Here is a 72,089-nt window from a genome sequence, read left to right as displayed (position 1 = left end):
ATGGAACGGCAACTAACGCATTGGATAAAAACGAAAAGCCTTTGCTGAAGAAAACATCACAAACTATCCTGACTGAAAATACACTCTCAGATTATTTGTGTTACTGAGACATAAGAAGTGGGAGTTGATGTTCTGGGTGCTGTACAAGTGTATGGACATGTGGAACTTGTAGGCGTTATGCTGTGCTTTAGTCACACGAGACGTTATTGAAATGTTTGATATTCATTATGCAGCTACATTCCTGTACAAAATCAATACAGCGAGGTAACACAGGGGAGGGGGACAACTGCTGCATGGCATGAAGTGAATTCAAAATGCCCCTTTGCTCTCTCCATGATTACAGTCAGCAGCAGCTCTGCACATGATTAATGCCCATCACACACCACAGTCAGCAGGGAGCAGGAGGTTCGTGGCACATCTGGCCACACCGTCACCCCGAGCTCCTCCGGCCCTGGGGAGCCCCCCGAGCCCACCTTGAGTGGGGCAAGCCCCAGCTCACCCCAGTTCACCATGCAGCTGGAACTGTTCTGCCTCTGCTGGCACCTGCAAGGGCAGCAAAACCAGCACTGCCTTACCAGACTGGCCAGGAGGTACTTTGTTTATCCACGGCTTTATTTGGGTGTACGTATCTTGAATTAATTTCATTATCATTCCCTCCCTGGGAAGGGGCTGCAGAGTTGCTGAGAAAATGTTGGACTTCAAAAGAGAGAGCCCTCTGCAATGGCAAATGACTGCGAGTGTCAGTCCTGGCTCCAGCTGTGCTGCCAGGAGCGTGGCAAGGACAGAAGGACAGCGTGACCAGTTCCTTCCTCCAGCCTTGCTGACTCCCTGCCCACCTGGTACTGATAAGAAAAGTGGGTGTGAAGTCTGGGTCACCTGTTTTCAGCTGCAAGAACTGCTCCAAGTATGGAGGAATCAATGTCACCAGAGAGGAAGGAGACACTATCTAGACAACTCTGCAAGGCACAGGAAACCTAATTCTATGCAGCCTCCTTGCAAACGTCTTACTTATAATTGATATTTTATTGTTTACTTTGGAGACTTGCGTTTATCAATGACACTTTGCTGCATGAAACAGCTGGAACGCTTCTACCTCCTTTTCCACATCCTGGGGCGAACTGTGGTGATAAATGAGCCCTGGAAAGGCATGATTTATAGCTCTGATGCCTCAAGGTGCACTGCAGATCCTTTTGTACAAATTAAATCCTGCTTAAGACTCCTTAAATTTTTCAGGGTGACCTCTCTTCTTCCCTGTCACAATTCTCATTACAAATCACTGAGACTCTCTCTCCCTTTTAAAAATGTTATTTTAACTAGAGGTCTCATCTTTCCATTTATTTCCCCTTCCAAGTTGCATTTGGCCTCAACCACTATCAGCTCAATGTCTGGTCGAGAAGAACTCTACCTGTAAAGGGGAGAAGGCTGGTCTCACAGTAAGTGCATCACCAGAGACACTGCACACACATGATGATGGGTCGTCTCATTGCTCCCTTGTTTGCAGATGTTGCCAGTTAAAATCACAGCTGGACACCTATAGAATCCCACTTTCTGATTTGCCAGAAGGCAGTACCTCTGATACCTGTGGTAAGGAAAGCTAACAATGATCCTGCAAAAAGCACCCACCCAGCCTGTGCTTTAACTGCTGATGGCAGGTATTTACCAGCTGGTAATTATCAGGAAAGATAGACAGGAAGCGCTTGGATGCAGTGATCAAATTCTCACAGAATTTTCACTGAGCACCCATGATACGAGTCATGAGAAATGCTGCAGGCCTACATTTAGCAAGGGAAGGTTCTGGCTCAGCTCTGCAGACACAGCTCAGGCCAGTAAATCCTCTAAGAGGAGGGAAGGACATCCTTCTTTACATGGTACCACTCCAATGTCCTTCTCAGACTAGAAAGTAAAGAGACAAATAAATGATGAAGCCTTTCAGTGGATAATAGGTGAAATAAATCATGCAGTGTTCTAAGCCATAAATATACAATCAGGGAATTTTGAATATTTAGAATTTTTGCCAGCAGTCCACAACACATTCTTATGATAGCATAAAATCTTTAAGGAAAGAGAGGAATTGGATATTTACAAGGATGAGACCAACATCCAATTGTGTTTCGTTAGTTAGTTAGTTAGTTAGTTACCTAATTATTTGTTTCAGAAATTATACCATGGGCCATGCCAAAGGTTTAAACCAATCTTTAATGACTAGGAATTAGGATGATTTTTCCTCTGGCATATTGCTACCAGTATCCTCATCACTGAGTATACATTGACACGCAGCTTCAGCCACTTTGGGACCTTGGAAAAATGTCCCATGTCTAACTAGTCCCTGCTCTTTGAGAGAGCTGAGTGCACGTGGGATCTTGGCCTTTCCTATACCGTTGTTTTCTCTGTGCTTTGTGTTGGGGCAACACTTGGACCATCAGTCTCTGTGTGACTTCTCTGTATGAACACACTGCTAGACCTGCTCTGTGTGGAAACCTGTACCGGTGTCCAGCAGTGCCAGGGGCAGGAGCCTGGGGAGCAGAGGTGCCACCATCCTGCTCTGACACACCAGTGCCTGTTCCTGGTGTGCTGTGGTCTGGGTTACAAGGAAATGTGTGGAGTCTGGAGGATGTTCCAGGGAAACTGTAGCACCCTCTGCACTGAACAGGCCAAGCAACAGCTGCAGATGGGATTATGTTCTGAGATGCCACAGTTCCATCCTGGCTAAACAAACCCTTGGCATGTAGCAAGGGCAAACCTAATTCATGTCCAAGACAGTTTACACCTCATACAAATTTCCTAAACTCCACAGAATGTTACACAGCCCTTTTTTCTATTTAATTCTGCCTTTAAGAGAATATAGAGCATGTGTGGAAAGTGTAGAGCTGCTCTAAAAAGCCAGCCCCTCCCACACACTGGACTTCATGGCCTCTGTCCCCTCCGCCTTGTGTCATTGCCTGCAGATTCAAAGTGCCAACGGGAGGGTTAAATCTGGTGCACTGTGGTAAGTGTGTGACTGCAGGGTAAGTTCTGCCTGCCTCACTCACCACAAGCTTAGCTCTGCTCTCCTGGAATAATGCTCTGATATGAAACCTTTCCTGGGATTAATGCCTGGGCACGCACCTCGGGAAAGCAGGATTCGGAATACAAAGCAGGGAGAGCTCCAAGGTCTCCTTTTGTCTTAGGGTATTTTTGCAAAAAAAGAACTGTCAGAATGAATTTCTTGGGTAGTTACATGCACATCACACGGACTTTCACTCAAGCCCATTGCAATTTGGCATTAGTTAAATGTACCATTAAAGTAAAGTGTTAGCTAAAAAGCTCCTCAGTAACTCTCCACCCTTGAAAAGCATTTACCAAACCCATATTATGTTCTTGATTGCCTCCCCTGTATTTTCTGTGGTGTTTTTTTCTTTCAGCTGATTGGAATTCTGAGATATAGCAAAACCTTCTTTGGAGTGTGACCTTGAGATACGAGCTCTTGTGTGTTACAAATAATGAAAAATTAGATATATAGGCTAAAACAGTGAGGAAAGTATTTTGTAAGATTTTCAAGGGCTGTAAGCCCAAGAAGAGCTGATGTCTATCAGACTGTTATATAAATAGTCTTGTAATGAGGAAGAACATATAAGATCCAAGATAGATTTCTGCTTTTTAATGAGATGGGAGAATATATTACTTCAGAATTTAAAGGCTATTTTTCTTTTTGAAATTCAGATCTAGCTTTATGAATATTTTATTTTAAAAATCTAGATGATGGTAATAACTTTTATAATGCTAAGACATTTCTTTTTAACATGTAAGTATATTGTTGACAAACCTAATTTTTTCAGGAAAATCACTTCAAAGTTACTAATATACATTTTGAAACCACATTCAGCCTCAGCCCATCCACTAATTTTCCCAGTACTGAAGCTTTCTGCCATTGTGAGGAATTACAGCAGAAATTACTGATAGCTCAGAAAGAATAATTACTCCTACAGCCCCTGCTGGAAACTTGTCACAAGGATAACCTTGCACCAAAATTGTGTTTTTTGAACAAGCTTGCATCTGAACTTGGCACTGGAGTCTCTGCAAAGAGGAAACACTGCCTCATTTAACAAGTACCTTCAAATCTGCCCCGTGATTGAGATAATATTTTATTGCATTATCAAATGAGTTTTGCACTGTAAACTTATTAAAGGAGTAAGTTTTATTGCTTTATTGGAAATTCATTTCAAAAGGATTTCTCTGGTTAGATCCAGATCAATAGCTGCATTTTGCAGAATATGAAGATTTTCTTTTCATTTTGAAATAGGAGAGATTGCCTTAAGATTAATTTCAGCTGCAGTAGAAGGAGGATGTTGGAAAGAGCAGGCACAGGATTCAGTGCTGGCCATTATCTTACCAAATGTAAAAAGAAGGAACATACTTCCCCCCTCTACTGATATACTGCAGGTAGATCAGTCCAAATTTTCTCAACTGAGAGATGCACAGTTCAAAAGTGATTGAGGACAGGCACATGTACAGGGGGCACACACATAATTAGCCATTTTCCAAGATATTGCTCTTCCTCAGGAAGCCAGACTCAAAATCCTGTGACTTTTCTAAAAGCTGGAACATCTTTCCAGAGCAAACTAGAAGTTCCAGTTTTCATTTCAATATGCTGTTTCAGTAAGTGCCCACACAAAGTAAACATGATGTTTTGTTTCAGGTTAAATATTTAATAATGAATATTTTGCTTGGTCCCCTTTAGAAATGTCAATGTCATAAGGAAAAATGAATAATGAAAAATTAATCTGAAAATAATTAGCCCTTTCCCTAAACAAATAAGAAAAAAACCTCAGGTGTTCTAATTGCTGAACTACTAATTTCCAACTCTGGTTCTGGCCAGAGGCCTCCCACAATAAAGACCCACACTCTATCCCCTGTTCATCCACAGATTCATTATTTGAACTTGGAAAACTGCTTTTTTGCAAGCCTCTGTTTCATCATCTAAGAAAGAGAGCTGATGTGACAAATCTTGGTGCAAAGCCACCTAAGTGCTGCTGATGAGCTTCACGATATGACAAGAAGGCTTTTAATATTATTATTTTCCAATAGTCTTTTCTGCTTTTTCAGTCATTCCCTAAACCACATCACATTCTAGGCCATTTTTCCACATTCTAGAAAAGCTGTAAAGATCCTCTCTCCAAAACCACAGAGATTAAAAACTCTTTCAGAAATCCTGGATTGACGTGATACACCAACAATGCTGTCTTGCACATGAACAGCAGTGCAGAAGGGAAGATGAAAACAACCCATACCATCTCTAACTAGACAAATTCAACGTACAAATCACATTCTGTACCCCTCACAATGTCCACACAGGAGATTCACACGCTGCTTTGGGTGACTAGGTGTCCCTGTCACCCAGGGGACCAAGGCCTGCCCCTTGCTGCGGGGCAGCATCGCTCTGCAGATGTGATAGAGCACAAATGTGCTTCCATTCTCATGGGGCTGTTTTACTACACCTCAGTGAAAGGGAGTCTCACACCCAACCCCACACAGCCCTGCATGGCTGACCTGCTCCAGAAGGCAGGTCCAAAGCCTTTCTGTCTGACCTCAGCTGCCTTGTCTTGCCTTAAGTCAACACACTAATGTTTCTCTTCATGAAAAAGTAGCCAATAACACCTGCTCCAAGCCTGGTGTTCTTCAATTTCCACTTGTGCTCCTGGTACTATCATTTGGTAGACATTATCTCCAGCAAATTAAGAATTTATACCTCAGGAAAACCTTGACTGGAAGCTCATCGTGGGAAGCTGAATGGGGGCTTTTTCATTAAACTTTTTCATTTCGCTTAAAGATTGAAAAACGTATGAAACAGCTTCTCTGGGGAAGGAGAAATTTCTAACTCCTTAATAAGCACTATTTATCAAAGACATACAGTTGGAGCTGCCTGCCAGATGTAGAGTACGTGGTCTGGAAACTCTTGTATATGAGCTGCCTGAAGGCTTGAATCTGCCTTCGTCTGTGCGTTACGACTGCCACGTTCACCTCTCCCTGACAGCCATCAGACCCTGGGGAAGCTCCTCTCTCACACACACCCCGCCAAGGCCATCTTCTTCCAGTGGCATCTTCACCTCCGTGATCAAGAGACAGAGTCCCCCCATGGCATGAGAGACATGAGGCCCCCTGAGGGCCAGTCAGCCCCAGGTTCACTCCCTGCTCACCTCAGGGCAACAGAGACATCAGTGGCAGTGAACAGAAAGACACCACGTGGGAGGTGACCATGACTGCAAATCACAAAAAGAAGCACACTGGTTTGAGTCACTGCAGCTTTCAAACCTAGTTTTCATTTAAATTTTCATTTCTACTGCCTTTATAAATCTTTTTATATCTTTAAAGAAGTTATATTCATGGAGCTGACTTATAGTAGAGGATTGTAACTTTTCAATATCTAGCCATGGTAAATATTTGTATAGCTCAAATATAACTAAATTGACCCATAAAAGCTTCATTATATTTTGAGAGTCCAGGTCTCAGTGTAATGGAAAGTTCCTTCTACGCTATTACATTCTAATCAGATTACTTATCTAATCCTCCTCATTTATCAAGTGCATCAGAATTGATCTGCAATGTACAGGAGCTCTTAGTCATTTCTGAGTTTTTTAGGGGGAGCATTTCTGCCTCTTCTTCCCCAGTTCTTCATTTACTGCAGAAATAGAACGAGCAAACTGCAGAGCACTGGCTCTGTACAAATCTCTAATACCCAGTGAAAGGGACTGTTAGGCAGATTCACTCTTAAACATCAGTGTCTTTCTTGACATTAAAGTTGGAAAATGGAACAATTATTTTTGCATTAGCAAGTCATACTGACAAATTCCCTCTGCACCCTCTTCCTGTCATGCCAAAATGAATCATCAGCATCTTATTAAGGTGCCCAGGCTGTCCCATAACAGTAATAAAGTGTAAATGTATCCCAATTATTCATTTAATGACTTCATGAATATTCAGCATTAAGAAGCAGTAGCTGAGCTCACTACAGTAGGTTACTAAGGACACAGGCTGCATATCTCTTATTATTTCTGAGATGACTGCAGGTTTATTCAGATCTTTCCAGTGTCCATAAATGATAATTCACTGGGACAACACCTATGCTGTGACAGGTACAAATCCATACAGTTTTAGTCCTCTTATTTACATGTTTCTTGGGAAAGGACCTCATCGGGTAATAAGAACAGATTGCAGGGGAAAATCCAACTTCTCTGTCAAAGAAACAGATCTTGGACCAGAATTACATGAAGTTGGATATTTATAATATCCTTTATCTGAACTTCCAAAGCAACAAGTACCATATGCTTTCTAATACCTGCTCAACAAAAGTTCTTTACATTTTGCTTTTTGGTAGCAAGTGAATTCATTTATTGTATATGTTGTGTACTCCCTTTTGCTGTTCCCTCCCCACACGACCACTCCAGCCCAGCCTGGTCCTGCTGTGAGCTCACAGGAGCTGTTCCAGTCCATCCAAAGGGATGGTACAGGGTTAAGTGTTGAAGAATGAATTGGCACAAAAATGCTTGGCAATGTTATCACAGAAAATTGCTGCTATGACACAGATGCTGTTTTTCAAGATATGATTGCCAATGGAAATGTGAACAGTGACTGCACATTTATCCTTGTGTATGCATTGTTCTCCATCTACCACTCTGCTCTGTGCTGCCCTTTGCCCTGTGCCAGGTCATCCTTGAGAGCCAAATCTACTTCACGTCTCCATCAGAACCTCTGGAAACCCGTTTGGGCAGAGACTCCTGGCAGTGCCAGAAGAGACACCCCTCCTTTACGCCAGGCTCACAGTGGAGGGCTGTACAGCCTTGATAAGCTTGTAGTCAGGAGGAAATGTTTTTGTTCAAAGAGCTGGCTAGTGCCCAGAGCAAATCTCAGGTCGGTAAGAGAGCAGCTAATCTCCTGACAGAAAATGTAACTGCCAGTCTGAGAGGGAAAACCGAGGGCAAATTTTGACGGAGCAGACCCATTGTCTTCACAGAAGGGTCTACTCCTCTTGAGGAAACCTGACCCCAAACCAAAACCCAATCCTGCACAGAAAGGGATGGGAGCAGAGAGGACATTATAGCACCTACATTGTTTAAAATACAGAGGGAACAGCTTCCAGTATTTTCTGCTCAGCTCATGACCTCTTTTCTTTTCTCCAGAATAATGAACTTTGAACACGTGATCAGAACGTAGGGTAACGCCTCAGGAGGGAAAGGAGCCAGTTTCTGATGAGTTTTGCCAGAGAGACTGTTTGAACCCAAGAATTAAACCTGAAGAACTCAAGAACAAGAGTGCCTGCACACTGGCCAGTCCCTGGAGAGCTGAAAAGCCCAGGGTCTCACGGCTGCATCAAAGCTCAGTTGTTTGCCACCAAGCCAACCACAGTTACAGAGAATGCAAAGATGAAAAACCATTTGTAAGCTGATTTATGGTTATTTATTAGTTTGACTTTGTCAGTCCTACAGACACATAAAAAGCAATGCCTTCCAAACACATAAGTTGTCATCCTGTGAAATTGATGCTGGTTTTAGAGGGGTTGTCCTTGGTTTTCTGTTTTCTGGTTAACTGGAGAAAATGTTACTTTTACTAGGCATGCTCCCACGAGGATGCCTGAGAGTCTTTGAAAACAAGGAGCATCAGGCTCTGGATGCATAGCTTGACTGCATTAGCTTTTATGAAATAATCTTGTAACTTGAGACATGCTAAGCAACACTTCAAAGAAAATATTTATTTTTAACTCGATTAAATCGGTGGAAGAAAGAATGTCTCTCCCTAACCCAGCCACACATTCAAAGCACAAAGTTCAATTTCTACTTTCCTTTTCTTCACGAAACATTATTTGCGTTGCTTTTGGTCTATATGTTGTAGACTGATCCTAAGATCCCCTAGTATGCTTTTGTGGCACTCTAATTCCAGCAATTGTATTAACTATGTTCCCATCACTTCTCTTCCTCGAGCAGACCTTTTATGAAGCTCCGACGTTCAGGAGGGCAATTATTAACTATACTGTGGGAATCATCACCACAGGGTGCCAGAGACCCTCAGTGCAAACGGGTTCAAAATGAGAAAGATTCACAAACGGGCTCCAAAGCTCGTGGAAGGCAAACTCAGCAGCAGCTACTGAGCACACAGGGGGTTGGGAGCAGCCCTGAGGACAAAGAATCCCCGAGCAGCCGACCTTGGTGAGCCAGGAAGCCATGCCATGGGAACCATCCTACCCTTTCCCTTTGCTTCTTCCACCCTTTCTCTAAGGTAATGCTACTGTCCCTTTTCAGGCCTGGAATGCAATCGGATGCCACATGCTTGTTCTTATGATTTAAACTAAAGTTTAGGGCCATATCTTTGCAACATGCTTTTTGTATCCACAAATGGAGTTTGATTTCCCAGAACTCGTGTTGCACAGAGATCAGTGACAGCTTTGGGATGTAAGGAAGCTGGGAAATCTGCTCCAGGCATTTAGGTGCTTAACTGCCATTGTCTCGTTATGCAAATCTGGCTCTTAAGAGTGAATCATTCTACCTAAATTTAGCCCCGTAAAAGCAAGCACTTAGTCTAAGTAGTTCTTTAGGTTTATGATATTGTCAGGGAAAGATGATTCAAGAACCTGATGGCTTTTCCTGTTGGAGGTATTAGAGTTCCAGTGAAAAACACATTTTCATGCTAATTCCTTTATATAAATGCATGAATAAATGTATGTGTGCATACAGATATTGATACATTTTAAACATAAAATCTATGTTTTACTCTCCGGTTTTAATTAGGGACTTGTGAAGAGGCAGGATTAAATCTGAGAAAGTCATTTGGATGCCATGATACACTCGCATTCAGGAGGCTGCTCATTTCTAACCATCCCATCTGTGATATCTTTCTCTTTTTAAATGATTATGAAGACTGAAAGATTCTGTTCTCTGAGGATGTGCTCTAGTTTTCAGATAGTTGGGATGTTTGTCATGAGCAAGCTTAAAAGTCAAAGGGTTTAGGTTTTACTGAAAATACTTTACGCTCCTATAAGCTTTCCCTGTAATTTATGTGCAAGTGGCTCCAAATACACAGCTGGAGATGTCGTGTGGGAATAAACTGAAATCTTATTTCTGGGATATTGCATCAATGACTTGAGTCTTAACCTACAGGAAAAGGGATGAAGAAAGAGCATGCTAAAAGCTATCACTATGGTCAGTTTTGAGGCTCTATTCCTACTAAAAAGAGATATTTCTTCTCTTTGTCATTACAATCGAGCTGTGTTTACTCCCCGATATATTTGCAAACAACACCAAGCAACAGCGCAAGAAGCATAATTCAAATGAAACATTTCCTAATTATTGTTCCATCTGAGCAATAAATATCTATGGCTGGCTTCTGTGCCCGAAGACAAACAGATGCCCTGGGAAAAGGCTGGGATGCAGAAGTCAGTCGTGTTTCTTTCTGAGCTGTGCGACACGGCGAAGGCGCCTCTGCCTGCTGCAGACACACTGCACAGCCATGGCTGAGCACAGGGGGCACCCCCCTGACCCAGAGTGTTCCAAGGACCAGAGCAGGTCTCAAGGGTGAGCCCCACCGAGTGACAAAGGCCTCTGGAATTAACAACAAAGGAAACTTTCCCATGAAAAGAAACTTAGTGCACATTAGTCAGCCCCCCAAAAATAAATGGAAGTACTCATGTTTGAGGTTAAACCAAATATGTTCTTAGTCACTTTGGTGGTTTGAAGAGGTTTCTGGAACTACAATTCAGAGAAGTATCTAATCTTTCTCAGAGCCTCTTTGTCATAAAATAAAGACTAGCTGCTATTTCGATTTTCCATTTTCCCCGGATTCTTTGCATCTCATAGCCATTCTGTCGCTCCTTGGAGACCTGAGACCTCTGCTGCTGCTGGCTTTATCCTGACACCACTGCAGGGATTTACCAGCCACCCTCACTGAGACTTGCTGGTGAAAGAATATGGTGCTTCTAAACAGTACTGTTTAATCACTTTTGCCATCTTCTGTCTGTTGGCTCCAGGGAACAGAACTACCCCTTACTAAGACCCATGCAGGGCAGTTAAGAAATATTGCAAATGAAAGAAGGAGATCTTTATCCCCACTAATATCCTGCAGTGTCACATAACCCCATCCAGAGCTCACCCAGAAGCTTCAAAGTTTCTGGTATCAAAGTTCCCACCACCAAACCTCAACGTTTCCCACTGGCACTGCAGACAAATATCACCACATTTAAAACTGGAAATGCTGTAAATATGATATACTTCTTACATCAGCTTTAGGGCACGTACTGTGGCCCCATGGGTAGCAAGTTTTGGAAGCCAAGTCACAGAAAATTAAACAAAATCAGAGGGCTGGGAGGACTGTGCTGCACGTGGAACTAAATACAGCTCTGTCTGAGACTCAAAGCACTCAGGCAGGAGCTCATTCAGGTATTACAGCAAGTTTGAAAAAATCCATCATCAGAAACAGTTCTAATTATTTCCAGCCAAATGCCTGTAACCTTGGCAAAAAGCAATTATTGAGCAGGTTATTGATCTAGTCAGTAAATAAATACACTTATGTCATCAGTAAGCTAGAACCCTCCTGGGTAGAAAACCAAAATCTTAAGGACTACTAGTTATCTGACATATGATTTTAATTAGGATTTATTGATTAAGGGTTTTTAAAAACAAATGGACTTTCTTGATAAAAGGCCTAGCACAGGATTTCTACAAAGTTAAATAATGTCTGACTTGCTATATAACAACCTGTGACACACATCCTTATTACTTCACTAAGGAACTTTGCTTTTTATTTCAACAGAAGAATGCAGGCAACGTTTATTCTAAATACCACGGAAGTTTAATGCAGAGGGAGAAGGCCACAGGGAGGTGGTTCTCAGTGCCTGATCTTAGCCAGCTAACAATGGGTATTGCAGTCAAATTAAAAAGAATGAAAGGAAAGAGAAAAAAGCACAAGAACTTGGCAAATGCTAGTTCTTCTAACAAGCTGGACATAAGATGAACTGTAACATCTCCTTGGAGAGGAGCCCCTTTAGGTTCTGCAGATGGCAACGAGAACTGCCTATGGAGGGAAGCTCCATCAGAACGAGCCCCCCACCATTTCCATTATTTTCCATAAAATGATTGCTCAAATCAAAGTCTAACTCAAAGTGAATTAAATGCAGGCACATTTCTCCTGCTGCAAACTGTAACCACGCACATTAATGCAGCCAAGGATCCAGCACTACTTCTCTGGCAGCTTAGGCAATTTTCCACACCACAGGTCAAAGCCACAGCATCCATCCCCTTCTCTCCCTTCCCAATTCCCTGAGCAGCATATAACATGATATACATACAGATCTCCCAATCTAAGAAACAGGTTGCTAATCTGTTAGTATTACATTATAGCTAAAAAAATTATCCTCTGAGGAGGAGATATTTCCTTTAAAAGTAACCATTTGTGTCATAATCTTTTATCCACCCAAGTCAGGAAGAATCAGCATTTCCTGAGATGCCTGTGGGGAGCTTCATGACTCTGCCTTCCAGGTAAAACTAATCCTATTTCTTTGTGTCCCACAAAAAGCATATGACCACCAAATCTCTGTGCAGCTCTATTAGAACCATTTACCGCAGAAAATGTTACTGACACTTGATTTTTTTCTTTAAAGTATTTAAGGAAAGGAAAAAAAATAAGTACAAAACTCCAAACCCCTCCAGAGGTCTCCTGATGCTTGAGTGACATAAATATTCACTAGACCATAGGAGACTCTAGTCTAGTTTGTTTAAATTCAATTATGTCACTGTCTGGAGGAAAATGACAGGGGACTAATAAAATGCATGACATACCTGTGTGAGGGAGCAGAGGAACTGGCTGGCCCACTGGCAGTGCACTGCAGCACGAAATGGGGCTGATGAGGCTTTGTCCTTGGCTGATTACTTTGCCTTTATCAAGTGTGACCCCATGTCTAAATGTCACCAGGAGAGAGTGAAAACTTAAATGCTGTCATTTAAATTTCCTTCCCACTGGGTAATTATAAGTGAGACTAGAGGCTGGTTTATTGTCCTTTCCTCAGTTCAGATAAAACTGTGTAAACATTCACGACAGTCTCTCACACGGGTAGCTCTGTCCCTCTGCACCAGGGAGCAGAAGGTTCACTTGAAAATACCAGCAGCACTGATAACGAGACCTCCAAAATGGGCAATCTCAGCATGGCAGTGGACAATTCCCAGCCCTCCCCAGAGCCTGCTGGCTGGGAATGCCAGCCATGGGCTGCCTTCCCAGGACACCACTGTAACCACGGGCAGCTGCGGGGCTGAAAAATGACAATAATCCTGGTGATGTCAATAATACCTCCTTAATTGCTAGAAGCTGGTGTTTTGTGCCTGGATGCTTTTCTCTTGAACAGGTTTGCCCTTTTAAACAATTTATATCCGTTTGCTTCAGAGAGAAAACAAACAGCAAATTATAATGCTGGGTAATGTTTGCTAATTACCCACACCAATGAAATGCACCTTTGAATGGTGTGGGCTTCCAAACCGGGACATAAACCAGCAGCTAGCTTATTTATTAGCTCTGAAAAGGAGCTGAGGATCAAAACACAACGATTATTCTCTTCAGTCCCCAGGGCTGACTGCTGTGCAGGTGCTGATAGATAATAAACACGGTCCTGAACTAGAAATGGGAACGGGATTGGGAAGGAGTGGCCTCAAACCCAGCCCTAACAGACTAAATTTAGCTCCAAGAATTTGCACAAATAGCTTTTCAACCTCCTTGCAAACCATAGCAGCTGCCACTGCCTTCCTCAAATCTATCCTGTAGGAAATGATGGGGCAGGATTATTTCAGCAGAATCTTCGGGACCTGGTGCCACTGACATGAGCAGAGACCCAGAGTCCATCCTCCTATTTGGCTTTCGTTTGCCATAGAAAGCCACAAATACTTCAGATTATCTTGCAAGGAAAACCTAAATGAGATGTGACGTTCCAATTAAAATCACTAAGCAGTGTGATTTTGGGTGTGAGGAGTGGACAGAAGTCAGGCAAAAAAGAGTCCTCTGAGGAACATGAGTCATGAGAAAACAGAGTGGCCTTGGGAGGCTGAGGGCAACAACCCTGCCGAGCCCAGCAGAGCAATCCTGAGATGTTCCCACAGTGCTTCTGCTGCTGGGAGAGGAAGATAAAACACTGCTGCTGGCTTAAACTCCCTGTGAGACTCCTGTCCTGGTGTGCATCTCCTGAGTGCAGAAGGGGAAACTCCTGCCCCCCCTGCAATCAAGCACCTACATCATCATCTACCCCAAAGTGAACCAGAATGTAAGAGGTGGCCATAATGAACTACATTAAGAGCAGAGAACAGGGACAGAAAGAACAATGACTTTTTTCACTTGATTCCGAAATAAGAAAAGAATAGTTCTTTGATTAGTACTAGTGCTAGGATCTCTATTCGAGTCATTTCCCACAGTTCTGTTATGGGCAAGAGGCAGGAGAGAGAAGAAAAAAAAAGACAGTAATAATAAAAAAAGCCAGCTCAGGCTGGTCTAGTCATCTCAAAGCACGAAGTAATCAGATGGCCATCTTTCTGTACAGGTGTGATCAGTGAGAGGAAATCAAATGTCTTTTACTTCTCTTTTTCTTTTTAAATTGTAGGACTTTTTTTCCTTTGTTTTATACAGGTGCTCTGTCCCCCCTGCATTAAATCTCATATTTATGTTTTTTTCCAAATACCTAAAAGACTTAGCCTTAAAATAAAAATTTGGATACTCAGAGTAATTAATAACACAAGGTTCCACAGGATTTGGTACAGAATATTTCCATTAGAAAAAGCTATAAAAAAAATAAATATTTAGTTTTCTCTCAAGTACCAGAGCATCTATAACAAACTTTTTTCATCAGTCTTTCTGTAAGTTACACATCATCTTTACTATTTGCTCCCCTTGTTAGTCTCTGGGTTGAACTAGAGGTCGAGAGCTCAGACAGATTTTAGTATGAATGAAAGAGCAGGAAGACACCAGTGTAACATCAAGGGGAAGTCTGATGCTGTACGTAAATAATGAGCTTTCTTCTCTTTTAGACTGCAGAACAGAATTTCTGTTCCCATTAAAATGGGTGAATGTGAGCACTGTGGACTCCCATCCATCCCTGGGCAGCGGAGACACAGACACAGCCCGTGCCCACGTGAGCCCAAGTTTAGGACGGGTGACATTCAAATCACACAGAAGCCACAAACAGCCCTATGTGAGCTGCAATTTTGTTCAGCCTTTGACTTTTAGATGTTCAATAACACTTCCAATAACATACTATAATTAGGCAGCGTGACTGACAGCAGTCCTTGCACTGCCTTCTGAGGGAAACAGGCTGGGTAAGGGGGCCTGAGAAGCACGTTTGGGATAATCCAGTGGCTGCAGCCCTTTTCCTAAGCCACAGATACGTGTCCCCAGCTTCCTGAATGACAGGATTTAACAGAAAAGGTGGAACCTGAGTAAAGCAATGATGCCTGAGAAAACAGATGTCACTGCAGACCTGCCCACACAAATGAGGAGTCAAGCACAGCCTTGCTCTCTATGGCCCCAGTGCTCCCAGGCAGGTCTGACGGAGGCTGAACGAGACCTGCAGAAATATTTAGTCCCTGCTTTTTTTTGTGTTCTTCCACTTTTTATAAAGTACAAATTAAACACCAAACCACACTTTGATGTTGAGTGAACTTTCCATTTATTTAATGATCTGAAAGTTTGTTCAATCCCCCCACTTGCTGCTTGTTAACTGAGAGCAGCAGTACTATTTACTTTTACAGCTGCCAACCAAACTGGCCTTAATAACTACCTGCCGTGGGCCTGTCTCCCTCCCATCAGAGGCTGTTCCTTATCAAGAACACACTTTCATCAAGTTGGCTAAAATTAACGAACATACTTCACAGCCTGTTTTCTATAAAACAGACATCTTTTTTCAATATATGGAAATTCCATCTGTCCACTTTAAGTGGCATCTCTTTTCCTTTCACCTTCCTTACTCTGCATCCCTTACACATTTCCTGACAGCCTTTGGTGGCCGAGGAACACGTGTTGCATCATGAATGGGAAGGACATAAAGTCCAGTTTATTCCTTAAATGACACAGTCTGGGCAGGACTGGTTCTGCTGATATGCCCACGTGCCAAGTCCAGCCTGAGTGATCAGACTGAGGTACCCCAACACTGATCCCCACACATTCAGCTGGACTGTGGACAAAAGGTAATTAAATTCCACCACCACAAAATCCAGGATTAAGGCATATTTTCATCACCTGCATACTTTCCTACATTAGCCTTAATGTGAATGTGCTTCATTCAAGAAAAGGTGAAAAAAAGACTTGGAGTTTGAGCCCTGTTTTTCAATGTTACCAACTTTTTTTAGTGTTATCAGAGTGATTTAAGGAAACCTAAGGATGAATGGGTGGTCAGCCAGACCCACAAGGTCCCAGCTGTGCAAAAAGGTGATATAAACACTCCCCAAAAGACATATTTTAAGAGCTATTGGGAGGTTTACCATTTTTTAATCAAACTGCTACTTTATTCCTTTAGAAAATCTCACTTTCCTCCAGCCTCAAATTACAAAACTGCTGCAGCAGCCTGCAGAGGCTTTTAGAAGAAAATTTTTACCTTTGGATGGTGAAGGAGGAGATAAAGGAGAAAACTATTTCCATGGGATAGCTTCGCCTTAAAAACTTACTGAATGTTTTGGTTAGGCTGGGACATTGTTATTTTCTTACAAAAAACAAGGCTGAAATCCTGGTTTTGGCAGGGCCAGCGAGTGGTTTGTCATTAGGATTCAGAGGGATTTGGACTCTGTCAATCCCTTAATCTTTTAAGAGAAATTACTACATGAAGTTTGATTGTGAAAAGAAAAACAAAAGGAAGGTAGTTTGGTTGTCTGTCCCCAGGCTGATGCTTTCCTAAGCAGTGGGAAGGAGCCTGCCCAGTGCCTACAGTCTCAACAACAATAAAAGGTGTTGGATTCCAAAATTTGGATATGAGAAAAAGAAAACTGCTAGGTTTAAACAAAAATCATGGGCTACAGAAGCTGGGGAAAACCCCTCTGCATTGACCGCATCCCTGTGGATTCTTCCTACCTTCTCCAACAGAATATGAAGAGACTCTTAGCATAATGTTATCACATGTCCTATTGTTGCTCTCTGTACCCTGTGTGTTCTGTAAATTTGAATGTCTTTCCCCCATGGAAATCCCCAAAGATAAATAGGTTTTTCCCCATGAGGTAATTCATAAGACCCCAAGAAGTGTAACTTGGATTTTCTCCTGATGTCATCCTCTGAAACCCCCTGTTTGTAATAAATTGTAATAGTTACAACCCCCTGTTGAATATGTAGGCCCTAACCCCTTTAAATATGAACTTGTAAGTCCAATAAAGCATTCCAGTTTCTTGCCTGCACCCGGGATGGTTTAGCTTTATTGACCTCCACAAAGAGGACAGGGGTCAGAGCTCTGTTCCATTCAGATTCCCTTCACAGGTACCCTGCACTGGCTCCTGGCTTGAGGAGATGCCCCCAAATGACCTGGGCTTTCCCAAGTTTCTTGATTTGGTAAATGTAGCTGGAGGGCATGGGCCTCCCTGGCAACCCTTGCACACCATCAGCCGTGTCTCCATTCCTCTCCCTACCTCTCAGTTCTCGCTGCAGAGAACTGCCAGCACTGCTCACCAACCACTGTTCACCAACCAGCCACCATTGTAAGTCAACGTCCTTTATTTTTTTGGCCCCCTTCTCCCAGGAAAGTCCCCACGTGATCCAAAGGGGCCTCTTGGAAATCCCAACCATTACAGAATCCCAGAATGGGTAAGGTTGGAAGGGACTGCAGTGGATCCTCTGGTCCAAGCTCCATGCTCAAGCAGGGTCAATTATTTTAGCACCTTCTCCAAAGACCTGACCTTCAGCTGCTCACAGCCAGAATGCTGTCACTGCATCTTAATAACACATTTGCCACCACAGCTCACTGAGCTCATGGCTGCAGGAATGGCAGCTCTGTGCTGGGTTACATTTAAGATGTAGCTCTTTGAGTGTTTTAAGGCCACGAGGGATTGCCTCATGTCCAGTCCGTATCCTGTTTATTTTCAGGCTATAACACTTGCACTCACCCTGTTCTGAGCTCAGGACATTCTGTCTTTCAAAAAGGCACCATGGTTCAGAGGTGCAGCCTCCATCAGAGCTGCAGAATCCACCTCATCCCTCAGTACATTGTCCCAGTCACTGACTCAAAAACCCCATTTCTAATGCATTTTATCTGACTTTAGCTTCCAGCCATTAGTTTTGCTTTGCCCTCCTTTGCAAGACCAGAGATATCATCAGCTCACAGTATTCTCACTCATTTCACCACTTTTAGGGGGTGTAATAAAGTCTCTTCTCAATGTTCTCTTAGACAAGTTGGGTGATCTCTTCATTTAATCACATCACATTTCAGTCTCATGTACCAATGACTCTTCCTAATCCACTGGCACTCTTACATGGTTATAACTACATCCACATAGGAGACAGACCTGGAAAAATTACCATAGGGAAGGTCAACCTCTCCCCTTCCCTGCTGATCCATACTAGCCCAGAACTGAAAATAAAATGATTCCACATATGGCTCAAGTGTGAGTTTCATTTTGACTTTCACTTGAATTTGTTAAGCATTCAGGTATTTTGTACTTGTTTTGTCTAAAAAAAAAAATACAGGGTATCTTTTCACCCAGATGAGCATTCACTTCATAGATTACTTGAGTTCAAAATGAGCTTTAAAATAGCTCTCAGCTGTATAACATATATAAAATTCTCCCATCTTATGCTCAAGGACGGGAAATATCCTGCTGGAGCAGTTTTAAAATTTTATTCAAAGGACTCTGAAATACATTTTTCAGCTTTCCAGAAGTATTTTCTGCTGCTGCTGCTGCTAATACTTTCCAAGACTCAATGCAATTACTTGTTAATAAAAACATGGTTTAATATGCTGGCAGAAAAATTGATACCATTTCCATTCTCTGCCTTAAAACAAATGAAACGTAGGAAGGAATTGAGCTGTCTCATTTCTGAAATGGGAAGCAGATATTTTTTAAAGTTCAGATCATTACCAAGCGTAATATTCATATAACAAGTTTAACTGACCTTGTGCTATTACTTCTCTGGTGCTAACTTTGTGGGGAACGTATTACTTACAAAACCTAAAAAAAGGAATAGTGCTTCAAAACCTTCTGGCCTGCTCACTGATCAAACTGGATATCTCTGGCTGGCCATCACAGAATCAATTTGTGTGGAAGCAGTTGGTTGTGCCTGCTGCCCTAAGGCTGTGGAATAAGAACCCACGAGCCACAGGAACTGACTCCAGCCACAGGAACTGACCCCAGCCACAAGAACTGACTCCAGCCCTTCGTGCTTGACCAGCTGCAAGGCCCCAGCAAAGGCTGCTCCATCCCTGCCCTGCTCTGTGGGTGCTGCAGGTGTGTTCTGTCTTTGTTCACACACATTTTTCTGCACTTAATGGGGTCGTTAACTACAAATAAGCAAAAGTCACTCTTCCCCCCTGGCTGTTGTGGGACAACTTCCAGGGAAGCAGCACTGGTCACTCTTCCCACCTTTTTTTGTCCCCAGTGCATCAGCCCTAACTGACAGTAAACAAAAACCAGTCCAGGCTGATTTGAAGCTGTTCAGGGCAGCCATTCAGCTGCAGTTATTCTGGGTGTCATTAAACCCAGAGAAAGCTGTTTACTTCGATGCAGCATCTGTCTTTTCCTTGGAATAGGGAGAATCAAGTTCAGTTCCTGCTTCTCCTTCAGGGAGAAGGAGGATACATCCACCACGAAACCCCCCAGACAGTGCATGATTTGCATCTTGCAAGGAGGAGAGGTGAAGCCCTCCTCAGTTATGGCAGTACTGACACAGGGAAGGAGAGGGAATGGCTTTCAAGGCTAATGCTCAAGACCCCCGGCAGGGCTATGGGTTAGTGCTGCTCCATTTTAATATTTAATTTCTTCTAGTGAATGAAATAGTACCTGCAAGGGGCTGAAAATATAACTAGGTCAGAATACCTTGGGGCTTGGTCTCTAGTTTATGTGAAATAACTGTTCACATTCAGAAGGGATCTTGGATCTCTTGCTGCTGAAGGGAGTGCCTGGATAAGAAGCCACACAAAACACCATTTCTGGGCCTTCTGGAGAAGGGATCTTAGCATTATGTGGGCTGATGGGAGAGTGTGTGAATAAGGCTCATGTAACCTTACAAAGACATGGCTGAACTTGCTGCAAGTAAATTCAACACAGGGGCTGGGAAAGAAGGAGGGCAAACATAAGGGAAGGAAAAGAATCTATGCTTAAGGACAACACTAACAAAGAATAAAAAAGTATGAACAAACCATAGATAAATTCAAGCTTGAAACTAGATTTTTCTTTGACCACCTCCTCTGATACGACAGAGGGAAGAGAAAACAGTGACAGCTTTGCCACTAGGGGCCTACTTAGTTTTAAGATGAGGCCTGATAAGCTTCTAGGTGGGATCAGAGGGGATTGGTGGCAGTAGCAGAGGGCAGACACAATGAGCCAGAAGGTGCACTGGAGATGCCCATTTCTGGGTTGCTGCAGCACCACTGGAGAGACTTGAGAGGTGTAAGCTCTGGGATGGGAGTTTGCTTGTTTGCTTCCCTAGAGAGCCTGGCTAACATTAGATATAGGCCAGGATTTAAATACCTATGCCCAGATTTTTAAAAGGAAAGAACTAATTTGAAATTTTGATCCCTTTTCAAGGCCTACAGAGATTGATACCGTGCAGAAATCTGAATCCTTATGTTTGCTTTGCATCCCTTTCCCTAAAAAATCCTTCATTCATCTGTCTTCACAGAGTTGTCAACTCTCTGGGACAGTGACTACTTCCTACTCAGTCTGAGTCTACATATAGTGCAACTCTCACCTCTCATGGGTCTCTTAGCTCCTACTGTTATTTCCACATAAAACACAGATATGCATATGCATTTAACTATATATAATAATAACAACTGTTTACCTTTCATAGGCACCCTTTTCATAGGGACAGAATACTTCCAAAACAATTAAAAAGAAAATTCAAATAAATTGCCATAGAGGAAATGAAAAGGTTTTTCTTAAGTGGAGAATGCACAGTGAGCCCTTAGTTTGGGTCCATCTCATGTGCAGTGGAAGGATTGCAGTAATGCCAACACATAGCCCTCCATAAATACCAGCTGCTGCACGGGCCTGCAGCTTGCCCTCCTGCCACTCAGTTAATGTCAGGGAAAATGCTTTGTCTCAGTGATATTTATTTTTTTCCTCCCAGTGTGCTCTGCTGGGTTTGATTTGCCTTTTTTTTTTTTTTTGCTTGCTTTACCTTTGTAAGATCTCAATTATGAATGTGCAGAGCTTAAATTAGAAATAGGAAAAACCCTCTTAATATTAAGCATTTCCAGGAAAGAATTTATAAACCCCAGCAATGCTTCACAGGGATGGTTCAGAACAGAAGTAATCAACCAACTCCATAAATGTCAAAGGGAAGATTAGCTTTTACTTCTGATGAACCCAAATCAGCAGCCACACTGAAGGGTGCCTTTGCATGTGGAACTAAAAGGACTATTTCCTGCTTTAACAAAGTCTTTGACTTTCCTGTAGCTGCGAGTTTATCTCATTCACAAAACCAAACTCACCTTGATCTAAGAAGTTAAAACACCTTTGAAGACTATTTAAACCCTTGCTGAAGTTGATAGAAGAGTGTTTTGGCTGAGCATTTCAGAAAAGCAATTACAGAAGGAGGATTTTTACTTTGATTTTTGTTTGGATTACAAGATTAGTCCATCAGCTTTGTAAAGCAACCCAGAAGGAACCTAACTCTGAATGTGACTTTCCTTGGTGTGGAAATTTCTTGCTGTTCAGTGAAGGACTAAAGCAAAGCTTGGGTACCGTGGATGCTCCACACAAGTACAAACAATAAGCAAACACAGAAAATAACCACAATACATTTCTTGCCGCATTTGGTTAAAAGTCTCCCTAATACATCTACCCTAATCTGCCTGGTAAGGGTTTGAGGAGCAGAAGTCAACCAAAGACTCCCTGGAGCAGGACTGCCTTGGGCCAAGAGCACAACGTGGTCTGTAGGGCTGCTCACAGACAATCCCCAGCCAGGAGTCAGGTAGGATTCACTGGGCTCCCTAAAAACAGCAGCCTGCACATTTGGCATTGTGGCCCTATAAGAAACTTCATAAGCAGAACACAGGAAGAAGCAGTGCAGTCTGAAGCTGGCTACCCTTGCAGGCACTGACTCGTGCACAGTAAAAAACAAAAAGTTAAATGCTTGATTTAGCACTTCTTTCAGAGGTGGAGTTAATGCACAGAGCAAGATTTTTAAAATACTACAGAAAATATTAGTCAATTTGAGTACAACTAGACAATCTCACCATGTGTCAGTGAGGAGCTGGGAGCTGCAGGCACCAACAGGGCAGCAGGCAGTGCCCTCCCCAGCCTGGTGCAGTCCTGGTGTGCCCAAGCAAGGAGGGTAGAGTGGGCTGGGTGCTGGTAACGAGGGTCAGCCAGAGGTCCTGTCAGAGTCAGACAAGTCCATAGTGATGAGGAAGGTCCAAGGTCACCTGCAGCACATCAGGGCTGGCCTTGCAGACAAGTAGCCAAATCCAGGACAGGGGAGGAGAATGTAGAGCCTGGTGGCACACCCAGTGTGTATTTGCAATGTGATGGCAGGGCACTGAAGGCCTTCAGATGCTTTCTCTCAAGATGGTATGTTACTGCTTTCCTTATTCCAGCCTTCTGGTGGCATCCATGGCAGAAATTATCTGAACTGAAGCAGAAAGGCTTGGGCATCCTGAAAAAAAAAAAAAAAACCCACAACAATTAAGATTAAAGTGGTTTAGTTTCTTTTTTAAAAAGAAATTACGCTTAAAACCACAAGTAAGTTAATTTTACAGCATCTTTTTTCAGTCAGGATGACAGAGTGTCTCTGGCATTTACATGAAGCAGAGACACAAGAAACAAGCTCCTGTTTCCTGTTCTCGTGTGAAACCAAAGGAAAGGAAAAATGCAATTATGAGATGTATAAACTACTCGAGAGATCTCCATGGTAAGCTCTTGAAAATCTTTCGTAGCACAGGTATTTCAACACACCCAAATAGTACTGAGCTCTTTATTTTCCCTATAAACAGTGAGGCACAGTAATTTCACAATCTGTCAAACGTAGGAGCAGACAAAACCAAACTGATTGTTGAACCAATAGGAAATGGACTATGAACATCACGGATTTTTGGCCTCTTCATTGTGTTCTCAAGTGATCCAAAACTGCCAGGCATTAATATAAGATCACTTATTGCCAAGCTATTGAAGCAAAACATGAGGAAATCAGAGCTCTTGTTCTCATATCAGTGGCATAGCAAAAACCTGTGCAAGATTCTTGGGAAGACTAAAACTGCAGTTTGTTGAAGTTGGTGAGCACATTAAGTGGGCTGCACAAAGCCAGCACACGTACAGACATCTCTAGCCCCAGGAACAGGGAAGCACATACCAGAAATAAGCTTGGAAGCACATTCATGTGCATCTACACTGATTTGTAATACATTTTTGAATCATTCCAGTCTTTGGTTTGGTAAACGCCTCTCCCTCCAGATCCTCCACCAGTCTTGACTGCTGGGTAGGAACATTGTTTCTTTAAGCAAATTAAACATGGTGTGGGTTAAGGCATCCTCAGTTTTCCCAACAACTGATTAGCCTTTTTGTTTATAGCCATTACTAGGTTTTGAGCCACCTGTGTAAGCCCTGAAAAGTGAGGACTTCTTTCTCCTGGCATTATGGCTCCCGTGAAAAACTTCCTTCCTTTCCTGGCATTAGGCACCATTTACTCACAAGATGGAGGCTGAGCAAAGAAAGGGTTAATTTTCCAGAACTACTTTTGTTTAAAGCAAGTTAGTCAAATGTAGAACTAACCTCTGACAGATTCTGAGTAGATTCACAACGCATGAAATTTAAATAGAGAAATTTCTCTTAAAAAAAAATTCCCTTGAGCCAAGAGAGGTCGTTGTCAGAAACCATAACTAATGCAGCAAAATGGGAGAGCGTCACAGGGAGAGAATGGTCCTTGGCAGCTGGTTAATGGTGCTCCTCAGCTGCAGCACTCAAGGCTGACCAGCACTGATTCTGCTCCTGATGTATCACTCCCTTCGGTCCGTGGTGACTCAGCCCCTGAGCCCCCTCAGCCCTCGGCACAGCTCATTGTGATTCACTCACTGGCTCCTAGAAAGCAGGCCGGAAAGGTAACTTTGGTTAAAATATTCAGCCTCAGCAGGGAAGATCCTTTGAGGTGAAGTTCCTCCTTGGCTGTCCCTCTCCTCCCCCCTTTCAAAATGACAGCCTTCAGGACACCCGGATCTAAATACGGATAAATTAGCTCTGGAGTGCACTTGGCAGTGACACAAAGCCACCAAAGGCCTAAACAGGGATTCACAGCCCGTCGGGCAACGCCTTGTCTGTGTCCTGCACACCCTCCTCAGTCCCCATCCCAGGACAGTGTCTGTGTGGCTCCACTGTCAGGAAACGTGGTGAATGGGAAAAGTTTATTTTTTCTGGACTCTGCATTTTAATTTATATCTTTATAACACATTTCTAATGTTTCTAGCCCCAGTGATTTCTCAGCCCAAATCCTATGAGCAGGAGCTGATGTTTTATTCTGCATATGCCAGGTGACCTACAAGACCAGAAGGTGTGAGCATTTTCCTGCTCAAGATTTGCTTCATTAGAATAATTTCCTGCCCGGGTTGCAATCACCTTTCCTGGATTTTTTTGTGCCCCCTCCCTGCTCCTGGCCATCATGTCACACACCTCCCTTCTCATCTTGCAACAAACAGGTCCCAGTCCCTGAGGGGAAAGACCTGTGTTTGGGAAATGGTGGTAGGAGAGGGAGTAGGTGTTTCCCATCAGTTTTTTCCTCTACTTCAAATTTCAGAGCCAACAAACAGGTCAACTCCCCACCAAGGTAAAGGAACTTTTAGGCTACCAGAGGTCTGGCTTGCTCTCAACAGCAGGTGCCTGTTCAGATGGGTCCACAGCAGAGGCACGACCACTTCTGCTGGACATTCTCATATCCCTGCCACTGCTGTGCTGGATGGGGGGAAGGTTTTGGCAATGTCAGTCATTTCCAGCTCTCTGTTTGGACTTCCCCATATATATTCTCAGCTCAAGCCCACTAATAACCTGTTCAACACCTTCCTCTTGCCTCTGGATCTCTCTCTCTCTCTTGTAACCTTTACCAGAAGCTGCCTCGCCAACCTTCATGCGACAGGAAAGCCTCACACAGCTCAGCTAATGAACTGAGCGTGGTTCAGGCAGACAGACAGGGAACAACGGCGACTCACAGAGCATGTTTGCAGGGCTGCCTCCATTCACCACTTTCCCTGCTCGTTTTCACAAAGCAAGCCAGCCTGGAATACTGGGAATACTGGCAACAACAGAGGTGCCTGGGAGAGCAAAGTGACTTGCTTAGTCCAAAACACAAGAGAAGCTCACAATGCTTTAAAGACCAGCCAAAAAGTGCCATTTCCCTGTCGCGACGGAAAGCTCTAGACACCTCAATGTGAGAATCCAGGAACTTCGTTTATTGTAGATTGACAGCAGCTTAATATACACTCTATAATAGGTTCATGAATATTACAGAGATCAGGCTCATTATTGGTACTCAGTTAGGTGGTGATATCATCGTAACTGCCTTCCATTGTTGACACAGGTGGTACTCAGTTGTTTTTTGTTTTGCTAATCACAATGTCCTGTTTACCAGCCTATTAACACGTACAAGGGCACTCTAACTTTGCTATCTAAGATGTTCTCACGGCCTAGGCCAGCCCTGTTCTATAGCCAATTCCCTACATTTCCCCCCACATCTAGTTTTTAAGGAGGAATCACCATTTGCTGGCAAAGTTTCTTTATAGCACATAGAACCTGAGAAAAAGGGGTGCTTCTGGGTAGCAAGTGGTATAAAAAAAATGAAAGTGAGCAAGAAATGAAATCAGCAAAAACAGGCTGCCACCATCCTCAGAATGGAGGCAAAGCAACAGAGTGAGACAACAAAAGGAGAACATAAAAAATGTAGATGGGAAATTTAGGTTTGATGCAATTAAAAAGGATGAGAGAAATCCATGGAAAGGAGGTGGTGGGATGATATGATGGGTTTGGTATCTGCTGGAAGATACAAGGAGAGGAAAGGGAATTGGGACAAGCAGGAACTATAACTTTCAGCAACTGCTACAGAGGAACTAAAAACACCAGTAGAGAAAAAGGAGATGCAGCTGCACTGGCATCATATTTCCTTCCCACACTGGAAGTGCAACCTTCACATTTATTGAGCAATCACATTAATAAAAACATCATAAGCCTTTCTATATTTATTTTGGCAGTTGCATTTTCAACTCATGAGATCAAAGATTTTTTCAAAGGCAATGAAGAAAGTTATTAAAGAAATATTTAAAGACAACAAATTAACAGTAAAAGACATTTTTAAAAAATGGCTATGAGAAGCAGTCAAATTGGAATCAGAGCAGCCTTTTAGCTGAGTTTAGATTATAGCAAGCAACTTCTTATAGCTGCTTTTAGTTCAATAAATTCAAAGACTGTATGTGAATCAGACATTTCTCAGTGCAGATCTGGGCTTTGCTGTGTGAAAGAGAGAACACCTTGCCAGCACCACTTTTGCAGGGAGTTTGGCAGTCAGCCATATTACAGGAAACAGAGAACAAAATCACTCATTGTGTCCTGTTATATTTTAGCTTTTATCACCACTACAGAAGCTTTTAACTACCCTTTATCAGCAAACACCAGTCTTTGAGACCAAGAACTGTACCTTAACCAACACATTTTGTCACTCTCATTTCTTGGTACCTTAAAACAAAAATATCCCCCTGAATCCCACATTGGATATATCCCCAAGTTCTTTTACTTAATGTAAATATCAGCATCTGGTCCTAAATCAAACAACAGCACACCATAGCCTACAAATTCCAACTGCCTCTACTCTTTCAGCTGCCTTTATTTATTTTCATAAGTTGTGCTTTCAAACCTAGATGCCACGAGTTATCCTCATGTTTTATTGCTTCACTGAAAATTGAGGTTTCATATTCGAGCATCAGCTCCATTTTTAGCCTTATCTGCACAACTTCAAAATGACATGTCAGTCTGCCTTGTGGAATATTTCTCTTCTTGTCAACTCCCTAATCATTATGTTGGTTTGTAAAGCTCAGTATAGCTCATTAAACTCTGTGGCACCTGATGTCCACTTCAAACACAGTGAGGTCTTCTGGTCCAACGTGGTTTGTTTAAAGGTCTGCAGGAGCTGGATTAAAGAGCACACCTGAGGTGACAGCATGTTTTTTGTTGCTAATCTTGCCCTGACTCAAATCACAGTGGCAGTGCTACTCATCATCCATCCATCCATCCATCCATCCATCCTTTCTTTAGCAGACTAAGCCAGAGGGCAGGATGGAAACCAAACCTGGTGCATGTCTTGACTCAGTTCTGCGAATTCAAGGTGCATAAAGGAAGGTGAAGCTTTGTTACCTACAAATCCTCGTTGTTTTGATAGCTATGAAACTTTCCTGAAAAAAATGCATGGTTGACTTGTTGGTGTAACGCGATGCTGCCACTAAGACAGAAGGGATGTGCACAGGTGAGACAGGACAGCAGAGCGAGCTGCGAGTCTCCTCATTCTGCTCTCCTGTGTGTCACAACCCAAGTCTCCTTTCACTTGCATTAGCACGTGAATATTTCTACCCAGTGAGGACTTGAGATGAATTTCAGTTTGCTCAGGCACTCAGGCCTGCCTGGAAGGCAGAGCAGCTGTAGCCTCAGAGCCAAGGCTGCCACCTGAGGCACACTTTGTTCAGCAAGCATTGGCTGCCTGCCTTCATCTCCCATTTCCCAAAAGGAGCATAAAGTCTTTCCTTTTCCTTCAAGGAGGTGAAATTGCAATAAACACAACATGAGGACAAGGGACGTGCCAACAGAGCCTTCTGGGCTGAAGCTGGATACTGAACAATTAGGTACATTAGAAGTTTAAAAAGGAATGTTAATGGAGCCAGTAGGGGAAAAAAAAGGTCTTTGGCTTGCTGACCCAGCCCTCATGAGCAGTGGTTTCTGTACCAGAGAGGTATTCGATACCAGAGCACTGAGAATACCACGTGCACTCACACCCGTGTAACAGAATGAGGGTGTGTCAGGGCTATTCTGCTCACCATGCAAAGCAGCACCAGAGGCTGAACAGGCTCTGCAGCCCCTTAAAAGAGCTGTTTTCCACCTGGCTTCTCAGGAGTGACAGATCCAAGATGTGAAAAAGGAGAGATTTAACATGTCCAAAAAGTTCTGACAGAATACAGTTGAACATCTTTAAGTATCTGAATACAATAAAAATCTGCTATAAAAGCCTTTTAACTCAGAGACAATGTACCATGAACACAGTGGGTTTTCATGCAAATCCTTAAAATGTTACTTCTCAGTTTATGCATCATTACAGGCAGCTTAAAAAGGTTTTACAGAAATATATTTCAATCTTGAAGTGCTAGTAGTCAACTATTCAAAGAATGATGAGATAGGAGAACTCTCAGCTGCTTTAGTATCATTTAGAGATGACAAATGACACTGAACCTTAGAGGGTTTTGGAAGTTAAATAGTTGGCATTAGCAAGGCAGGGCAGAAATAATCTCTATGGTAAGCACAGGCTTTACCAACATTTACTTTATTTCATACAGAAAGGCAGTTGTTGCTATTTCAGAGCAGACAAATCTTTCTGCATTAAATGCAACAAACTAGATTTTTGGGTGGGAAAAACCCACATAGAAAATGGGGATACTGGGGTTTTTTTTAGAGTATCAAATACATACAAATGAAAGGGGTAATTCCAGCTCTGAAGGGCCCACAAAGTAAAGCTGGCATTACTGAATGAGACTAAAGGTGCCCCTATCCCAGTACCCTGGGCAGGGGATAAGGCAGGTGACAGCAGATGGGGACACTTCCCGTGGCATTTCCTTCAGCCTTCCAGTTCGAGTGAGGAAAACATTGCCAACTGCCCACTCCTGCCTTCCACTGGTGTTACTCTGTGTGAATGGCAGCTGTAAGAGCATCTGGAGGTACAAAGGCACTGAACTGTCTCAGAAAGCAAGGACAGGAGTAATGCACTGATGATGGATGAGGTGATTCCTCCCCGCAGTGGTACTTCAGCAGCACCTGCCAACTGATCTGGAAGTAGAGGTAATTCAGGTACTAAACAGCAGTCTTTTGACACCATCATATTTTTCTTCAAAGCTTATACAGCTTTCTAAGAACTATCTCACTTTAGAGCAGGCTAAGGTAGTATTTAGGAGTTTCGGTTCTTTCTTCTCCCTGTGCTATCCCATTACCCACACCTACTTTACCCACTCCAGATGGAAGTGCTGTTGGTTCTACTTTCCCTCCCAGCAAGGAAACCACTATTTCTTCATATAATCAACCAGTGGCCCAAGTACTAATGCAGCTCCCCTGCCTTGGCTGTGGCTGGGGGAGGTTCATGGCATTTTATTTCCTCCTCACTGTCACTACAACACTTGTCCACTGCTGCTGATCTTCTGGAATATGCCGGTCCACCACTTGTGTTTTATTCATGGCTTCTAGAAAAAAAAAACTGATGCAAAATTTCAGTCAACAGAGTTCTGAATAAACAAAAATAGATGGCAAGAGTGAAAGCCAGTCTGAATTTATTAAAGCGGAAGTTGAAACAAAAAGATTTCCCAGAAAAATGCCACTGACATTTATATTAAAGAGGGGAACAAAGCCCAGATCTGACATTTAAATATAATGCCACCTGTGTATAACCTAAACCTCATTTTTTACAGGCAGTTGGAAAGCTTCAAGGCAACTCCTCTTCTCCCTTTGTTAATCGTGAAGCCTTTCATCATAAAGGATTTGCTTCTTTTGCCTTTTCACTTTCTTTAAAAGTGATATGAATAGTGACTATGCAAAAGGCAAGGCAGCAAGAATTAAGTGAGTTGAAGAGATCTCAGCACAGGTAGCAGAGCATCACATTTAATTCCTTTCGTCCTTATTTTAATAACATTTATCATGATGAACTCTTAAGTCATTACAGAGCATGAAATATGCAGTGCTGTGCTTTGCCATTTAACATATAATTTATCTCCTCATTGCTGTGACTAAGACATTATTACTTTTTTTTAATAACTTCTTATCAGGCAGGTTCAGCCACATACCATTGGTTTTATTTCAAAACTCTGCACTACAGTCATATTCAGGAACTGATGCCCAATTTTTTTCTTCATTACTAAGAAAAAACCCCAGGCCACATGTCAGAGTCACTAATCAACAAAGTTACCTGCAGGTGAAAGGTAGGGAAAGGAGATCTCACTTATCACAGACCTTGTTCCCAGGCTTTTTGTCTCTCCTTGTCTGGTTGAATGCTTCACTGATCCACAGGGTAAAGAAGAAGGAATATTTTTTTAGGTTAGAAGGGGTGCTGACAGACAAAGAATTTGACAAGACAAAGAATTTCACCATGTCATCTCTGTGTCAGACCTATCCATTTGTGATCAAACTACAATGTGTTGTTCAGCTGAACACCTCATCCTGATTCGAAGCGACTGGAGTACTTATTTCATCTTTAAATAAATCACTAATTTCTCTCACTGTGCAAGTACTTTCTCTCACTTCACTTTAATTTCCAGCTACTGGACTTTGTAGGTAGAACAGAGAGCCCTGGGTTAGAAGTCTCCTGATGTGTAGGTACTTGCAGGTTCCTGCCTCCAAGCCCACCCGGGCAAGGGACAAAGACTGGTATCTCCTAATGTCTCACTGAACACTTTGTTTGAAAGTTCTTTGCAGAGGAGAGTGGAAGGTACTGCCTAATGCTTCTTAAAACACTGTAATCCCAAGATCACTGCTTCTTAATATTGCTTTTAGCGTGACTCACCCGGGGTGAGCACCAAATGTGCTAGAAAAAGCTGTGTACCTCAGCAGACTTTCAGTGCACTTATACAGGGGAAGCAGTGGTGGCAGCAAGAAACAATCAGACCAGAAAATGAAAGATGAGCAGGAGTCGGAGCTCATCAGCTGCTTCGACTTCAAGCATTTTGTAGGCATTGTGAGAGAAGCAAGATTTGAGAAGCATAACAAACACAAACACGAGTTCAGAGTAGTGGTGGTGTTACTATTATTAGCATGTTTTTTCACAGATTGCCTCTTTCCTAATTTTCATGATCACCTTTGCAACAAAGTCCAGGCTGAACAACATGAGCTACACGAGCACACTAACATGTCTTCAAGCCAGTGGTCATGACTGAGGAAAATAAGTCAGGTGGCCAGTTCAGCATGGTGCTCAGGCAGCAAAGGCATTCATAAAAATGTACTGTGCACATAAAAAATAATCAGGAAACAACAGTCAAAATGGTCACTGTGCACTTCCTGTAATTTAACTGCCCAGCTGCAACTCTGAATGTCTCTTCACATGATGGAAAGTTTGGAAGTGCCTTGAGGACAAGGAGCCACAGTCTGACTGCAAAGCAGAGTGGATTAGGATAACTGGGGCTAGACTAGACTAGACAGAATGGGGTTCCTCTCTACATCCTCATGAAGTTTAAGGTTTCAAAAATAATGAGAAAGCTCTTCTTGATTTCAGCTGCCCTGATTTTAGCCCCAGGTGGTGTAAAAGCATATAGATTTTGATAACTCACAGTAGACAATTTGTTAGATAAACCAAAAGACATTACCTTGTTGTTCTCTACAGATAATTTGGTGAAACAAAACAGAAACTGTGCATGGTTTTGGATTTGCATCAGAGCTGAATTACAAGACCTAGAGAACTTAATGAGTCTATTGGCTTATTTACCCATTTATGAACTGAGTTATTAATGATTAGTTCACAGATTAATTTGCTACAGCAGTTAATTTGACACAATTAATCATTATGAATATAGGACAACTATTACTCTGCCTTTCTGCTGAGGAACCCTCCACACCCAAAATGCACAACTGGCCTTGCACTGTCACTGCCCAAGGCAGGGACTCCATCAGTGAGGCTCAGCCTCTGTCCAGGGAGAGATCCCTTTGTGAGATGCCCTGCCCCTGTTCCCTGTGCACACGCAGCCAGGCGCTGCTCCGTGTGGTCTGTACACACCGGGGGAAGGAGGAAAGGCAGGGATTGCACAGAGCCAGCTTTTGCTTCTATTGCCATTAGACATCTGGATGCTGCCCACGCAGAACAAAGAGCACAGGCAATTGTTCCGGCTCAGCAGCCTCTCCGTGGGTGCTGCTCTGCTGCCCAGCCTCGAGTGGGGTGACAGAACTCGGGTGTTTGCCGCAGGCACAAAGAGCCGACGAACAAAAAGCTCACCCTGCGGACGGGTGACAGCAGTGTGCCGGTGTCCCGGGTGCCCGTGGGCACAGCGATGTCCTGCCCGGGGCTCCTGGCCCTGCACAGCCCCGAGGGGCAGCAGCAGAGACCACGCTTAAAAAATATTCCCTGTGTGGAAACTGCATTTATTCCTCCTCCCACTTCAGACACAATAGGCTCTAAGCACTCCTCACTTAAACAGCTTTTAACCCCCCCATTTGACAGATATTTAAGAAACACAAACTTCAGTTGTATCTCCTTCCATTGGCAACTAAGTGGTTGAAAAAAATCTCCAGTATTAGCTTCCTTTTTGTACACTGGCTCTCAATCAAGGATACTTCAGAAACTTCTATTTGTCACAGTACAGTAATCCAGCACTTTGGGAATCATAATGTATCATTTCATAGCTTTGGTGGATAAATAGCTATAATTTTCATTAGTCCTTCTTGAATAAGCTTTCCTAGAGTGTGAGGTTTTCCCTAAAACTATGTCATTCTACTGCTAACTGGTAAGCTGTGATGAAACGACAGAAATGATAATAAAGCCAATCAATATATTACCCTGTATGCACACATTATACACAGCAGAGGAAGGGCTTCCTTTATACCAGGTGCTCGTGGGGACTTCGTAGCCTATTCCAGCAGCTGTTCTCTGTGCATATCTAAACAAGCCAAGGCCCCACCCTGTGCCTGTGAGGACACCACCGTGTGCTGCCTCCTGGTGGGACAGCCTGCCTGTCCCAAATTTACTGGGGAAGGGGTTGAACTCTCCTTCCTGTGAATGTGAGTGATGTCCATGTGTCAGAGGTGCGGCTACACAAGAAACCAAGAATCCAATACTCAGCTGCAGGAAGGAGCAAAATGCTATTAAGCCTGTGGGCTGGGAATACAGGCAAATACCCCCCTGTCAAAGGCAGATGCTCTTTTCTCTAAAGCAGTAACAATGGTGAAAAAATTCCAGCATCTCAATGAAGGGAAAAATGTAGAATACTTTCATGTACAGTTTTCTTCAGTTAAAATGAGCATTTTTAAAGTACACTGAAGTGACATGGAAATTAAACATTGAGTAAAAACTTGAGGAGCTTATAAGTTACTTTCTAATATGGCTGTTTATTGTTTTAATATGATTTAGCCCTGCTCTCAAGGGGCAGGTGGACCAGACAACTCAAGTTATTCCATCCCTCTCTGAACCAGCATTCAAGGTTTACTTATAAGCATTTTTCTTGGCATCTTTTACCAATCCAGAAAACATCAGTTTATGTCTACACCATGCTGGTAACACCTATCACCCATCTGCTGGCCCCACACATAACCACAAGGATGCTAAATGTAACCCAAACACTATAAACAGAGCAAATATGAAAAAAAAAAAAGTAAAGGCATTTTCTTTCCAGACACGTCTGAAGGCACAAAAAATGGATCCTTCCCCCAGCTGGAGCAGATTTCATCTTGAGCATTTGCTATCTTATAGAGCACTGTAATTGACAAATTATCATGGAATAATTTTTGCCACTAAATATATCTTTATAGATTTCTCAAGTCTTGCTGTGTTTCTAAGGGCATTAATGCAATCTCTTAATATCTCAGCTATCTCTAAACAGAAGGCAGAAGCCCTTGATTAAGTAATTAGTTGTGTCAGTAGGAGAAATCACCAGCAAAATCATACCTTCCTTTGGTATAAAAGAAACAAAAACCCCCAGAGAATAGATTTGTAGTACAAATTAAAAAATCCATTTATCTTTCATCAATAATTCACCTTGGCACTTTGCATCCCTCTTGTGCAGAGGGCAAATGGCTCAGTCTCTCAGCACAGAAAGTACTCCCAAACTGGGGAAAAGGCCCATAAGCAGATGGCACCTCCACACACAGACACACTGTGACTTCCACTGGTTCTCCTGTGGGACAGGGGACAATACGTCCCTGTCTCCCTGCAGAGTGACAACTTTGCCATACTGTGTGGTTGTGTTTACCTGATTAACTTATCCTTGGCCAGAAGGGAAGATGTGGTCTGGCCTCAAAATCTGTTATAAATTCTCAGCAGGATAACAAACCTCTGAAAATGCATTGATCTGCCAGCCCACATTCACAGACGGGGGATCACCGAATGCTTCCTTCTGCTAAGGAATTCACTGAGCAGAAATACAGCTAACCTTGGTGGTTTTTTCCATTCACTTTCAAAAAGCCCAATAACCACATCTTAAAGGCTGAATCACTACAAAAGCAATCTTGAGAACTAATAACATGAAAGCCAGTATTGATGAGACTGGGGTGAGAGAACAGCTATGCAGCTGCTTTTCCCGTAAACACAGGGAGCGGGAAACCTGCTCATTTCCTTGTGGGCAAAATAGATGCTCAGGGGATGTAAATTCCACCAATTTCAAACCAGAACCAGACCACATTGCTTTAGAATCCCTTCTTCCGCTTTCAGAGTGATTACTGCAGCAGTATTGTACCACTTTCTATGTAATGTCAGTTTTATTTCCAACCACTTTACGTAATAACACTTGATTATTCATTACATATTATTTTGACTCAGTGCATACACTCCTGCCCTGGGAATACAGCACATACTTGCAGAAGCAGATCTTCATCTTCCCCTGTGCTTTGTGCTTTTCTTACCTGGCATTATATAGGCTGTGAGTAGGTTGGTCTCTTAATGCACATCACTCAGCTCCTGGCCCTGCACATGGATGACAGATTTGTGCTTTAACATGGCTGAGTCTAAATAAAGCTTTGGCTTGGCTGAGATCAGCTTTATCTGGTCTGGTAGGTAGATGATCTTTGCTATTTTGTAGTCAAAGAAAACCTACTTTCTATGAGGGTTACTTACAGCTGAACAGAGAATGGTTTTATAAGTCTGATCGTGTTCCTCACAGCATTGTCAAGGAAAAAGTAATCCAATAGGCAAACATGCTGATCCAAACCTCTCTCCAATCAGCAGTGAACCAGCCTGCCCTGCCCCACAGCCAGCTGAGGAAACCTCAGAGCCACTACTCAGCTTTGTGGTCTAGTGACCCTCTGCTGCTCACCCTGACAAAGGAATCCTCAGGGAAGCAGGATGGCCCGTGCCATAGTTGAAAGTAAATGTTAATGACTCCATCGGGCCTGAAAACTTTACACTGGGAGAGTTTCCTTTTCCTTTTTTTCTGGACTAACACTGCCCAGATGAATGGAACTCCTTCAAGCAGCCTTTCATAGAGGTCCTGGTGAGATGGTCAAGAGTACCTTGAGTTCTGCAAAGACCCCTTTTTCCAGCAGGAAAAAAAAGAAAAAGACAGGACTGAAATAAATGTTTGTCTAAATTCTGTACACAAGATATTTTCAGTGTGGTTGTGAAATGGCTTTAGAATTGGTTTCAAAGGAACATAAAATGGCTTTGTAATTACAAAATAGATTCAGAATGATTGAAGTCAAGTACATGTTCTGAAAAGCATCCTAAAAACGTCTTGGCATTACAGAGCCTTAGATGTTTGTTTTATGTTCTATCTTGGGAGCAGATAAAATCTGCTTTTTTTCTAGACATTAATGTCTGCTATAAAGTGTAATGAGAAAGTTAGCAGGATGTAGCAGAGGAAGTATTCTCATGCTCACAGAAGAACATTCTGAGCAGCAGTGCTGCTGGGCAGATAGTGCCACAGCAACTGAGGGGAAGCAAGTGCATGGGAATACAGCCTTGGAATTCAGGGAGGCAAAGAGCAATCCCCTTGCTGTGCAGCCCCTGGGTTTTACAGCAGGCCTGGAGATGTGTTTCCAGCCTTTGGTGCTGCTCACCAGTGCCAGGAACCCACAGGGGCAAACACAGAGCAAGTGGATAGTGAGGGGACATTTTCCAAGAGCAAACATGGGACATCATGCCAGAGTGCTGCCTCTGCCTGCTCTGAGTGCCTGGGGAAGCTGCCTCAGGGACAGAAGCTTGGACTGCAAAGTGAGCCCGAAGAAAGGTGTCAATGGGAACCCTGTGACTGAAGAACCATGAAAGGAAATTAATAAAGGTGTCACCTGAATGGCTCTCAGGTAGTGCTCGTCCCTCCATTGACTCCAGTGGGTACAGCCTCTGCTAACTATGACTGCACCACACAGCACTTCACTTAGACATTAGCTAATGGTAAAAGCACTCTCTTCATCCCACCCCTACCCTGAATGGCCTAAGTTATGCTGCTGCAGTAGACAACAAAGCAGTTGCAATGCAATCACCTCCACGCTCCCCACAATTCTGCAGATCTATGCCTTTGCTCCTCACTAATTAATTCTTGCCCTCATTCGGCCAATGAATTCTTATTTCAACTCAGGAAGAATTTGCAATATTCATGCCTTGATCATCTGAACAGAATTATTTTGGACAGTTAATAGGACAACTGAGGAAGTCCAAGCTCCACACCACAAAATGTTTCTGTTTCAGCAGAGCCCATTCATTGGATCTTGGTCTCAGTGATTTTATTAGTCAGACTCTGGGGGGCACTAGGATCTCATGATGAAAGACATGGGATAGAATCTCTGCTGTTTCCCACACTCATATTTGCAGCTATTTGGATTTTGAATGTAAAATCAGGGCCAACAGTGATTAAGTTTCACATGAGTTTCATCACACTTCAGAATTCCCCTACTTCCACTTCTACAAACTCTCTCTGGACCTCTTCAGCTGGGAAACCAGCACAGAGATCTCAGGAGAAAATGCTTATCTTTAGTTCTGAAACTGAATATGCTCCATGAAACTGCAACGTGTTAAATACATAAAAAGTCCTACACGCTCAGCTGGCACAGCAGGAGCATGGACATGGGCTGGTGTGCTGAATCCCAGAGCTGCTCCCTCTGGACTGCTTTCCCCTTCCCTCTGCCCTTCACAGTACATTAGGTTAGCTTTTGATCCCAAACAAACCTAGAGAACACAGGGACATGAGCAGGTTGCTGTTTTTTATCCCATGGCTTCTGCCCAGCAGTGAATTTTCTTTCCTCAGAAACACAGGGTGGGGTTTATGTTCTCTTACAATCTTTATCTTGCTCTTCTTCATAATCATCTCAGCTTACAGGGACAAAACAGCATCCAACACCCTTATTAACTGCAATGAGAAAATTGCTCCTAAAGACCCGTTAAGGTGATAAGGCAGAAAAACTATGATTTGAGGTAGGCACCAGGGAGCCTTCCAGGATGCCAGTTGCCTGGAACACCCACACAGTCATTCGCCCTGTTCACAACACTAACAAGGAACCACTACCACAAAAATAGCAATAATAAATAGATCCAATTGCAAAATCCACATTTCACCCTGCTCCTTACATGGATCATGTGATATCATCTCCTCTCCCTGACCGTCTGATACGGTTAGAGCCGAAATGGCAAGAATGGCAAACATTATCATCAGACATGTGACTTGCAATTTAAGCAATAAAACCATCTTCATGTAACTCCCTACTATGTAAGGCAAAAATAGCACAGAATTTAAGGAATTTTTCTATATATGCAGTATTTCAACTGACAATTGCCTGCTAGCAGTCTCAAGACCAAACAATTACACTGAAACATGTTTAAATAAACCATATTTCTGCTTAAATGCACAGATTTTCAAAGAACACTGAAAACCTTGAAAATCTCTTCAAATTAATCACTGCAAATTATTCAGTCAGTTACAATTCTAGTCATCTGTGCTTGGGAGAATAAAAAGCATGTAATTTATTTGTCTGACTCTCAAAAAATGTCCACCCATTCCTTTAAGCTCTCTTTTCACTGTGCTTTATGGGGACTGTTAGACAGCTCTACAAAAGCATTTTAACAGCAAACTGAACTTCCCAAAGTACACTGGGCAGAGACTAGAACTTCTAGGTGAAATCCCCAAGAGGGAATATTATGTGGCATCTTTGATAATTGTAGTCCCTATTGTCTTTAATTTCTAGATTAAAAGCAGAAGGAGGTGGTGAAAGAAAATCCTTTTTCACAGGCTGATATTGTCATCTGAGGATATTATCTAACTATAATTTATGCTTTAAAGCACTTCAAAAGGAACTGATATTTTTATAGACGCCTGAACTCTCATAATCTGTACAGCTGCCAGCTGTTAATACTCAAGAGAAATAGAAATTCAGTTATTTAAGACCATAAAGAAACAAACCAAAAATCCAACCTAAAAAGCATACAAAGAGAATTCTAATTTGACCTTTGTCTTTAATCCAAAGTCAGAGACTGTTTGGCTGAAAATGTGGTAATTGCAAGACTCAGTTCAAACCCACTCGAAGGCTGAGAAAGCTGATGTGTATCTGATCCTCAGCTAAGCACAGACAAACCCAGTGCACAAACACCCACCTTCACAAGCCTTAGAATGATCTCTATTTTGGAAAAAGAGTCATCAGCCTGTACTTCTGTCACAGCAGTGCAAAGGAACCAGCACATGTACATCTAATAGGTGACATCTAATCTGTCACCACTAAAGGCTACAATGGACACTATTCCATCTCTGCTTTGGATTCATAAGAAGGTGTCACTGTCACTTCTGCTTGGCACTTTCTGGAGCTATTATGGGTGTTGAACTAAACAGTCCAAAGTATCAAGAACTGGATTTTGCTGCCCTTCCCTTCCCTGAACAGCACAGCTCACCTCAAATCCTCACGCAAACAAAAGGGTTTCTCAGGAGGTAGTGTGTTAGTCAATGTGGGAAAGAATGACAGTGCTTTGTCCACGGAGGGGATCCCACACTGCACCCTGGGGCTATGGCTCCAAGGAGGAAGAAGGCTCTGTCCATTGTCCCACCATGCTTTGGCAGTGCTGGGGTGTTCAGATATATCTGACTTTTCCAAGGCTTTGTCTTAAGGTTTATTCATCACTGCTGTCCTTTTTGTGGGAGGAACTGAAACTCAACTTGATCTTGAGAGGAACCCATTAAAGAAACCAAAGCTCCTCCACCCTCTGGCCACTACACATCTATCCCTTACCTGGTCCACATTTTTCTGAGCCTTTCTGTTTCTACCAAAAAGGACGACCCAAAAGCCAACTACCATACCTTTCTTTAAACCCTCAGCTCCACACCTCTCCTTTCTCTCAAGGGTACTAGAAAAAACCCCACAATTCTTACACCCAAACACTGCTCTTCAGTAAGTCCGAGCAGAAACTGCCAAGAGAAACAACATTCTCCCAACAGCTCCCATTCTGCACGTAGCACCCCCCATTCAGGCATCCACGGCCAGCCAATTCAGCAGGACACCTGACTGAAGCACAGTGCTCCTGCTCTCCATGTCTGAGAACCTGCCACCCAAAGGCACCCCACCTGAGGGGCCATTCCACCCAGCTCACCCTTCCTCCTGTTGCCTAAAAGACTCAGGCAGAAAAAAAACTCCAGGGCAACTTAAGTAGGAGGTAAGATAAGAGAAGGTTTTAATGAAGCCTCTCAGGCTCTGAGAATAGAAATCACACACATGCCCCCTGACCCAGGTGTTAGTTCCCTTAGTTGGGGAACTAAGAATTTTTATAATGATGTTCATCCAATCCCTGTTTGTCCACCCCCCGGCCTTTGCCCTGTTCCACCCCCCGCCCCGCCCCTCGGGAATTGAGCCTGGGGGAGTTTTGGGACCCCTTCTTCCTCATCTTCATCTTCTTCGGAGCACATACAGTCCTTGGAGACTTTCCAAAGTCCTGGGATATATCTTGTTGTCCAGGCCAAGGTGTAGATATTCTTAAACAGAATGAAGGCTTACCTTGAAAAAGAGACTAAATATGCTGCTGGAATGTAGGGGGAATGTATATGGAATGGGGTAACAGGGTTGAGTATGTGTAACTACTGTGCTAAAGGGTGAGGGATATAATACTTCTAAAATCTACAAAATTAAAAAATCAAAAAACTCCAATGCAACACTCCCCATCACAGTAGGAAAACAGCGAATCCAGAAACCTCGGCCTGATTTCCCAGGCTGCCCTGTGCTTCCCACCACAAGACATTTCAGAGGTAACCTCTGCACAAGCAAACGCCAAGCAGGCCCTGGGCACGAAGCATCAGAGGGCCCCACCCAGAGATCAACCTTCCCTGCTCCAGCTGCTGAGGAACAGCAGCCACAGAATTCCAGTTTTAATCATAGTTTTGTTCACTCTCCGCAGAACAGTATTAAAAAGTTCAACTGAGAGGAGGGGGGAAGACATCCCACAAGTAGTCATTCCCACCAGCCATACATCTGGCCCTTAATTACCCTATGGTATTTATATAATCAACAAAATATTCAACTTGTATGACTGATCATGCTGGAGTAGTGGAACACATTAGCAAATAAATAGCAAAACACACAAATTTGTCAACAGATGGATTACAACCCAATGTAATTAAATGCAAAATAGTTCTGCTTTTAAAGCAATTGCTCATAAATTAGCCTGTCAGCAAATGTATGCAACTAATTGCATGAAAAAAAGTAGGCCATAAGACAATGTTATCTGCACATAGTCTTTCCAAACAATGTAGAAATGATTGGGTACATTATTAATTGAAAAGAAGTCAAACTGCATTAGTTTAATTGCTCTTTTTTGTGCAAACCTATTAGAATAATTTATACCATATTTACTCCTCTTTACATTTGATGATAGGTATTTAACTCTTGTTTGTAGACTAACAATGATGATTTCACCTTTTTCTCATCTTAATAAAAGCAATAAGAATTCTATGTTTGTCCATGGCAATGGTGAACTAAAACTGTTTCCCAAGAGGGTTTAAGAACAGCAGCTGAAGCTGTCCTCAGAGACAGTCTTTTTAAAATGAATCTGAGACTGTTATGGAAATCAAAGGTGGCAAGAAAAGCTTGTTTGAAGAGACGAAAGACTAAAGAACTGTAAAACATGTTCTAAAAGAAGTGTATCCATAATGACACTGACAGCCCTGAGCAAAGCCAATGCAGAGCTGTGAGATTTCACATCCAGGGCCTGGCTCAGGGACACCTAATTAAAGGTTTAATCCCATGATTTTTGGCCCAGGATGTACCAAGGCTAGCTCAGGATCTGGGGGCTACTGATCAAGAACCTCTGAAAGGTCATGCAGGAAAGCAAACCTGCTCTCTTATCCTCGCATCTTTGGGTTTGTGAATCCCCACTATTTTCTCCAAACCCCCTGAAAAGCACTCCTGGCCCAAGGCTGACAGTCTCAACACAAAGATCACGTTGATTTTGGGAAGCTTTGCTTAAGTTCTGTAATCAGGAGAGAGAAATATTGAGCTTAATTCAGGCCTAGTGCTGGTAGATGGGGAGAGCTTCTGCTGACATCAGAGAAACTACCTCGAAAAAGATCACAAGTGTGATGCATTTCATGTACCTAATCAAACCATCTGCAACTTGAGCACGGGCACAGACAGTTGGGGAACTAAGAATCACCCATGTAAATTATTCAGCAACTAATTAATACACTTGAGAAAAAATGAAAGTTATTTAATTTACGTATCTTAAGCAGTTTTTCCCTCCTTTCTCTACATGAACTAAAACTGGCAGAGAACAAGAAACAGAATTGCATGGATAAACTACCAGTTTGGTGGCAGAAACACACATCCCTCCAAAAAGCTCACAAATGAGCAAACTTGTCAGCTGAACCAAAATGAAAACTCTAAAATCTTGCTAATTTGTCACAAAAAAAGAGAAGAGTTCTCTCAAAATCAGGTTTAGACTTCCCTTCCCAGGAGGAAGAAAATAGGGTTAAGATTTCCTCATCCTGCTCCACAGGTTTGGAAGATACAGCTTGATAATGATGTTTATTTATGTTAATAAACAGACCAATAAGTTTAACAAGTCTTTAGTATTGCAAAGAATGTTTCTGCTTTTCTTACATTATGTTTCCTAAGCAGTTTTGGAAAGATACAAAATCAAGGATATTAAGAAGAATTCTTTGATTCAGACAATGCAGGTGACCTGGAGAAACTGAGCCAAAAGAAATGTGAAAATAAGAGTAGCAAATTTAAACTCGTTGCTCCTGGGTTTGTTATTTCACAGCATTATTTCCAGCACAGGATTCACCTTCAAAATCCTTATTTGACACCACTGGAATTGCTGGTTATAGTTTTTTCAAAGTGAGTGCTTGCTCCTGAGAAATTTGCATTATATGAATTTTGGGAACGTGATCAGAAATTTAATTTAGCAAGTCAGCTGCTCTTTCAATATCCTCCACACCTGCAGGGTTAGGAAGAGCAGATGGGGTGGACCTGGAGCACTGTCCAGCACCTTTGCCCTCTCAGACCACTGGGGACAGTTAAGGCTACAAGGGCCACTTGCATTCTGTGCACTGGTGGAATCCTCAAGAAATGCTCTGGCTTTACCACTAATGGCACTGCTAAGAAGAGGTAAAAATTAAACTGCACTGGAGGGAAGCTTCTGTGACCACTTTCAGTACACACTATGTTTCTGAAGATTTTTGCTTAGGCCATATCTTGTTGAGAAGTGTTAAGGGTTCCTAATGTCCTGAAGGAGGCATTGGGGATCCATCCAGAAATCTCCCAATACCCATCCCGGTGCCACTGAGCAAAGGAGCCTCTCTGATCCTGAGCCTTCAATCTTTGCAAAGCCAAAACAGGATTTTTATTTCTTCCTTTTTACATTAGATCCAACCAAATGGTTGGTCAGAAGCACAGACTTGCTCCACAGCTGGCAACTTCTCAGTTCCTCTCTCGAGCACCTTAGGGTGCCTGTTGATTAGAGAAAGTGAGGAGCAGAACTGCAGAGACACCAACAGCCCTGGTAAACACCTGCTTCTGAGACAGACGAATTTCACAGCATGTAGGGTATCTGCTGAGGCAAAGTTAGGCCCTACTTAAAGAATTCTAATGTATTCAGCAAGTGTAGGACAGTGCTGAATTATTCCTGAATTGATAATCAACGGTGCTTTCTTCTCCAGTTGCAAGATTTGCTTCACAAGGCTTGCTAAACTTTTACAAAAAACGCCACGAAGCTGACAAGCATTTCCAGATGACGGGAACTGCTGTTAATTATTTGTATTCCTGAAGGGCCCAGGAGTGTGGTGGCAGGCCAGGAGCACACAGTCACGGCTGTCTCCGTGCACAGTTGTCTCTGCTGCACGGACAGAGCAGAGACAACCTCTTGTCCCACGTGCTTACAGACCAACAGGGCATCACTGTCTGAAGGTGCCCAAATTATGGACCCAAGGGTGAGGGACTTTCCATCTTAACTGCCAAAGGAGAAATGGGAGAATGCTTACACTACTCTAAATATGACACTTCCTTTCTGTGCTTTAAGATGTGTAATCTGGGTGCATGCACTCAGAAAAAAAAATTAAGATTTGCCAATGTGGGTGGATAAACCTGTCATTATTAAAATGAATCCATTAACTAAGATGCTCTATAAACTCCAGATGATCTCTCTCCTATTATCCCGTAGGGAGATTAAAAATTTTCATTGTTGCTTTTATGCAATTTTTTGTAAAGGGAAATAGCTCAAGGTTAAATTGAAAAGCCTTTTTCATCCAATAAAGAGGCCATATTAATTTTCCCTCATCTTGGAGAAAATATATGGCCTTGTGAGACATGAAGGCTGTAAGTGTGCCTCTTTCTAGGCTCCTTGCTGATCTGTTTAATAATGGAGCAGTGCCTTGGCCAGCCATCTGCTTTACTGCATTGCTTGGTAGGGAGCAACACTGCCCAAGTCACTTCCAAATAGTTAAATTCAATCCAAACAGATAAAAGTTTGCAAAATGCATTTCAAATCCCAGGAACAAGCAGTTAAGCCCTCTCTTGCAAATTAGGCCTTCAGTGCCTGTGATCTCCCGTTTAATTTACTGCCTCCAAGAAAGGAAATAGAAAATAAGAACAATGTTTCATTCCTGGCAGCAGTTTAGAGTACGAATGTGGGGACTTATGCCAACACCGTGCAACTAGCAACCATGCCAGAAAGTTACATTCTGGCCTGTTGTACACGAACTCTGCATTGGTTTTAATCAAATATACATATACTCACACACACACATTAGTATATACACATGCACACACACACCTGATTTTACAGCTGCAATAGAAATCCTGGTCTCTGTACGAGGTTAACTGGTATGGCCCTACCCTGACCCAGACAGACAAACTTCAGGGCTTCACAGGTTCTTTAATTATCATTTCCCAAGAGCCAGTGTAAGACAGTGTTTCTCCTGGCACACACTGCTGTCCTCCCATGGTATCCTTTATGCACCTCTCCATGTTCTCTGCTGCCCAGTCACTCAGCACGCAGCCAGGTCTCCTCTGCTCGTGCCCCCCCTTCACAGGGAGGCCATCTCCACCACCCTGGCTAACACTGGGTGCTCCAAGACTCTTCCACAAGTGAACAGTTCTCTATAGAGTAAGCTCTACAATCAGAGTACTGGTTTTCATACCAGAAACGCTGGCCAAACATCAGCTCGGGGCAGTGCAGCAGGGTTTGGAGTGAAGCAGCCATGGTGCTGGCACAGACCGTCTGTACAGCTCATACATGCTCAAGAAGAGTCAGCCCAGACATACTGCATCCCCCAGCTTTCCAGGGAAAGATGGAGTCTTGGAAAATCTCTGTGGGTGGCAGCCCTCAGAAGTGTCAAGCTCAGCAGCTGAGGAGTTACCTGGTGGCCAGCCCTTTGTGCTGAACTCTACCAGCACGTTTCAGGATGTTTTGGGATATAAATGTAAGTGAACGGCCCGGGGCAGGCACAGCCCCCACGGCAGTTTGCCTGTTCTGAGCAGAAGGTGGGCTGACCCCTCTCCATGGGTGAGGGCACACAGCCCCAGCCCACCAGACATCTCAGAACAGTGAGCCCTGTCCTGCTCATGGCAGCTTTGGGACTCATGGAGTGCGTGAACAGAAGGGAGAGCACATCCACTGTAAGGCACTAATGGCCCGTGGCTGTCACGAGGGACTAATCTTTCTTGATGCTTTCAGGGGGATGATTAGAGTTTATGCTGGAATGCAAGTTTCCATGAACAGCCAAGGTAAGTGAACATCAGGAAATTATACGAAGCATCAGCTTTATGAGCTGAAAGATTTGTTACTTCCACCCACACAACTAAAGGCATTATTTTAAGAAAGTGTTTAAATTCTTCTTAAACCTTATTCTTGATACATCAAAAGAAATAATCAACTAGAACCCTCCCCCCAATTCTAGTGTCAACCTCCCTGGGTGCTTTTCAGAGGTCTTTGATTAATAGCTTAACTCCTAATTGTCTGTTCAAAGCCTGTGCTGGTTCTAAAGTCTACTTGATTATCAGAGCTGCAGCCAGATGTGCTGGCATCCCCACGAATGCCTGTCCCCAGGACCCTCAGAACACCACATCTCCAGGCCAGGAAGACAGCAAGAAGCCACCAGCCTGGACCAGACACCCCCCACCCAGCCACCACCACTGCTGGGACCTCTGCTTCACTCCTGCCTCCCCCTCCACCTGATGGGAGCAGAAACAGTCCAAGAGAGTTGCTTGCATTTTATAGGGGATGTTCACTTCTGAGAGGGGGCTGGAGGAACAGACCAGGCAGAATATATGAGGGCAAAAAGGAAGACAAACACAGCCCTTCCCAATTTTCCTCTCCATCCTTCTTCCCCTCCCCATGACTCTACTGTACATTGTTTTAAAACAGGTTTGCTATTTATCCACAACACCACAAATAATCTACACTTGCTCTGCTCAGTTACAAAGTATTTTCATTTAAAGAACACAAAAAAATCCCAAAGCAAAACTGCTAAGGTCACCAAGTGAAATAACACAGTTACATATCAAATGGTTTATAAACATCAGACTCTGAAAAACAACACTGGTTAGAACAAAGATTCTGACCCTTACCACAAGTCTTTGCAGAAGGCTGGGGTTGTTTTACTGAACTAGTCTTTTGTAAGTATTTGATCTGAAGACGTACCGGTTTGGGAAACATGAAAGAGTAACCTGCCATCTGAAACAGTTGGGGGAAAAAAAAATCAACAAGGAAAAGTTAAGTTGAAAGCCTTTGCATGAATTTCCAAATGTCGTAGAAATATTCTTTTTCACCTACAGATCAAATAAATATGGAAGTCTTCTCCCTACAGATATCTTTCATGACTCGTATCTCTTCAACACAGAAGCTGCCTACTCAGAAGAATTCCGAGTCCAGCTCCTCCTGCCTATGAATCAAACAACTTCTCTGAAAGCAGCAGGAATTATTTGCCACTTGGTTCTGCTTCTTGGCAGGAATCACTGACATGCTCCTGATTGCACATACATTTGTCTTGTACACATGCTGTCTACCACAAGTTGATCCAGGAGGATCTAGTGTGGCTTCTCTAGGCAGGAGTTTGTTGGGTTTGGATTTGCACACAATGACCTCTCTGAGAGCTGCTCAAAAGGCAGTTGGTAGCTCTCTCTGTGACTGAGGGCTCTGTTTCTGAAATGCTGAAAAGGTCTGAACAAAATGTCCCTTGACTTAAATCCTTTATTCATTCCAAGGCGCTCGTATAAACTGACCAACTCTTTACACAAGTGATGGTAAGTTGTTGGACTGAATCATTCCTAACCAAGGTCTAATTGATTGAGAAGATCTTTCTCCATGATCGTACAGAGCTGTGGAGCAAACCTATTAAGAAGAAAGGTAAGAACATACTGCAGCTAATTTAAGGATTAAAACTTCATCCTAAAGCAAAACTAAGTTTGACTTAAACCTCTGGGTTTTGAAAGAGCTTGGATAGTCCCCTTCACCTCCTCTATGTCACCTGTGCATTGCTGGGGCTCAGGGCTTCAAAATACAAACCCAGCAAAACTCGTGTGTGTGAAGGAAAGAAGGAACTCGGTCAGTCTAGAAAAAGAACCGAATTCTGAAACACAGACATGTCCTTTCCTCTCAGTAACACTTCAGTAAATATTCAAATGCCTGGTACTCTTTCAAATCCAGTCTTTTGTGACAGCCTCCTGCAATTTATCCTCATAGAGTGTGAAGAGGGGAGTGAGGCTGTGCCCGGCCCAGCAGCCTGTCTGAGCACACACAGGTACAGGAGCAGGGCCTGACGCTTGCCTGCCACAAGTAAAATTAAGTCTTCAATCTTTTTTTTCACATCTTGGAGCTGAAAACCCCAATCAATAATACTCACAGTCTCCCTTGAGCTACGACCAAAGAATACAGGCCAAAATCTCTGTTACTTATTTTTTTAACTCTTCCCCATAGCAATTCTTCTAAAAATTCAATCTTGTAGTTCAACCTTAATTGCTCACTTTGAGACAATCCAAACCTCTAGGAGCCCTGTCTGACTGAAGAATTTGTAGTACCTTTGATGTTTTTGTAGGATCAATGCTCAGAGGCACTTTTTTAAAAATTTATACAGACTCCCTTTCCTCATGTGCAAACAACTGGACATTAATAATCTAGCAGTAAAATTTAAGACATTTGCGTAGTTTGGAAAATAATGAGACCTCTATTTAAGATATCTGCCCCTATGTAAGTTATTAGAGTACAAGGATCCGTCCATACATAAAAATCAATCTTAACTGTCCAGAACCAGCTATCAGCTGGATTTAAGAATACATCATTGTAATTCATTGCAAGTAACAGACACACAGCAAGTGACAAATACCTCAGCCAAAAGCACATGTGATGGTCTGCTCCCAAGCTGTTATTTTCCTGGGATCAGACACATTCTTTTAATGAGATGCTCTGTGCATGGGATATAAGAATGTCTGTCTGACCCTAACTCAGCAAAGGACTTGCTCCCAAACCCAATTAATGTCTGTGCTTAAGAGCAACCTTGAACTTGGAGGAAATTCAGAATTCCCACTGACTTCAACAGACAGGAAAGCTGTAGCAATATGAATCCACAGCATGCAGAAGTATCCCAGGGCCCACAGAGCCTCATGAGGGAAGCACAGCTCTGCATTAATCTATCTCAGGTGCCTCTAGTGAGGATCCATTTGTGCTGTGCTTTGCTCAGTGATGCTGCAATGGCCCTTCTTCCCCCAGGACAGCAATGCCCCAATTTCCCTCCTGGCTATCTTCTTTTGAGCTCACAATTCCCTTTCCAAGTGTGATTTCTGCAGTGAAGTTTTGATGCAGCTTCTTAGCACCACGACCCTGTTCAGGCTCACAGTCCTTGCTGGTGGGAGCCACTGCCCAGATCCACAAAAGGATGGTGACCAATCTCTTACACTGGCAAATGTTCAAGACAGAACCACACTCTTCAAAAAAGGCTACCAAGTTGCAGCTGCCACCTGGGCCAACAACATCTCTGCCTCCTACAGATCACAGTGCAGACACACCTCTGGCAATTCAGAACGCCCCATAGGCCCAGACCTGCTTTCATTTCACCTCGTGTGTTCAGACCACTGATCTGGGATGGAGTGGGAATCCCAGTACTATCACTAGTCATGAATAAAAGCAAGCTCTGACCTATTTTTTCACCACTCTAGTTCGACAAGTAAGGGCATAAGGAATTAATTCCAGGAAAAGACATGGGTTGTCTTTCTGCAGAAGGAGCTGACTCAGTTCATGGAAAAAAAAATGGCAATTACTCAACGTTTTCTACAGCTGGCTTTATCAACTCCTCCTTTGTTTCTCTGGTACCAGTGACTGCACTGTCTAGAGAGCCTGAAGTCTAAAAGCAGGACTGGGAATCCCTCTGTGATTGGGATGATCTGTCCTTCAGACAAATCATGTAATAATAAATGTCAGGCTTATATCTTCTGTATATTTAGCCCAAAGTGTTTTGACAAGGAGAGAAGGGTCTTAAACATATGCTTAAAGGCAAGTACAAGCTTCAGTGCACTACAAATAGAGCTATTTAAGTTTGAAATAACACATTTTGTAAAGCTCTGATCCAGAAAACACACTTCAAGGTTTTGCACATAAATACTGCACAGAGCACCAGTAGCTCTAACATTTCCCATATGCTCCTGTGCACATTTTGTTCATTTTTTCCTCTGCTATTGGTCATTTATATGCAGGCCCTCCTATCTCACAAAATCATGTGCAGAGGTGTTTGTTTTCATCATCCTCCATTCTTGGTTTTAGCCACTCTGTGTGTGTGTCATCAGAGAGTTGAACCAGTGGATAATGAAAGGCTCCAAGATTATTATTTTTTTTAACGGTTGAAGATTATAAGTTCCAAAATCTATGAAGAGAGTTCCCCTTCGGAACACACAAGCACAGATGGTTTCTTTTACCCTGACACATCAACACCTCATGGATGATTATTTCTTGTTATAAAAGATACAATCTCAAATACTTTATACTTCTACTTTCTCCTGAGATCTGTTTTATCTGTCTGAATACTGTGTCCTAGAAATATCTGCCACCTCACAAAATGCTTTGATGCTGAGATTAGTTGTATCAGCTTTCTTAGAAGAGTGGTCAGGTTGGTTTTTAAACATTCCTAATGAAAAATTTTTCCTTTGTTCTCCTCATAGTTCATTAATTTATATATGTATATATATATATATATTTTTTTTAAGTCTGATCCAAGACTTTGCTGAAATGAGCAGGAGCAATAGTATTTGAGATTGCAGATGTGGTTAAAGCCAGCATCAGCTTATGCTTAACTTCTTTTCATTTTTAACAGTCCTTGCCCTGCAGGTATAAAAAGGGAATTAAAGCCATAAGCCACTGCTTCAGATTTGTTCTCTTAATTAGCTCCTGCCATGGTGGATTAATTCCATCTGCAATGTGTTGCCATCTCTGCAGAAGTTTATCGTAGTGGAATGGGGGATTAATGAGGAGAGTGGATGCCTTGACATCCCAGCTGTCCATAAACTGGCTGTAATGGGATCAGTGCAGATGGTACCAATGCTCTCCCTAAGTATCACCGAAGGTGAGGAATTCGTTTTCTATAAACCTGCCACATGCAGTTACTCATCCACTGCAGAAAATAAAGTCAGAGCTGCACATCTGACTTAAAAATAGTGGCCAGTGGATCTGATAATCTCAAAAGACTCTTCCTCTCCTGAAGAAATAGTGGCTTTTGCATTTTAAGATGAATGAGACAGACTAACTGTATTTTCTCCTCTTGGCTTCTGACTACAGTAACTAAATGTAAATACCTTTAAGAACTGGAGGATTTCTTTCAAAGCTGGGAAAGCTGCTGCTGGGACCAAGGCAATTTAGCAGTGAACTCTGCACTGAGGTCTCATCCCTAATGAGTGAGTCTCTGGGATGGACTCTTGGGGCAATATGGGTTTTTTCTTTAGTGTAGTTTAAAACCAAAGCTCTAGTTTCACCAGAGGCATGAAAGTGGTGAAAGGACATTTGAGGATCTTTCTATTTTAATTTTATGTTGCACTTTTTCATCTGTTTAAAATGAAAAAGTCTTGATTTGCTTCTTAATGGTCTGTTCCCGTAGAACATCCTCATGAAGTAAGATCTGAACACATTACCTTTCTGTCTCAATACCTGCATTACTTCATTTTATTTCTTGATTATTAACAGAGATAAATTGTTTTCGAAACAGAGGCAGTTTTTCTGTTTAAAAAACACTAGTCTGAGACTCTAGAGATAGAGATTCAATGACTGCAACTATTATAGTCTGTATATAACCATAGGAGTCTTCATTTATCCTGTGGTCTTACCTATAATTGGAGATAATAGGCTTTTCAGTGCCTGTTTTGTCTATTTTAGACAGTCAGCTACTTGGGGCAGGTGCTGCCATTCTCCATGTTCATTTAGTGTCTCACATAATAGAGTTCCCATCTCTGTTGGTGTCCCTGTGTGTTATTAAAATACAAAGGATGTCAAACAGAAAAAGACATTTAAGTGCTCAAGTGCCTTGGGAACAATACAGGTGTGCAGCCATTTTTCTTCATCCTTATAAACCCGCTACTAAATATAAAAAGCTGTCTGTAGCTGTTCTACTTCCAATACATAAACCAGAGGCACATCAGACACAGTCACAATGCTGGGTAATTCACGCTGGGAGCCTTCCAAAAGAGCTATCCTGAAATGGCAGCAGTAACTCTGACTCCTAGTCACTAAAGGACAATTGTAGTTTGAAACATTATTATTATTTTCTTATGCAGCATCTAGTGTGTTTTTGGGTGCACAATGCAGTTCTGCTCCCCTCCTGTGGCTTCACTTCTTATTCTTTACCAATGTCTCTTATTTGAGCTCCAGCCCCTACAGCATTATGTAAAAATCTTTCCTCTGGTACAACTACTGAAAGGAGGGAGGGAGGAATCCAGGCTTGCTGGAATCCTAAGATGAAAAACCACTTCAAAAGAAAACTGAGGTCCTATTACTCCCCTGTCTTTCTGAAAAAGAGCTGGAGAGACAAAGTGGAAGCGACAGCTAATCATTTCAAGGAGAATGCCCTAAACCCAGGGGATGTAGGATGAGCACAAGGAGAAACAGCACTGGGTCAGAATGAGGACATCAGAGATAATGGGAAGAAAGTCTTCAAGCAGAGGAGACATGTCTATGGATAAATCCCTTTTGCACCACAATCCTCTGCAGGAGGGGAGGACAGAAGAGGGAATCCAAAAGCGGTCCATGGCAGACAGCAGCTGAAGGCTGCTCTGGCACTTTGAAAAACTGCCAGCTCTTCCCACTTATACAGGGGGCTGGGGCAACAACTGTTCCCCAACAGCACTCCAGCATCTCCTGGATTGTCACTCCACTGCCCCAGGCTCTGCCCTGCTCCAGGAGCCCAAGGGCTCCCAGCAGCACCACCTGGCATAGGAGCCCTGGGACATGGCTGGGGCTTTACACTCAGCCTGTGTCTTAAGGAGCTGAACAGCAAAGGACCTCTCAACAAGGGCAACCTCCCAGCACTCACTCTGTGTCTCACAATCCAAGGTGGCACTGAACAGGTTAAATAAAATACACGGCACTCTGCCTGTCTGCACTCAAACCACAGCAGGTAGGAACACTCCATGCGGGGGTTTGGAACACTGCTCTGGGACGTGCACAGGGACAGAACGACAGCACATTTCCTGTAATGACATTACATTTTCTGTAAAATATAAGTAGCTGAAAAGGCCTCTCCAGGCTACAGTTATGTCTTGTTTGGTCAATCCCTGTAATTGCACAGAGCATGTCATCCCTGCTGCAGGCACGACTGACAGCCGGGGCTGTGCTGCCCTGCTGTCTGCGGGGCCGGGCCGGCACAAGGCCTATTCCAGCACATACAGACGGCCCTGAGGGGAGGGAGGCACGAGGGTCGTGCCGAGCTGCCTTCACGTGGCGTTTTCTTCCATGTTTAGTCTGTGACAAAGGAGCCCAACTACTGCCGAGGGCGATGGGCGAGTCGGGCTGTGGCTGCCCCTCCGGCCCCGCACAGTCCCTCCCGAGCACCCCCGTCCCGCCTCTGCTGGGCCTCGGTGTGAGGGGGAGGCACAGTCGGATTTTTCCCGTGGTACAGAGAATCTATTAAAATACTTACTGCAACATCCTTTTAAGTTAAACTTGCTCTTTGACTTTCTGCGTTTTTTTCTCTTTTCCAACATAAAAGGCGACGGTTAAACGTGACAGTGGTATTCAGCAAGTCCAAGAAAAGGAAGGTTTTAAGCAAGGGTTATTGCTAGACATAGCAACAAAGACTGATTCTGCCAGACTTCTACTTTGTACTGCCACTTACTTCGCAAACATTCTCTTCTCTACATTGACTAAAGGCAGCAAAATCTGGCCCTTGGGAACCTGCTCCTTTGGGGCTTGGCCCCAAAAGGGGAAGCTGAGCTGAGCTCCCACAGGGGGACCCCACACTTAAAAGAGGACGCCAGCCCAAGGCTCAATGGAGCCGGAGAAGATAGGTTAGGTCATATTATGTCATGTGAAGATAAGTAGATCAAAGGGACAATGATCCCACCATAGAATTCTTCCTGCCTGTGAGGCAGCTACTAGATTTTATTCTGAATGCTGGGCTGTATGTCTTATACAGCACAACGGTTTTTAATTATAAGGATAATGTTCACAGCACAGGAGTGTGCATGGCAATAAACATTTTCTCTGGGTGATTAAGTACCAAAGCAAAGTTGAGGTATTTGGGAACCACTGAGCTGTTTATTGTGCATGTCTTCCAATGCCATGAACATTACTCCTGCTTTACAACAAAGAAGAAACAATAAACCATAATGCAAACAAAAGATTATATTCATTGCCTCATGAAATCTCTTTCTGATATTGCATCGTGTCCCAGCCAAGGCAGGGTTTTACAGAATAAATATTTTGAAGAGAGCTCTGAATGTCCAAAGTTTGAGATTTCAATAGCAGCACTCAAGCCAACAACTGATGCTTTGCTGACCATGGCCTCTACTTTTGAAGGGGAAATCTTTCAGGGCAATTTTAGATTTTTCCTGAAAAATTTTCAGTTGAGTGAAATAAATGTGCCACGACTGTAAAAGACCCCAGTGTCAACCTAACTTCTCCATAGGGGTATCCAAAATCAGACAGCCTTGTCCAGCATTTCACGAGGAGGGTAAAAATCATTCCCCAAATGTCTCGTTCACAATATCCAGTTAGTCATCATTTCCTATCACCAAATTATGATGTAGAAGCATTAAGGATAAAACCCTGCTGGCAGCCTAAACCCAGGTCTGATCCCTTTACGGCTCTCAGGACATTGTGTCCAGCACTTCCTGCAACAAGGCCACAGGAGGCTATGGAAAACATCCACCACAGTATAAGAGCATTCATTGCGTGCAGCACCACAGCAATGTATAGCTGTGCAAACGCTTGGGTGAGATGTTCTTCATCCTGCTCCCACTCCTCCCCACCTCTACCCTCCTGCTCTTAACTGCCCCTTCTGTTGACCCTGAGCAACTATTTTGGGGCTTAGAACGAAATCCCAGTCCCCACACCCCCTCCACAACTGAGGGGCTCCTGCACTAATGGCATAAGGGGTCAGGAATGAAGAATAAACAGCTTTGAGACGAGGTGAGAGGTTCTTCATCCAGCCATACCCTGAGAATTTGAGTCATTTAACGTTAGTGAAGTTAAGATTTCCATTTTAGCACAGTGAGGCGTTGGGATGGCTTCTTTTTAACATTAAATACTTACTGTAATAACATAGTGAATGAAAAGGAATAGTTTAAATCAAGTCCTGTCATTAAAGCGAAGAATAATAGTTCTCAAGTTGAGAGAGGTGAAATTCAATTTGGTGATTAAGAAAACTGACAGAAAAGTTTGATCAAGAACAGTCTCCCTAATGAGGTGGTTGTAGCTAATTCATTAGAGAAAATGAAGTTGGCAGTAAGGATTCTGCACTTTCCTGTTTCCTGTGAGCAATTCTGCAGCTGACCCTCTTCCACAAGGTTTTGAAAACCCAAGGCCAACCTAAAGCTACATGTTCTCATACATCTCTTCCTTAATAAACAGGCTGTTTTAAAGATTAGGCCAGTGATTTATCCACTTCTATTTTACATCTATAATAATACACGATTATGGCTTTGAGCAAATCCAAGCCTTCTGCCTTGATCAATAGAGCTCAGAGCTTTCGGTCTGAAGCCTGTGTGAGCATCCCACTCCCCTGGGGAAATTCCAAGAGTTGCTTCAGTACTTTATTTAATTTATTTATTTTACTTTATGAGACAAAAGCCAAAACACAACAAAAAGAACCAAAAGAAAAACCCCAAGCTACAGAACAATAAATTTGTTTGAATGTAATAATCTCTTTTTCACTCAGTTCTACAAATTACATGACAAGAAGCTCTGCAATAATAAATTGTTTGGCTTGCTATTGTACATTAATCTTTGCTAGAATTCATAAACAAACTTTAAGTCAACAAGCGTGAATTTAATTAAAAAATTTCCAACTCAGTTCTATTTTACGACGCTTTCCTAGATTAGGCAATAAACCATGGAGTTTATACAATTTTATGTGGAGCAATTTTATTTTTTCCCCCTTAAATGGCTCATGTGAAGGGTAACTTCCTCGAAGCAATTGTGCTTTCCAGTAGTCATCCGTTTGTCAGTGCACTGCTTGAGCTGCCTTCTACCCATTAAGGTAAAACAGAAAAGGCTGGATTTCATCAAACTTGGGAGAGGGAGAAGCGAGTAAAAGTATCTATTACAGTTTGAGAAATTAAGTGAATTGTTTTTAGTTCAGTGGTTCCTAATCTGCAGTTTTCAGATCCAGGGGGAGCTGTTTCGAAAGGGCTCACAGAACAGCTGTGCCAATTGTCAGTGGGCTTAGAATAATTTTCAGAAGTTCTAACAGAATAAGGTAATCCTCCAGCATGAACTGAAGTGTAGAAACCGAAATCCACTGAAGAAAGCAGAGAGGCTAACAGGCTTTGGATCAAGCCTTTGCAATAAATGTTGTTCAGTGTCAAAGTTGCTCAGTGTCATAAAGAAGGGGGAGGACAGTGAAGAAGAGACCTGACTCCCAGAGGCAGCCTGCTAAACACAACCCTGAAGTTCTGGAAAACAAAACCTGCCAAGTATCTGATACCAGAACTGGTTTCCAAATTTTTATCTGTTTCTCAGGCTGAGAAAAAATTGTCTCTAGCAAAACCATGTGAAAGCATTTATGCTTTATTTACCTGGCCTAGTCACTTCTAACCAGCACAGCTAATTTTGGTGCAACTTTCACCTTAGCTCAAGCTGTGCCTTCAGGCCCCTGACCCAGGGAATTTAGTTTATTCAAAGGGGGCTCTGCACTTGCTTTTGAAAGACTGTGACACCAATTGCTCAAAGACTAATTAGAAAATAGGTGTGTTTAAATTGTGCACAGCACAGTGCTCACACACAGTGTTCTTGCACGTGGGCTCTTTTCCTGGTGCACTCCCCAGCCGTGGAAGCAGGTTTACCACTCAGCCTCCTGCAAGCTTTCCCACAGGACTTCCTAGGTTCCTTCCTCCTTGCTCTACAGTCCTGCCCTGCCCAGCCCTGGTTTTGGCATGACTTCTGCTACATCCAAATAAAAACTCCCTATTTTTTGAGGTTTCCAGGCAAACACACACAAAGGAAACAGGTTCTTTACAGGAGCCTTGCAGCAGTTCAGGCTTTCCCTGCTGTTAAGCGTGGAAGCACAGCAGCACAGGAACAGGAGTGGGCCACAAGAAAGGAACACAAATCCAAAATATGACTGTGATGACCTTCTGAGGGTTATATTTCATGGACAGCTGACACCAGAACTTTGCCTCTTCTTGATATAGGTCCTTTGTTCCTGAAGGACTGTTTTTCCTTTTAGAGGCAATTCAGTATCAAAGCAGGCACTGTGATAACCGCTAAAAAAGGATTTTTCTGGAACTGGTAAAATAGTTTTACTTGATTAGTATGTTAAAACCCAACGCTCAGGCGTTTGGTTTTACTGATTTACAGGGCATTAAAAATACACAAATAACAAATTTTACCCCGAGAGAAAGAAATCCCGTCCTTCCGATCCGGTGTGCAAGAAGGTTCCCTTTCACTTGCCCCCTTCTTTTTTGTGCTTTCTGTGGGAGAAATCCCTGTAAGCCGGTGGGATGGTTGCATTTACATTTAAATAAGGATGTTCTCAGGTGATTCTTAGGAGACAAACTGTAGCTACTCATGGGCTCTAATGAGAGTGTTAATTTAAATAGTTTCTGATGTGCAGCCCCGATAAGGAACATCCTTGAAATCACTTGTGAATGCAGGTTCTCAAAGCAGTCTTCTGGGACTACTCTAGAAGGGAAGCAACTCTCCCCAGGAGAATCACTCAGGGCTGAGTGGCATTTTCTTGAGACACTGCCAGGAATGGCCTTCTTTCTTCTTTACCTTCCCGGAATAGCAAACATCACTCTTCTCATTTATTTTCTTCCCTTTGTCGTCCTCCTCCTCCCTCCCATAAAACAAAGCGCTAAAAAACGGAGGACAAAGGCAGCAAGGTTTATGACATTTTTTCAAACACAAACAAAAATGTCATCTGCAGAGACAGGCGGGTTATAGTCACACCTGCAGTCTAATAACTGCCATCCTCAAGAGACTCGTGCTGTAATTGAGCAGCATTGAAATGCCAGTGCTACTTCATTATTTTTAATATATGCCTCCCTTCTGTAAACCAACACATCAAAATCATAAGCATTACAAGCAACACTTAATTTCTAAATTTTCTTTCAACTAAGAGTGGAAAAAGTCGTAGTTGTGTCTTTCAGGTATTTTTGAAATACTACTGGGCTCAAACCAGTGGGAAAGTCCAGCTGGGAAGAGTCGTCCTGATTTTTTTTTTGCTTTAGTTTTCAGCGGTTACTGCACTATATGACTTCAGCTTCTACTCCTTGCCTGCTCCCTCTAAAAGGTAGCAGCAGCAGCACTTCACTCAATTGCCTAATTGTGCTCCTAAGAAACAAGCAGTCGGCACATACCTGCTGCCGACCTCTGCAGAAGAGGTTCCCTCACCTCCCAGACTCACCCCACAGTACAACAGAAGCTTCTCCCACTTGTCTGGGCATTAAGAGTTTCCCTTTTCTGTACTTCAGCCTTGCTCCCTTACACTAATGTGCCTTTAACAGTGCTTCTATACTTTTTTTGGGCTCTCCTTTTGGTAAGCATTGATGTGAGATAAAATACAATAAATCCACACCACCTAAGTTGCTACTATACATTTCAGTGTATTCTCTTTTTTCTTCCTCTCTGCAGCAAAGCATCTACCTGGACCTTCCCTGCTCTCCATTCCTGAGCGCACTTCCTTACCTGAATTAACTGCTGAATTACACTCAGTAAATGTTAACCGATAACACAACGACAAAGAGAGTAATTTCTAAATTGCTGGTGGTTTCAAATCCCTCAAGTCTCAGGCTGTTCCTGTAAAGCACCAGACCTGAGCACCGTGGTGCTCAAGTCAAACCAGCAAAGGACACTGAGCAGTGCTAGCAGAGGTGTCGAAGCAGGCAATGCCTGCAGCACAGCGCAGTCACCGGCCCCTTTCCTGTGAGCTGTTCACTTCTGGCTGTGCAGGGATCCTCTCTGCACAGTCAAAACACGTCAGTCCCAACAGCAACGGGAGCCCCGGACACAGCAGCCCTTTCCTGCTGTCACTAGTAGGGACTGTCACCTCCTCAGCTCCTGGACAGCTGACTGTCCTGCAGCAGCATTTTCCCCTCTGTCTTGCCAGCCTTATTAAAGCCATCATTTCTTTGTGCTGTGGACCTGACAGAACTGGGCCTTCTGACCTCAAGCCTTCACCTGCCCTATGGCTGAGTGTACAAACTACGGGGTAATTACAGCCTCCTGTGTGTTGTGCTGTACAACAGACGTCTGGTTTGCAGCAAGGCGACTCACACACAGCTCTAAGCCCACTTAATACAACTGCACTTGCAACTGGGCTTTTAACTCACACCAGCAAATGGTGTAAATCCAGAATATTAAAAGCACAAACGTGCTGTTGAATACAGTAAGAGGCAAATTAAAGTCAGAGCAACACCAAGTTCTAGGAAGGCAGCCAGTAAGAACAGAAAAGGAAGTAAAAGCACTGCATCCTTCAGGCTCATTTGTCATGAGAGGTGATGAAGTTTAGGCCTATAGGAGAGCCAGGGATCAAAGCTGTGAGAAGACTTTCCTTGAGGAAGATACCTGCAATGAAGGTCTTCCTCCATCACAGTTTGCCCTCCACTCAGCACAAAAGTTTAACAGCCTAAATCTAAATGCTTTAAAGAATGCTTTAACAAGTACAGGCTGGGCAGAGAATGGATCCTGAGCAGAAGGACTTGAGCATGTTGGTTGATGAGCAGCTCAACATGACCTGGCAATGTGTGCTTACAGCCCAGAAAGCCAACCATGTCCTGGGCTGCACCCAAAGCAGTGTCACCAGCAGGTCAAGGGAGGGGATTCCAAGCTTCTGCTCTGTTCTCCCCACCTGCATCCAGCTCTGGGACTACCCAGCATAAGAAAAATGTGGATTTGTTGGAGTGAGTCCAGAGGAGGACACAAAGTTGACCAGAGCAGCTGGAGCACCTCTGCTATGGAGACAGGCTGAGAGTTGAGGGTGTTCAGCCTGGAGAAGAGAAGGTTTTGAGGAGACCTTGGAACACCTTCCGGTACCTAAAGGGACTGCAAGAGAGCTGGGGAGAGACTTTTTACAGGGGTGTGGAGTAATAGGACAAGGGAAAATGGCTTTAAATTGACAGAGGGCAGGTTTAGATTAGATAATAGGATGAAATTGTTCCCTGTGAGGGTGGTGAGGCCCTGGCACAGGTTGCCCCATCCCTGGAAATGTTCAAGGCTAAGTTGGACGAGGCTTGGAGAAACCTGGTCCTGTGGAATGTGTTGGAACAAAATGATCATTAAGGTCCCTTCCCACCCCCACCATTTTACAATTCTATGAAGTTCCATCCATAAAGCTGTTTTTGCAAAAAGAATTTTCCCGCAGAAGAAAAGGCAACCTACACTGTAAAAATCAGTAAGTGATCTCATTTAGCACTGGTATCGTGGACAAAGCAAAAGGTCCAGCTACATTCAGCTGCAAGTGTTGTCCTCGCAGGGATAACAGGGTTGCTCAATCTCCCTTGAGCTTCTGTACCATGACCAGTGTGACAGCTCAGGCAGACCATGTCAGGATGTATGGTTAGAACTGGCTGGAACATATCAAAGGGGAAAATTTCACCCTCATAAAATATAGTTTAGATAGAAACATATTGTTTTGCAGGAATACAGCGGTGCTGGTCATGTTTTCACCAGGCAATTGTCAATGTGTAGCTTGACTGTCTCTTACTGCTTTAGGAACACAGAATCATTTTGTTTATACAAATCAAATGAAGTCTTTCTACGCTTGTGAACGGAATTTTGGCAGAATTTTTGCATTACAGAAGTTTTCTATTCTGCTTTGTGTTAGCAGGACACTGCTAATGGACTCTTTCCCAGGTCACCACTTAACTGCAATTACTGTGGTTAGAAGGTTAATCAATAAACTCTCCTAGGGTCTTCCAGCAGCAGCAATTCTGAGAACTCTGAATTCCTCCCACATGCTGACTGCAAGAAATGACCAAGAAAACTCCTTGGGTTCCTCTTAAATCAGGCAGCTGATAACAGAGACCTAAATACTTTCCTGTCTACTACCTACAATCATTATTTCATTTTCATAATATTGTCAGGTATTTTTATATCTGCCTTTACTAAAAGAACTATTTAACGAGTTGCAACTGCACCAAAGTTGAATATCATGGTGCTTCCCTCAAAGCCTTTGTTTTGGTAGCTGCCAGCAACTTACCACCCTCTGGACAAACGTCTCCCTCCCCTCCCTACTTGCGACATAAGGCAAGGGAGGGCAGTGCCAATTTTCTGGTGTTCCTGGCTCCTTTAGGAAGGATGTGCACTCTCGGCTCACAGGGAGTGCATCCAATATCTCACCATCTACCTTGTTACAGCAGCATTGTTTGTCACACTGAAGCTGAGCAGCCTTCACAGTCTCAAGTTGCTACATTGCTTTAGGGAATTACCTGCTGTTTGGCTTTACATTATTATGTTAAAATTACTGTGAAATGTCAGTTTGCTCATAAAAATCACAAAATGTGATTTTTACTTTTGGTTCCTTTGAAAAATTATTTGATTCCCAGTCATGGATGTGTCCCAGCCACTGCTACCTGCAGGCTCTTCACGAAACCATCCTGACAAGCTCAAGGCTGCTTCCACTTGGTAGCACTGCAGTGGTTTTGTTTCAGCATTGGATGGCTTTGTGTATTTTTATAAATTCTATTCGGGTGGCAAAATTCATAAAAAGAAAATCTGTTTAAGCAGAAACCTACATTATCAGCAATTACGTAGTAAAGAGCTCTTTAGCAGAAGGGAGAAGGCTGGGCTCATGGTTAGTAACCTGGAAGCCCTGGGACGTACCCATCACAACACTGAACTCCAGCAGTTGTGCTAGCAATGCTTTCACATCTGCCAAAGCCAGATGCAAAAAAAACCCCCCTCAATTCTTTGTCAATGAGACTCTGAAAAAGAATTTGGGTTCAGTTACTGTCCCCCAATATTTTGCTTGTGCCAAAGAAAGGGGAATTCTAGGACTTGGATGAGAAGTTGGTTTGGTTTTCTGATTTGTTTGGAGTTTTTTTTTAAATCAAAACTTTTGGTGAAAAGTTGGCTTAGTAGAATAGTGCTCATAAATGCATAACCTTTTGCCATTTTTGCTATCAAGAAGTAGGTAGAAAGGGACAGAAAGGAGAACTCCAGTTTCACAGTTTAGATTTTCAGTGAAAAACCTAAAAACCTCCATTTTCATAGGACAGACACCAGAAGAAGAGGCACTGTTAAAAAGTTATTAACAGCCAGTTTTGTCAGTGGATGCTCAATTACACATAGACAACCACACCAAATAATCTAACAGGTTGAATCTGTATTAGAAGGAATCCTGCATTAAGCCTGAAGAAGGAAGAAAGGAAATGTGCAGCCCCAAAGGACTGACTGCAGATCCAGTTCCCTCCAACTTTGCTGATGAACGTTTAAGACCAAAGAGAGACTTAGTAAAACCAGGGATAAGTCTAATTGGTTTTTAAGCACATGAGCTGGCTAGGCTTTGCCCAGAGGTTGTTAGTGAATAATTTGACCTGCTGAAAGCCAAGAGAGTTTATTGCTTAACCCTGTAACCACAGTAATTGTAATTAAGTGGTAGCCTGAGAGAGTGCGTTAGTGGCATCCTGCTAAGGCAAAGCAGAAACTTAGTGTTTAAAGAGATGATTAACCTTGTCATAACTTTCATCTTGCACTCAGAGTAACAATTTTAACCAGTACTCAAGACATTTTGCCAACTTATGTTGATAATTGGCACAGCACAATTGCTCTGCTGTGCACGTTGTATTGCACTATTGTATCACTTATGCTGTGGAAGCACCCAGAGACTCTGGCCAAGGTAAGACACTGTACAGAGCCACAGGTCTGACAAACACCCAGCCTAAAACCCCCAGAGCAGGAGGTAGGAGTGACTCCCTAGGCCACACAGAACATCTTGAGCAGGTATCCTACATCACACATTGCCTGTTTCCGTCCTGCCCTGCAATGATGAGTCACGGGCTGGCAGGAGGATTCCCATCTTCTGGCTTGTGTTATTGTTTTCTTATAAACAAATCTCTCTTTAGAACACAGTCAACACAGGCAGAGATAACAAACAGCCCTGTACTGTACCTTTGCTTACACACCTTCCTGAAACATTTTGTTTGGTCGCTATGACTATTCAGAATTTGCCACAGAGCATTTCTCAGCTTTGTGACTGCTCCTTCTCAGGACAGGTGCTGGCTTCCACCTGACAAACACAGCTCCTTGCCTGGCCTGGCACCAGGAATTACCACCCCCACCTCCTGTTAGTAGCCAGGAACAAGGAAGAACTGTTTGGTGTAATTTAAGATTAGTGCAGTATACTCACTTTTAGGGGTCAGGAGGTACCAGATAAGCACTCTCCTAACATTAGAAACAAATCCCAGGGTTGCAGGGGTTGGTGAGTTTGGAGAAAAATGTGTCCAGACAGTTCATTGGAGTTTAAAAATTATATGCTCCGGGGTTGCCTCTAGCAACTGGTTGTTTTAGGAGCTGCAGATTTACAGATGGCACTTTGTGTCCCAGCCCTAAAGGGAAAGAACACAAATTACATATGGCTTTGGCCACACAGACCAAATTAAGGTATGACTTAGATACTACTCTACTCCATATGATTCATCAAAAATGATGCAGTTAGTAAATTTGTGTCTTTAACAATGCAAAACTAAAACAAACAAACACACACATCCCAAAACACAGATTATTTATCACGGCTGCATGTGAGGACAGTTCCCCAAGCTAACAAAGCTGCAACACAGGAGAACAAATGGTTTGGCACAGAAACTATTGAAGTGTTCTTGGTGATCATGCCCATTAATTACTATATGCATAAATGTGCTCAGACTCCCAATCCTACACAGGACAGAGATGTGGACTCTCACACTAATCCACAATATTGTGCCCTGGAAGTGTCAATTAGCATGTTTCATAAAAGCTGAATATAAGCAAATAAGAAATCAATTCACTCTGCAATATTTCTGTTTTTTTTTTTTAAAAAAAAGCTAGTAGATCAGCTGGAGTATAAAGAAGTTAATTCAAAAAGAGATGGCGGAAAGAAAAACATAAAAGGATAATCCTTTAAGATTATAAAGGTTTTGTGTAATGCTTGATTTTAATCAATATATGGGACTAGACAAGGATCATCCTCACAAAGGATGACATAAAAGGATTAGTGACTTCCATCCAGCACAAAACTGCACAGAGACACGGTTATTACAGTTTGGAATTATTTCTTCGCCAAATAAGATTTTAAATTTCAAAAGAGATGATAAAGAGGGGTACAAGCAGAAAAGGGCATGGATTTCATTTTTTCTACTATTTTTAAGATGCCAAGTTAAAATGCAAATCAAGAGATTTAATTTAATAATGTTTAGTCCAGAGCCACAGAAAGGGTAAAATCCCATGGAAGTTGCAAGACTGTTTCTTTAGTTGTTCAACATAAATAATTGTTGTTATTATTTTACACACAATTAATTGTGTGTAATCCTTGATTAAGACAATTTCAAATATGTTTTCTTTTCCTTTCAAGTTTGAGTTCTTATGGTCCACTCCTCAAGTTTCCACACAGTTTATGCCAGCTAGATCCTTTAAAATGAAAGCTGAGGTTCATGTTATCTGTAAATGAGACTTGAAGGAAAAAAGGATAAAAATACACCTGCAGCCATGGTATTGTCCAACACACAGGCTGTATAGCAGTGAAGAAGCAACTTAGAAGGTGATCAGAGACAGACAGAAACAAACCAGAAACAAACTCTGCTAGCCCCTTTTTCATCACCCCTTTCCTTCTGTGAAAAGTAAAATACTTTTCTAACTTATTTCTTCGTTATTTTATCTTTAGGCACGGCCACTTCCCCAGACTTTCTTGTGTGCTGTAATCACTTCTCTTGTTCCAGTGTCTCATCTCCACATCTCCTTGCCTCTTTTCAGTACTTTGATCCTCTCCCCTTCATTCTCATTCTTTCTGTTTCCCAGTTTCCACCCTCAGATTCCAGCAGAAGGGTGTAATTTCTCAGTTTCCTGTTCTTCTATTAGTTATGCCACTGGTGAATCACCCTAATTGCAAAGAAAAACACACTCCCCCATCATTTGTGAATTTGGTTTACAAATCTGACTGAGTGATAGGAATAAATATTCCCTCCAATGAATATGTTGGAATTAGCCAGCCACCATGCACAGCACCAAGGCTGCTCACACAGACAGAGCCTATCCGGCAGGAAATCACAGGGTGGATATCCCGGTGTTCTGCTCCACAGTGCCAGTCACAGTTCACAGCCAAATGCAATCTGCTTCTGCAGACAGCTGGGAAAATTGTCTGCTTTTGCTATAAGTGCAGATACAGATCTGCAGATATAGATCTTAACAGATCTGTTGGGTATTTAACAGAATGGCAAACACAGAAAACGAGATGTGCAAGCGAGGGGCTTGGCTAAAAAGAACAGCTTTCTCATACACCGAGTAAACAAAGAGACACATTAGATGATAAATATGGGTGTATGTTAGGCAGAAACTTGTGAAAGTCCCCAGTGAGTTGGAGATGGTGGCACAGGTGGTTAAGATTTCAACTCCAGAGACAGAAGTCCCACATCCCACCGGGCAACCTCCACTCACTCACTGGTAAAATGGGGAAAATCTCATTTGCTGTTCCTTCCAGGGATATTGTTAATTAATTAATTCTTAATTAAGTTTGCAAAATACAAGTATCCTCAATTGAAAGATACTCTAAAAGGGAAATTATTGTTAGGAGGATGAGAACTCCTGCCCGGGGAAAACCTTTGGGTGTATTTTCTCATTAATGCTAATGGAAATTAACAGTTTAACGCAAGCCAAGCTGAAAATAAGATAATTTACATTTGCATCTCAACTATATTCAGTTCATTACTTATTTAGGATCACTGATACATGGGGGAAGGTGAGTGTCAGCACTTCAAGCTACAGTTTTTGAGAGGTCTTATTTGCACAAATACATCCCAGTAAAATCTGTGCAATTGTTATGACAGTCCTTCTTGACCATCCTTGACCTTTCCTACCACACCAGCAGCTCAGAGACTGAATTCCTTGTGCCAGTCTGAGCCCTGTATTTCACAGATCAAGTTATTCTTACCTTTGTTATTTAAATTCCTTTGCCCCCTGCTCAGGGGCAATCCCTGGTTCTCCTACCGCAGCAATCAAACACAACTACACCAAGTAAAGCCAGGAAACCGCCTTTAAACACAAAGGTACTTGTTTCCCCTACACTGAGATGTTGCTTCTGTATGATAAGACCAGGAGCACTGAGAAAACTATGAAGTTTATGGGAACATTGTGCTGAACACAAAGAATAAACCAAGGATCTCAGGAGAAGCCCCCAGAGCTTCCCTTCCACGAATAACACACTTTTAGAGTTACTTAATGAAAACATATGAGAAGGATTAGATCTTCAGCCACTGAGAGGGGCTTTTATTTTTCTTTCTAAAATGCAGTAATTCACAGTGTATTTTTGGTATCTGTAGCATACATTCCATTCTATTTTAATTCCAAAGAATGAAGAGCCAAAATTTTGCAGAATAGGAATCATAAGAATTTAGAGTAATGTGTGCCCTCTTTGCTTAATATCTTCTGGAAGTATTCAAGGGTTAATATCTTCTGCATTTTCAATTATGGTTAATGAAAAAAGCTGCATAAGTCAGAGCAGGATATATATTTTACTAAGGTATAATTCCAGGAAAGTCACATTTTTGTAAGAGTGATTTACCACACCAATTTATGCCTTTACCCTTCATTAATCTGTCTGAAAAAGATGTCATCTGCTTTGATGAATGTGATAATCACAGATTTTGCAGGCTAAGATAGACTGATAATTGCAGAAAGAATTACTTGGTGTTGCCTCACCCAAACACAGAGTCACCTGTTCTTTGCTAAGAAAACACACATCAAGAAAGCTGTGAATAGAACTGGGGGACAGAGACACTGTAAAGCACAAACTTCTTCCATGAACAATCCTCCAGAATCCCTGCACTCCATGCTGGGTGATGGCAGAGCCCAGGTGCTGTGGGTTGGGATGGTGCCATGACCCCAAAGGAACTGGGGTCACTGTTCCTTTGAAAGCACAGAAGAGCTGCAGAAAAATTCCACAGAAGACGTTGATGGGACACAGAGCAGGCTGGAGCACGGGCTCTTCCCCACCTCTCCATAAATCCCCTCTCCAGCACCTGCAGCCTGGGAGAGCATAAAGCCACTGGTCCCCAGGGCTGCAGCCAGCAGAGGCGTTCCTGCGAGCAGCCAGTGCCCAGGTGGACACCTCCACATGACAACTGGCATGGGCTCCTGGTATACCACTGCTGGCATCTGGCCTCCCCCATCACCCTCCTGCAACAGCAAACAGCTGCACAGCTTTAAGCAGAGTGAAATATCATCTGTCATCACGCTGCCCTTCCAGGGCCTGCCCTCTTTCCTGCATTAAATCATGCGCTGCAATTTTGTCCAGATCCTTTTGGGAAACATTTCTGTTTCTAAGCCAGTTCACAAGTTCACTTCCCACACTGGGACGAAGGCTCATATCCTGTGATGACACTGCAGTGAAACAGAACAAATTTTCAAATCCTGATGGCCTTCTCTGTGCCCCAACAGGTGGAAAACACCAGCTGGATGGTGCAAACTTCCATGAAGCCATATTGGCTTCTGCCTCTGTAGTTTGTCTCCTTTCCTTTCTGAGGAGCAACACAAATTTGCAGTATCCAGGTAAGGTTTCCTCCCTCTTGGTTAAACAAGCCAAAGCTCTGTTCACATAACTATTGCTGCTTTCCTGCTTATACCATTCTTCATCAGAAATGTGATTTTATGAATGGCTGTGGTATGGGTAGGAAAATGTACATTCAAACAAATATTACCCACTATCCTAAGTCTGCAGAAGATGCACTTATTCACTATTATGATTTTTAAAGTCATAAAGTCTAGGCATATTATGCCTAGAATTGGTCTCAAGGAAATATTTGGAGACAAGCAGAAATTTACCATTTGAGATTATGGGTGTTAAAAGAGTGTTATTTGTATGAAGCCACTCAGTTTGCACTCCATACCATAAAAAATGAACAAAGAAACACCCAGAGGACGGGCTATGTAAATAAAAGTTTAGCATTGTATACAGGTTTACTTTGCCAAGCTACAGATTCATTTTACATCTTAAATCAACTGTTGTGCTCTCTATTATAGAAACACAACACAACAACCACACCTACTTTATGTAGCCCAAACTCCTCAACTCTCCAAGGCCAAGGATTAGCCAGCTTACTACACACACCCTTGAATCCAGATCACAGGAGCTGATTTGGAGAGATCTCCTTCCTGAATAATCTGATTAACAATTAAGTTGCTGTCAAAAATGTGCTGAAAAAAGAGAACAACAGCCCTTATCCCCAGGAAAGAAAGCCTGGAAGCTTTGGCTTTCTGGTGCAGTTGGTGGGCCAGCCTGGGCACTCCATGGTCAGCAAGAGCTTTCTGTCCTGGCACCTTTTGTCCTGGAGGAACCTTCATCCCTATGGAATTTTGGGAGTGGGACTGGCAGTTTCCGCGCAGGATTCTTGAAAATGAACAACACCCCTTGTCCCCTGGAAAGAAAGCACTTACTGTTTTAATTTCTGGTGCAGTTGGTGGGCCAGCCCAGGCACTACTCAAGCAGCAAGAGCTTTCTGGTGTGGCACCTTATGTCTGGGAGGAATTCTCCTCTGTATTCAATTTTGGGAGCTGGATTTCCAAGTTTGGCTCTAGGATTCCTGCAAGGTAGCATCAGCCCTTTCCCCCTGGAAAGAAAGCCTTTACCTTCATAGTTTCTGGTGCAGTTGGTGGGCCAGCCTGGGCACTCCATGGGCAGCAAGAGCTTTCTGTGCTGGCACCTTTTATCTGGGAGGACTCTTCATCCGTATGGAATCTGGGGAGTCAGACTGGCAGTTTCAGCACAGGGCTGAAAAAAGCCAACGACAGCCCTTATCCCCAGCATCTGTAACTGAGAGCAGCGTTCAACTTGTTTGCAGGTAATACCAGTCACAAAATGCATCTCTCTGCTGAACCTTCCAAGTACAAAGTTGTCAGGACTGCAGGGAATGGCAGATGAGAGGAGGCAGTAGGCAGAAACCTATGTCCCTTAAGAGATCTACTGCAGACTTACTTGGAGAGAGGATGAAGGTCAAGAACAACAGAGTTGCCACTCCACCCACCATTGCATACACACTGTCTGCTGTGGAAAAGGGAAGGCTGCAAAACTGCCTCTGCCTTTCCCTTCCCTCCCATCACCACTGTAAGTGCCTCCAGATGGGGCCAAGTCTTGTCAGGACACACTGCTTGTAGCTCACCCCTCTTTGCAACAGCTCCCAGGGAAATCTGATGGATTTTATCTTGAGCAGAGCCTGGTGCTCAGCCTGGAAAACACTCCACTGAATCCTGAACTGGCATCCAGCAGCAACGGAGGAACACCAACCCATACAGCACAGGATGGAGCCAGAGAAGCAGGGATTTGGAGCAATGAGCAGGTGTTACACAGCCAGTTACCTTTATACAACTGGCTGCACACACAGTTGCTGTCAACCAACTGAGGACCAAGGGAGAAACATCTCCTGTCCGAGAGGGAGTGAGGAGCAGACTCATGAATCTCCTCCTGGACAGCAGAGAGCAGAGATGCTTGACTGAGAACAGCCAGTTGCCTTACAGATGGTGGGACTGTGCTGGTGCACACAGTCTGTTTGCTCTACAAAACTGGTCCAAAGAGTTTTTCTGTTTGGGGAAAACAGTAAAAATTCATAACAACTAGAGAAACCAAGCCTGCCAGTAGCATACTTTTTAGGAAGAGAATCAGTGAAGATGCAAACAGGAAGAAAAGTAATCCCATACCATAAGAGCACCTCAAAACACAATCCAGAAGTTACATGGGTAGCCCCCTCCATTTCTCAGTGTCTTATCACAAACCAAAGAAAGTGCTTAAAAATATGGAGGCAAAAAAGATGAAATCTCAGACAGGTTTTTCCTACCTGGATCTCCAAAAGCATGACAAGTGGGCTGCTCAGCAAGAGGAGGTGAGCCAAGGATAACAATAGCAAGGCAGACGTGGGGCAGTACCCTCTTCATCCAGGGAATGGTCCCACAGCAGCACAGGGAGCAGAGCAGGGAGGAGGCAGGGCCAAGGTCAAGCCAGGAAGTCACTTTAGCAAGATGAAGCTAGAATGAGCAAAGTGTGAGGCTGAGCACAGGCAAGGAGCTGGGCTGAGGGCCTCAGTTTAACTGCAGCTCCTGAGCCTCCCCAGAGAGCTGCCCCAGCTCAATCCCACTCAGGGCCCAGGTTACAGCTGCACCTTATCACACCCTGCCCTGATTAGGAGCAGCCAGAGCCCTGCAGGTGGTGAGGGATTGCTGCTTTGACCAAACATTGAGACAGCCATGAAGGGGCCTCATGTAGAACTGCTGAGGAAGACAAAAGAGAACATGCACTGGTGGAAGTCAGAGAAACCATCATGAAGTGCTTTGTTTCTGAAAAGGAAGAGAAGCAACCTCCTTCTCTCTTCTGACTCCTTTGGGAGCCAGGCTTCTGAGGAGAGATAATTAGAAAGTGAGTTTTATCCATGTAAACCTTTTTGCCTATTTTCTCTGTCTGACAGAAAACTGCCAGCAGGAACAGTGGCAAGGGAGCTGCAGTGAGCCCAGACGAGCACAGTCAGTCCTCACGTGTGCTGACAGTCCCTCAAGGGCTGCTGCAAACACAGTATTTTAGTTAATATGGTTTGCTCCTGTCCCTCTTTCCCCTGCCAGTGCTCCACAGCCCCACACTGCTACAGCAAAGCAAAACCCACCCCATTCCTCAGTGTGCCTCCAGCAGCAGCTCCACCTGGCAGGACCAGGGGCAGGGCAGGCTGCAGTGTGCAAGAACCAGCAGTGAGGGACACATCTGTACCTCACTCAGTATTTAGTCTGATCTCATGTGAAGGTTCTGCACGGGGTTTGTAAAGGATTTAGAAATGGAACAAATGTGTAAAAAATTATCAGCTCTTAAAAATCACACAGCTTGATCATAACCTCAGCATGGAACCATTTATAACACTTCTTTCTGACCATGTTATAACAGTCTATAAATACACACTGGTCATGTCATAAAAATATTAGACATTTCTTTCTCATTTATTATCTTATTATAAATGGAAATGCTGTGTAAAAAGGAACTTGGTACTTATTCAAATCTGCAAGCTTGATTTCCACTTTGCTTTGTTAACCCCCACTTATTTTAATAAAAGGGACATTAGCTATTTTGCTTCATTTCTTTTGCTCATTCAGAAGTGTTCAGCTACATCCTTCTTCTTTCTTGCACAGCAGGGCAGAGCAGGATATAGCACAGCACATTAGGGATGGCACTTACTAAGGGAATTGTTCTTTCTCCCTGCTCTCCTTGAGGAGAGAAAACAGCTGGTCCCAGAGGCCTGTGCTGGGAGACAGCTAGAAAAGGCAGGCAGAGGGCTCCAGGCAAGGGCAAGAATCAGCTGAAAAGGTAATAAAGTCCTCTTCACATAATTTCCACCCTGCTAATCTGGCACCTGAATAAGCACTAATTTTCCCACTCAACCAAGGGTGAGACGTCACACCAAGGTGGCTTCCTTTGTCACCATTAACAGTAAAAGGACTTCTATAATGAAGAGATTCCTCTTCAGGGGCCCTAGATCTGACTGCTCCAGAGTGGAATTTCTGAACAATAGTTCTTTCAATCACTTTCATCCCAGCCTTTTTACATCCCTTCCCATCCACCTTTTAAAAACCCAGTATTTCTGCATTGCTGCCTTTGAACATTTCATCCTTGAACAAATCCAGTGTTATAATGACCATTTTCTCTCAGATGAAGGCACTATCTTTTGTCACTTAGTGTTCATTTCCAACCACTACAGCTTCTGATCTTATCGATTGCTTAAGAAAAAGCAGCAAGAAAACAGTCCTGAAATAACCACCAAAAACATTCATCCTTCCCCAGTCATTCTGTAATTCTTAATCTCAGTCAATAGCAGGGTCATTAAAACCCTCCCATGATGACTGTGCTTGGCTCTTTATGAACCTGCAGAAACACTGGGTGCTCTGCCCTCACTTGCCACCCACAGGTCTGTTATAAGCTCCCCTTATCTCTTCCCATCGTTTTTATTTTTCTCTTCCAGTTCTCTTCATTAGAAAAGCCAAGTCTGCCTAATCTGCTTTTACTGCAGACCCACTCCCAGGCTCACACGTTGCTATTACCCCTCCTTTCCTATTGAAGCTTCCCTTTTCCACAGGCTCTGGTTTCTGGCAACAAGAGTGCAGGAACACCTGCTGTGGGGAACGCGACCTCTGCACGTGTGAGTGGGTACACAGTGGATTTGCTGGGTTGTTTGTCCTCCAGTTCCAAACACTGAAATTACTGCTGTGATCATAACAAAGCCTTTATCACCGTGAAAAGGAACTATTTTAAATGCTTTAGGAAACAGTGTACACCATACAGAACTTTAATCATGCTCAGAAAGAAGGCAGGTACTTGTACAGAGTGCTTACTCATACACAGCATCTAAGGAACATGCTGGGACCTATTCTCCTATTCCAAAGGGAACTCAACACATGATGTAAACTTTTTCAGGTGTATCAAGTCATTCATATTTGACATTTGATACCTTTATACAAATTAAGCAGTATCCTTCCAGGAAAAGAACCTCCACTGACCTGTCCCTGGAGGTTTTTAAGACGAGGCTGGATGTGGCACTTAGTGCCATGGTCTAGCAACTGTGGTGGTAGTGGATCAAGGGTTGGACTTGATGATCTCAGAGGTCCTTTCCAACCCGTCTGATTCTATGATTCTATGACATCATGGAGGCTACTCAAAGAGTAAATTGCTATTTCAGGTCAGTAGGCCCATCAACTTTGGCTCACCGACCAATTTCGGAAAAGCCTGCATTGCTTTTTCTTATGTTTTA

The 72,089-nt window shown here is 43.0% G+C and overlaps 1 long non-coding RNA gene across 1 annotated transcript; it reads right to left on the bottom strand.

The window, feature by feature from the left end:
* Positions 1 to 29,941: 29,941 nt before the first annotated feature.
* LOC120323034 lies at positions 29,942 to 62,674 on the bottom strand. Its single transcript, XR_005563092.1, has 5 exons — positions 62,480 to 62,674; positions 50,802 to 50,936; positions 46,068 to 46,173; positions 34,941 to 35,001; positions 29,942 to 30,399 (listed from the first exon to the last, which is right to left on the bottom strand). It is a non-coding gene; the product is annotated as an uncharacterized LOC120323034 (long non-coding RNA).
* Between the last annotated feature and the right edge of the window lie 9,415 nt (positions 62,675 to 72,089).

The sequence above is a fragment of the Pipra filicauda genome, unplaced genomic scaffold (genome assembly GCF_003945595.2).
Source record: "Pipra filicauda isolate LSUMZ 115617 unplaced genomic scaffold, ASM394559v2 scaffold186_size1760508_pilon, whole genome shotgun sequence".
NCBI classification, from domain to species: domain Eukaryota; kingdom Metazoa; phylum Chordata; class Aves; order Passeriformes; family Pipridae; genus Pipra; species Pipra filicauda.
The sequence above is the reverse complement of the archived record's forward strand: the minus strand, read 5'-3'. Positions and strand labels throughout refer to the sequence as shown.